The sequence below is a fragment of the Gallinula chloropus genome (assembly GCF_964237585.1).
Source record: "Gallinula chloropus genome assembly, chromosome: 2".
NCBI classification, from domain to species: domain Eukaryota; kingdom Metazoa; phylum Chordata; class Aves; order Gruiformes; family Rallidae; genus Gallinula; species Gallinula chloropus.
The window spans coordinates 39046698-39118786 of NC_140086.1; the positions used below are offsets into that span (position 1 = coordinate 39046698).

At 40.1% G+C, this 72089-nt stretch overlaps 1 protein-coding gene across 1 annotated transcript; it reads right to left on the minus strand.

The window, feature by feature from the left end:
* Window positions 1-21916: 21916 nt before the first annotated feature.
* YTHDF3 (YTH N6-methyladenosine RNA binding protein F3) lies at window positions 21917-44582 on the minus strand (the record flags this gene model as incomplete). Its single annotated transcript, XM_084279718.1, has 5 exons — window positions 21917-22858; window positions 34326-35918; window positions 37276-37355; window positions 42523-42547; window positions 44559-44582. The coding sequence occupies 5 exons, from the start codon at window positions 44580-44582 to the stop codon at window positions 22835-22837; spliced, it is 1746 nt and encodes a 581-aa protein (XP_084135844.1). The 3' UTR covers window positions 21917-22834.
* Window positions 44583-72089: the final 27507 nt, after the last annotated feature.

The window sequence follows — 72089 nt, forward strand, 5'->3', positions numbered from 1 at the left end:
AGGCCTAGAAGAGTTAAATAATAACGTGGCAGCAAATCTAATGCAGAACATGCATCTTATGACATTTCAGCTTCTACTCCATGCATTGGACTACATAAACTGACATCTAATGCAATGCAATTCACTGCAGCTCTTCTACTTTTTAAAAAATAGTTCTACTATTCTAGTAAAAGGTCTTGTATGGAGTATTTTGAAAGTAACTATCCTAACTCGATGTGATTAGTAACCTTTTCCAAGTAATACAATAATTATAGAATCATAGAATGGTTTGGGTTGGAAAGGACCTTAAAGATCATAAAGTTCCAACCCCCACCTTGCCATGGGCAGAGACACCTCTCAGCAGACCACGCTGCTCAAGGCCCCGTCCTAGTCAGCCTTGAACACCTGCAGGGAGGCGCCATCCACCGCCTCCCTGGGCAACCTGTTCCAGTGCCTCACCGCCCCTTGTAGTGAAGAATTTTTTCCTAATATCCAACCTAAATGTACCCTCTTGCAATTAAAAACCATTCCTCCTCATCCGTCCTTCTAAAAAGTCCTTCCACAGCTTTCTTGTAGGCCCTCTTCAGGTACTGGAAGGCTGCTAGAAGATCTCCGCAGAGCCTTCTCTTCTCCAAGATGAACAACCCCAACTCTCTCAGCTTGTCTTCACAGGAGAGGTGCTCCAGGCCTCTAATCATCTTTGTGGCCCTTCTCTGGAATCATTCCAACAGTTCCATGTCCTTCTTATGTTGGAGGACTCCGGAACTGGATGCAGTACTCAAGCTGGGATATCACACAAGAACGGCGTAGAGGGGCAGAATCACTTCCCTTGACCTGCTGACCACACTGTTTTGATGCAGCATAAGATACGGTTGGCTCATGTTGACCTTCTCATCCACCAGCACCCTTAAATCCTTCTCTGCAAGGCTGCTCTCTAGCACATCATCTCCCAGCCTGTATTGATGACAAGGATTGCCTCAACCCACGTGCAGGACCTTGCACTTGTTCTTGTTGAACCTCATGAGGTTCACATGGGTCCACTTCTCCAGCTTATCCGGGTCTCTCTGCATGACATCCCTCCTGTCTTTGCTGTGTGTCAACTGCACCACTCAGCTTGGTGTCATCTGCAAACTTGTTGAGGGTGCATTCAACCTTATCATCAATGTCAGTGCTGAAGATATTAAATAGTACCTGTCCCAGTACGGACCTCTGAGGGACACTACTTGTTACAGATCTCCATCTGGATATCAAGCCATTGACAATTACTCTCTGGATGCAACCATGCAACCAATTCATTACCTGCTGAACAGTCCACTCATCAAATCCTTATCTCTCCAGTTTAGAGAGAAGGATGTTGTGGGGGACTATGTCAAAGGTTTTACAGAAGTCCAGATAGATTACATCCATTGTCTTTCCTGTGTCCCCTGAAAGTAGCAATAAGTAACATCAGATGTGTGATCAGCCGATAGCTGATTCAGAGATATTATTTGTAATCAGAAAGAACACAAATTTTTGAAGGCAAAAGAAGGAAACCAACTTGTGAGGAAATGACCAAAACCCCCATTCCCCCAGTCCCTGCCCTTCCCTGTGCCATAATGGGGGGGGGAGGGGGTTGGAGGGGGTGGGGAGAGAAGGGAATAAAATCAACTGAAGTTAATTCTGCTAAGAAGGGAGGGGTGGGGGGAGGTGCTTTAAGATCTGGTCACACTTCTCATTACCCAATTCTGGTGTCTCTGTGTGTACAGTGCAGTGTAATAAATTAGAGTTTTCTTTCCTTTATTCTGCATTGAGTCTGTTTTGCCCGTGGCGCTAATTGTGGAATGATCTCTCCCTGTCCTTATCTTGAGTCCTAAGCTTCTCAATATATATTTTCTCCACTGTCCATCTGAAAAGGCAGAGTGATAAAGCACCTTTGGTGGGCGTCTGGCCTCCAGCCAGGGCTAAACCACCACACACTGGCACAGGTAAGTTCTCAGCCTTTCTGTAGAGCAACAAAGGTCTCCAGGCATCCAAACAACATTCAATTCCAGACATGAAGATCTGGCTCAAGGAGGTAGCAGCAAACTACAATATTTACAATAGGCGACTAAGGTTTATGGGCCACAGACTACCTGCATGAGGGATGAGACTCCAGAGCAGACTGCCTCTTTCTGTGTGTAACAACAATCAGTATTATTTTGAATACAGCTGCAAGTCAGTTTGTTTAGTTCTTTGTTTGGTTTTGTTTTTCTTTTTAATGCTTTGCTAATAAGCAGCTATGTTGTCAAAGTTTGTAGAGCGACTTCCAACCTGATGATCTCATGAGTGTACATCTGCCCACAGGAATAAAAGTGCCAACAAGATGAGTTGTTTATCTCTAGGCCCCAGTAGCAGCTTACAGCTATGAAGGTCAGACATTACATTTGCAAGAAGTGACAGAGTTTCAGCATCAAGTTCATAATTTTAGCAGCCACAACTGAAAACTATCTAGACATGTGAACGACAATAAGGAAGGACAATTACCTATGGGGAGATGAAGGTCATTGTAGTGTGTAATGCTATGTTGTTATGTATATTACTACATGACAGCTGGAACCTAACAAGGTCAACCTGTCACCAAAAAAAAATTCTTAAGAAAGTAATTATACTGGACAGACATGCCAGAGTGCCCTGGCTTTCATCTGATGCTCTGTCTAGGTATTAAGAATGGCATGATTAGTTTGCAGGAAAAAAAAAAGAATGATATCAACAAAATTAGTGAAGAAAAAAACATTAATTCTACTATTGTATATTGGAAACCTGTGTATTAACCCAAATGTTGATTAAAATAATCATCAAAATTCCTCAACCTTCTTTTCTGCTAATTTATGATTTCTTCAAAGACTTTAACTAATGCGGTTTAAATCAATTGTAAGTTATTAGATTCTTGCATTTTTGACTCAGAAACTGTTTCAAATGAACTGTAAAAACCCATAGACAACAGATGATGGACATAAGTCTTAGAAAAGGAAGATGATAACACAGCCAACCATCCATGAGCAAATGGGTAACTAGAATGAATGAGTGGGAACAAGAGTGAAAACAGACTGTAAAGATGGTATGAATGCTGTGTTAGTTAAAAGTACTCTCTCATATCATAAGCATATATTAAAATAGGAAGATTAAAGAAAAAGAGATCTCTCTCTGCTCTTGCAAACCTCATTTTATGAACACTAGAGAATTTTTAAAATAAAAACATCAAGGAGATTAGGAATATCTGTAACTTGTCTTATAAAAGGTCTTGGGGACCTTCTGGAAAATAAAATATTTTAAATTCAGGCGTTCTACGTTTATCATTTAAGAAGTGTAAGTAAAGCACTGATAATCTCAATTAAAGAATTAGCTGGAATAACAAGATGTAAAATATAATTACTGTACAAAATGTAAATTTTAATTTTTGATTAAGTCTTAAACTGCAGCTAGAAAAATGATTTTTTTTTTAACCTAAAAGCTAATGTCACCAGACCTCTGTGTATCCATTTGAATGAACAGCAACAGAAAATCTGTTAAAGCAGATAAATTGTTGCCATTAGATTTCAGAAAGGACTATCTTTAAAAGGACAGAAGCTTACTGCTCCTTCCTTGCTGTCCAATGCAAAATTCCATCAAGTTACAGCTATTGCAGAGTTACTGAGTTTTTTAAAAAAATAATTAAGAGAACACTCATCCTGCTCAGCTCAATATTTTGATAAGCCTAAATCTCAAGAGTTTAGATGTTAATTCAATCTTTCAGAAAATTCAAAAGCAAGAACAAGTTCATGTTTTGATGCTCCAGTTTCAGGGCAAATATCCAAATCCAGAGAAACATCAGGTTTTGTTTTTATTTTTAACACAGGTGTCCTGGTTTCGGTCAGGATGGAGCAGCGGGTGGAATGCTGTGTTTGAGAGTTAAAATGAAAGCCGTGCTGATAACACCCTGATGTTTTCAGTTGCTGTCAGACAGTCAAGGACTTTCTCAGCTCTTCGTATTTCTCTGTTCATGAGAAAGGAGGGGCGAAGCCAGGACAGGTGACCCAACTGACCAAAGAGAGTATTCCATGCCAATTATGTCCTGCCCAGGATATCGGGGGGCTGACGTGAGGAAGGCCTGGGGCGGCTCCGGGACGCGCGATTCTTGGGGGACGGTCGGGTTCTGGGATGGCTCTGGGTGGCACGGCCTGAGTTGTGGGTTCGGTGAGAAACTGCATTGTGTATCAACAGCTTCATATATTTTTGCTCTAAAGTCCTGTTAGTATTGTTACATTGTATCTTTCTGTTATCTTAGTAAACTATCCTTACCCCAACCCACGGGCCTCTCAGTTTCTTAGTTTTGGGGTTATTTGCCCCTTCCTTTTCCCTTCCCTTGCCTCTCACACCCCACCCCCCCTTCCCTCTTCCCCTGCTCTTCTCCTTTAAAGAGCAGGCAGCTGCGTGGATCTTGGCTCTCAGCCAGGGTAAAACCACAACAACAGGTTACTATAAGTACTTGCACTAAGATTCTATGAATGCTGAGAATCTTGATTTTAATTGCCTGTGTTTTCTTTAGCTCTGCAATGCTGAGATTTCTTCCTGAGAGCCTCATTTTGTTGTTTAAAATGAAGATTGATAGATTCATCAAAACCAGAAGAATTTCTATCATTTCTGTTGCAAGAAAGTGATCTTTGGGGGACAGAAACATTGCAGGATCATACCTCGTAGCACACACGTCAGTTGTATTGGAATCCTCCTGTTGGAAACCACCAATTTCTTCCTTTCCCCAGTGCTGTGTTAACATCGGCATCCAAGTAATGTCCACTTTGGAATCTCTTTATTTAAGAGCTTGTGAAGTTAATTCAGATGCACACAACACAACAAATCCTACAACATGCAAGATCACATTTGGGCTTCACAGTTGAGACATCCTGGGCATTGGCATTGAACCAAGCACCCTGCTACCCCAGTCATGATTTTCTACATGAAGTGATAGGGTCAGCAAATCTGTCCCTCCTTACAATACATTTAACTCTATAGGTGGTATAGAAGCAGAAATACTAGCCTGAAAACAAAATTACTTGCAGAGTACTTTTTAATATTTTACATCCCATATCTAAACTGCCCCTCACCTGTGCCCCACTCATTCCAACACTTGAGGAACTTTGAGAGCTCTTTTTAACACAGATCAAATGGCCGTTTGCAAAGAGTGGGTTTCTCCTCTTTTTCTATTTAGGTGGTAACAAATTTTTTGTCTGTTTCCAGAACATTGAGATGTCTGGCTGCAATTAGGGCTTTTAACATGTCCATGAATCTCACTTCCATCTGGGGGATGACCTGCTGGAAAAGAGCTCTGTGGAGAAGGACCTGGTTGATGACAGGTTGGCCATGAGCCAACAGTGTGCCCTGGTGGCTAAGAGAGCCAATGGGTTCCTGGGGTGCATCAGGAGGAGTCGAAGGAGGTGATCCTCCCCCTCTACTCTGCCCTGGTCAGGCCCCACCTGGAGTATTGGGTCCAGTTCTGGGCTCCCTGGTATTAAAAAGACAGGGATCTGCTGGAGAGAGTCCAGAGAAGGGCTACAAAGATGATCAAGGGCCTGGGGCATCTCCCCTATGAGGAAAGGCTGAGTGAGCTGGGGCTGTTCAGCCTTGAGAAAAGAAGGCTAAGAGGGGACCTTATTAATGTTTATAAATATCTTAAGTATGGGATGCAGGGGGAAATGGCCAGCCCCTTTTCAGTGGTCTGTGGAGACAGGACAAGGGGCAATGGCTGCAAGTTGGAGCACAGGCAGTTCCGCACCAACATGGGGAAGAACTTTTTCACAGTGAGGGTGACAGAGCCCTGGGACAGGCTGCCCAGGGGGGTTGTGGAGTCTCCTTCTCTGGAGATATTCAAGACCTGTCTGGACACCTATCTGTGCAATATGAGCTAGGGAACCTGCTTTGGCAGGGGAGTTGGACCCAATGATCTCTCGAGGTCCCTTCCAACCCCTGTGATTCTATGATATACATTTAAACTCTGGACTCTCATTTTTGTATGCATGTATATGAGCCTAGGCTTTCTACACTCAGAACACAGGTGTTGGTCCCAAGTGTGATTTTATCTTCAGTTAAATCTTTTTCTACTGAGGCCTAACTGACCTTCAGTTCTATATTTTATTTTTAAGGAAGTATTTAATAATTTTCACTGAAGTCTGGATTGGTTTCAAAGATCTGACAGATTTCTGTGCACCAGAAACATGACTATGAACCACCCTTTAAGGGACACTGAAGTTTCCACACTTTGTATCCAAACATCCTCCAGTGCCCTTTGATAACAAGACAGATCTGCCTGCAGCCTGCTCACATAGGCAAATGTTTAAAAAAAAGAAAGAAAGAAAGAAAAGATTTATTGAACTCTGTTCCAACATCCAAGTTTGTCAACAAAGATTCAGTAGCTCTAGAAGGTACAACAAAGCAACTCTGAAACTGGTACGGTTAGAGGAGTAAGCAGTGAAAGTCTACCCTCAAAAAGACACAAGTAGTGTTTAAACATGGAGCCAGCATTGCATCTTAGGTGTTTTCACAGAAAAGTAACCTGTGAATTGATGAAAGCCTGCTTTTTGAGATCTTCGTGCGTTCAGGATGTAACTGAACAGGAATCATCATGAGGAGTATGCATGACACTTATTACTGCTGTTCAAAACCAGACAACAGGCATTGTGTGATAGCAGAGTCCCGGCGCAAACAAAACGCAGTAAGCATGCTAAACGCTGCTTCTAAGGCCAACATTGTCATCAAGCCCGCGTTTACAGGAACTAAGACGCCTGGAGTAAAATCTCAGCTGACATCGATCTGCTCTAGGCAGCTAACTTCATCTTCCCACCTCCGCTTTCTCCTCCCACGCCACAGTTTATGCCGCACTGTTTGATTCAGGGAGCACATGCCTCAATATGTTTGTGGAGACAGCACGTAGCGCTGTGAGCTGGCACTTTGTTGCAGTTTCTAGCAGGTAAGAGGAAGAGTCATTGACAATAAGAATTTAAACGCCTTTTTCTTCCTAGCCATTTGCTGTAGTCTGTCTGTTAATAAGCTTTTTGAAAACATGGAAACACATTTTGCGCACATGCAGCTTGCTTTGGGAAACTTCTGTTAACACTCTCACAAAGCCCACACAGCTCCAGGCACTGTGCAAACATATGGCAATGTATAGACTGAAGTAAACACAAAACTGTAGAAAGAAATATCAGTAGATAAAAAAAAAATTAGGCCAGTAATAGATAGAGGTTAAAAATAACACATATTTATAGCATGGATTTTAATATACAATATTGTACATTCTAGTAGAGATTGTGTGCATGTGACAAGCTAATGTAACTGATTGCCCCCCGAAGCGATGCTCTCAGAATCTTAGAAAGCTGCCCAGAACGCTGATATTATCAAACATCTCGTGCATCTCAACACCACATGTGACACTGGTGTAAGATGTACGTGACTAACACGGATTTAAGTTGCCCCCTGAAATTATCATCTCTCTATTCATTTAAATGTGAAAGGGGAAAAGTGCTCTATGAAAAGTCCACTGGGTTTTTGTTGGATTTGTTGGGGTTTTTTTTCCCTCTCCTTAAAAGACAAGCAAAGGAACCAAATCTCAATGGCTCCCTCTGCTGTCATGTCTTCGAAGCTTCATCACATTTCTAGGTTTTTTCTTTTTTTTTTTCTTTTCCCCTGCCCCAGTCAGTGAATATCTGGTATTTACACACATCATACGGTGTTCCAGCTTTGAAGAGTCAAAGACACCGTTATCCAACGGTTGAGTAGGTTCCTCAAAGTGCAGTTCAATACCTACTTAGCAAGTCTGGATCAGTAGCACCCCTTTGTTTGCACTGCAGCTATGGATAGCATCGAGGAAAAAAAATGTTTATGAATAGCTTATCTTCGTCATCAGCTTGGAGATTGAGACAGATTTAACTGCAGACAGAGATTCTTGTCTCCAACAAAGCCAGATCACTTTGCATGAACCAACTGTATCAAAAGAGAAATAAAAAAATCAAACCTTTTTGGGAACTGTCCTACAGACATCACATGTTTCTCCTAAAACAAAAAATACTCCACAGCCAATTAAATAAGCTGGAGAGCTCTACTGCCTCTGGCAAGCATTTTGCCTCACTCTTTGCCAGCCCCCAGGAGACAGATGATGGAAGCGACTGAAGTTACCTGACACAGGTGAGTAGCAAAGCAGCAATACCAGGCTGTCTCGCCAAACAGGTGGCAAGGACTTGGCGGCCTCTCGGCATCAAGCACTCCACTGGGTACATAAGTCCAAGACACCAAGTCAGCAGGTCCTTTGAAAGCACCAGAACTGGACCTCAAGATCTTCCCTTCGACACTTAAAAGAATGAAGAACACTGGGTGATGTCATTTATTCCCAGGAATGTACAAAAAGGGAGGGTACTGAAAACCAGCAGCCTGCTGCAGCACTCAGTCAAAACACACAAGTTTAGGAGGAAAACAAAACACTTGAGGATTTCATTTTCTGGACAGGTTGTGGAAACCACCTCCCCATGCACGTGACATGGAGGGAGGCAGCCAAGGAGTGATCTGCTTGTCCAGCGCAGCACTTCCCCCTCCACTGGTGCTCCGTCCACTTCGGCCATCCGCTGCCGAGCGAGACATTCTCCTAATGCTTCCCTAAAGTATATTTGGTGCCTGAAGTTAATGGAATGACTGCAGCGAATATTTCCATACTAGTCACAGAAATTGCCCTGATTGCTTCCGCCTTCCTTCCCCTCCAAACCCGATACCTCCCAAACCGGGAGCTATATTTACCCCTTGCACACTGCAATGTTTGATGGCCTCATAGTTCTAAATTAAGCAGTTTCTGTCATGCTCAGGACAGTAACCCTTCCCTGACAGTAATCCACATCAGACTTCTTGGTGCATTTGTGGTGCCCTGCCTAAAGCATAGCTAGATGTGCACACTAAATAGCCAGTGGTCACCTCGCCCATCTGATGGTGAAATTGAGATCACTGCATGTTGCACACTGTGCTTACCCCACTTTTCATTTGGTATGTTATTTAAACTGGTGGAAGACGGTCTGTCATTCTCTCCCCAAACTGCTAAAGGTAGCACTAACAGCTACAGCCTAATTATGCTTTCTTTTTCCTTTTCCTATACATTTTTACCCTTTTGGTAGGCTAATCCACCTACAGGAAGCAATTCTAGTTTACTCTTTGTAAAGCTATACAGTCACCCCTAATTTATTGCTCTTCGTTAAGCTACACTCTAATTTGTTCTTAACTACCTTTTAACATGAAGTGGCTTTGTTCTCTAGTTTCACTAGGCTAGGTTCACACACTAAATTCTACCCACCAAGTGGAGCTAATGCTTCTAACTTCCCAGATTTAGCTTGGGGGTGGACCATCCTGATCCAACCAAAAAATCGGAAAGAGCCTTTGAAATATTTCAAGAGGAAGATGCCCGAATAATGTTAAGATAGCTCCATATTTAAAATCTCCAAAATGCCTTCAGTTACCAATCACAGTTTTCCACTATCAAAGACTATATCCAATGAATTTAAGTTTGGTCTTATTATCCTAGGTTGCAAGTACAAACAATTTCATCAGAGGTATCACAGAATCACAAGGTTGGAAAAGACATTTAAGATCAAGTCCAACTGTTCCCCATCTAAGCTAAACCATATCCCTAAGCACCTAGTCTACCCTTTTTTTAAACACATCCAGGGAAGGTAGTTCAATCCCCTCTGTGGGCAGCCTGTTCCAGCCCCCAACAACTCTTTCAGTGAAAAATGTTTTCCTAACACGTAATCTGACAGCTTTGTGCCATTTCCTCTCCTCCTATCACCTGTCACCTGGCTGAAGAGACCAACTCCCACCTCTCTAAAACCTCCTTTCAGATAATTCTAGGCAGCGATAAGGTTTCCCCTTAGCCTCCTCTTCTCCAGGCTAAACATTCCCAGCTCCCTCAGACACTCTTCATAGGATTTGACCTCCAGCTCCTTCACCAGCCTGGTTGCCCTTCTCTGGATGCACTTGAGGACCTCAATGCCCTTCTTATGCTGAGGAGTCCAGAACTGGACACAGTACTCGAGGTGTGGCCTCACTAATGCTGAGTACAGGGGCACAATCACCTCCCCAGACCTACTGGTCACACTATTTTTGATACAAGCCATTGGCATTCCTGGATACACTGCTGATTCATTTTCAGTCAGGTAGATTTTATATAAAGGCATCAGGGAAAAAAGTAATTTCAATTGTCCAAAATGTTAAAGCTTCCTCATAAAGCACCTGGCAGTACTATCAAAGACGTGACTATAACAGTGGTCTCCACATGTACTTAAGCCCCCAGATAAAATCTTTTGACACGCATGCTTTTAAGAAGTCACATTCTTGTTTCCCCCAGTTCAGTCCAACTGCTGCAGACTTCCTGGTTTGCTGGCATTACTTTTCCTGACTGGCAGGGATGGAAAGGCAATTTTCATTCAAAAATTGCAGATGTCACAAAGCAAAAGAAAAAATTATGGCCCATTTATAGCTGCCCTTTCAACGTATCTGCTGCTGGGAAGCAAGTAGGGTAGAAGAGGAATACAACTAGTTAATACAAGCACACAGCAAGCCCATCCTCAGTGCTTTTTTAGACAGGAGTGAGAACTCAGCCTCCCAGAGCTCCTCTTGCATCTATTCCAAATTCTGCCTACAGAGTTGGAATAATTATCCAAACTTGGGATCAACTGAGTGTCAGAAATTCTGAGACAAAAGAAATTTGTGAAACTTACCTTTACAGGGTGTGCATGCTTAATTGATTTGTTCCCTAATGTCTCCTGGGTCAAGTAGTGCCCACATGACTGACATGAAACCAAGATGTGAAGATTAAGGGGTGTTCGCTGTTCAGCAGAAAGCCTGACGTACCAAAACCAGAAGGGCAACTGGATTCTGGGCTGCATCAAAAGCAGCATGATCAGCGGGTGAAGGGAGACGATACTGCCCCTCTACTCCATTCCTGTGAGACCCCACCTGGAGTACTGTGTCAAGCTGTGGGATCCTCAGTACAAAAAAAGACATTGGAACTGTTGGAGCAAGTCTAGAAAAGGGCCTCAGAGATGATCCAAGGGCTGGAGCACCTCTGCTATGAAGACAGGCTGAGAGTTGGGCTTGTTCAGCCTGCAGAAGAACAGACTCTGAGGAGAACTTCTGGCAGCCTGCCAGTACTTTAAAGTGGGTTTAAAGGAAGGCTGTGGACACATCCTGTTACAACAGGACAAGCGATAATGGTTTTAAACTAAGAGAAGTGCTCAGAGAGGTGGTAGGTGTCCCATCCCTGGGCATTCAAGGTCGGGCTGGCCTGGGCTCTGAGTAACCTGATCTAGTTGAAGATGTCCCTGCTCACTGCAGGAGGGTTGGACGAGATGACCGTTAAAGGTCCCTTTCAACCCAAACCATCCTGTGATTCTATGAAAACAGAAAAAAAAAAAAAAAAAAAAAACCCAACAACCCCAAAAATCCCGAAAAACACAAACCTGTTCGCTTCTCTTTAACGCTGTTGCCAGTGAACTAAGCCAGAAAGCTGTGGATACCAAAGCTTTGGTGTCCACATTTCCATTTCACCACGCTGCAGCCACTCACTCTGTCCCACGCAGGTACGGGCTGAGACAGTCCTTCGTTTCCTCACACGGTGGAGGTAGGCTCTTGCACACTTCAACTGAAGCTGCTCCACACGCCCCAGACATGACCCACCTGTGAATCAGAGGCCTGCAGCTGGCCAGGGATGCTGCTGAGCTGGACAGTCTGGGTGACAGCTATGCCAGCAGTGAATCTCATCGCTCTGGCCCAGAACTGTGTGGATACTGCTCCCTAGGAGAAGCAGGCACACAGGCAGCAGACGAGTAGGATGCGTGCTTGCACAGACAACAGCCTAAGACCACCGTTTCTTTATTTCAGAAAGTACTTCCTCCAGCAATTACACTTCCACCAAAAGTAAAGGATCCAACTTTCACCTGGGAATGCTTTTTCCTCTGCTAATTCCTGCAGGCCCCGACACGAGCATGAGGGAAGAAATCAATAGGAGAAAGGGAACCCGAGCCAGCAGCTAACCCAACGTCAAGCACATTTTGTCTCTGTACAGGGAAAGAAGCACTTGATTCAGTGGGAGTGTAGCACCTGCCCCCATCTAGCTCCTATATTTAGTTCTCCTGTAGGTTGCTTTAGTATGCTTCCTCTGGAATACTGAGCACATTTAAAGATGGAAACTTCAACCAACTTCTCTCCAAAGGTAACTAACTGCTGGAGCTCAGAGGTTATTTTTCCAAGGGGAGAGAAGCACGGAAAGTCTGTGGCCAGTCCTCCTAGACGCACCCAGTAACTGAAACTCAGGAACCGCATTTCTGCCGCGTGTGGCAGATCTCAGTTTGCAAAGTAAATGCCATTTTGCCTGTAGAGTAACATTCCATTTATCAGCCAGGTAATTTTTCATATTTGGTTAAAGGATTTTTTTATAGCAGAGAAAATCCATCCTTAACTTAGTCCTTGTGAAAAAGTTCTCAATGGACTCTTTTGTTCTTGGTTGTCAAATGAGTCATGTTTCTACTTGCAGATATATTAACTTTTTTTTTTTAAAAGTGATGCTTTGCTATAGAATTTTCCTCCTTTTAAAGGTTTTCTGAAACTAATCTACTTGCACTGAGCTATTTATACAGCTCACAAATCATAAAGCAACTGAACTTATTCATTCAAGTAAAAATTCAGAAAGGGTCCTGATTTAGAAAGTGGAGCTATTGGATGTTAGGAGAGCATACTGTAACTGAGGCAGCTGATGTTTTTCTTGCACTTACACGGTTCTGCCAAGTGTTTCACCACTGGTTGTGGTCCAAGGCAAGATACTGGATTAGCCAGATCTTTATCCTGACTGGCATATCCATTCTTATAGGATGCAATTTGTGGGAAGCTTTTGGCTGTAAAATATCTGAAAAAAGGGCTGGGTTGAAATTTCAAAATACGTTTCAAACAATCTAGTTGATCTTGTTAAAACTTCAGACTTTTTTACTTTCTGGATCTTAGTTCAGGAGATAAAATTAAATTGTTTTATTTACGCATTTCATGTATTTATTTTTAGGATCTTTTTTGAGCATGATGTTATGAATAGTAAGGCACATGAAAGTGTTTAAGTACTCTGATTTAGAAAGAATCAGAGAAAAAATTAACTGAGTGCAATTGAATGTCTTTTTTTTTTTTTACATCCCACATTTTTGGTTCATTTCTTCAGTTAGTAGGGTAGAAGACTCCTACACATGTAGGTTTTTTGGGTTTACATTACAGTTGGATTCTAATTTGACTTGCACTGGGTGACATAATTGGACTTCGAGCTAGATTTGTCTGCAAGGCTTTTAATTAAAAGAACATTGTCTCAATATCAGTGTCCTATACATATTGCCGGAACCACAGAAGTGGATCCAAATCAGCCAACAGTGAGACTTTCACTACCAGTGATGCAAACTGGGTGACAGTGGAAGGCAAAAACTGTCTTAGATCTCTCCTGCAAAGTTTCAGACTCCAATGTGTAGCCTCAACAATCAGCAATTCTGTTCTTGTCTTTGAGAAGCTGCAGAGCTCATCCTTCTCTGAGCTTTGCTAGCAGATTAGTGGGTACATTGATTACCAACGTGGACATTTCCCTCTTGACTTCCCTCCTCAGGCAGAAGTGATTCATGGTCCAGTTCTTACCTTTGTGCAAAGCGCTGCACCCACCAGAGAATGCCAGCCACTTGCCCATGCCTTCAACTCTTCCCTTCTACCTGCATGATGAAATACCTATGCTTTGGTTTCCTTCTCCCAGTTCAATCAATATTAAGCCTGAAAAATCATCAGTTACTATTAACAAATTTATTTCAAGGTCTCTCTGCATCCATTTCTACACCCTCTCTTTGGTTCATTCTGCACCTCCCCTACTAAACCTTCCCCAGTCCTTAATACCTCTCTACCCTTAATGCCTTTCCCTAGTTACCACGTATCCCACTGCTACTGATTTCTAGTTAACCCTTTTCCCACTCCACACAAAACTGAAAAGAACCCTGAAAATTAGAGTGACATAATTGCTGCAAGCATGTTCTTCCCTCAATTATCCTAATTTCCTCAGTCATTCTTAATTACAAGCTTTCAAGTCCAGGGACAACCCTTTGTGAAGAGTCCAGTGCAAGGGCCCCTCCCTTTGTGTGTCCTTCAACTGTCCTGTAGAAAATCTGATTTATTACAATAGGATTATTACATTATGAATTAAATATAGATGAGTTGATGCCTGTTGGTGGTTGACTAGGTATAACTGTAAGAATTACTGCATTAGATTTTGCATTGTAGTTGAAGACCCATTTCTCTAAAAACACAAACAGGAGGAATGTGCAGACACTGATGTTTGCAGAGAGGCATTTTAAATACCACATTCAGGATTACCTTTTGACTGCCAAATGAGCTACAACAACTTTCTCCAGCAGTATTTTGATACCAGCATTTAAAAAAAACCCAGGTAGCTTATTTAAATAAATCTTACCACACTGAATGACACAGAAGCACACAGCACAGTGAGTAGCTATTCTGTTCTGTTATGTATTATCCCAGTGCTTCAGTAATTAATTCCCATTCGCCATCCAAAGTATTTCTCTCCCTTGTTTTTACTCTGCAGCAGGGACAGTCTCACTTGGGGTCTCTGTTAAGTCTCTGCCTCACAGGTACCTTAACTTCCAAGAAGCAGAGTTATAAAGAACAGCAGCTCATTCCACCTGAGATCCGGTATGGGTGTCAGCTCTGTTTCAAACCTCTTTCCACACACTCATTTCGAAGCATCAGCTGCATTACTTCCCAGGGGCAGCCAGGTAGCAGCGCCTCAGACTGACACTTCCCTTCGCACATTCCTTCATGGGCTGGTAGGAACAGGCCCAGCCTCTCCATTCCCAATCTTCAACTCATTTGTTCAAATATCTGCATTACACAATTTTTTTGCCTGATCTGCTTCTTTTTTAGTTGGGGGGGGGAGGGGGGATGGTGGGGGGAGGCAGGGGAAGGATGGAGGAGGGAAGGACTGAGAGGTACCTTCCAAACTTAAAACAAAAGATAAAATATTTGAAACTGAATTCCTCCCAACTAAAAAAGTGTTTTTATTCTTTTGTCATCATCAGAGCTAGAAGCTTAGGTTTTAAGATCAGCAGGCTCCTTGAATTATAAAAAAAATAACCCCAAGCAAACCCACAACACAAACATAGCTCCACAGCGAACCGGCATACAAACACACAGTGAAACAAGAGTACATCTGGACAACGTTTCCTCGATTTGCTTTTACCTTTGGCTTTGTTGGTGTGATTGCTCCCTGCAGGTAGAAATATCACACAATTCCATCTGTTTCTCGTTTTCTTGAAAGATTTCCCATCACCCCTCCCACTTGCTCCAACCAAATGAACTAACAGCTCATTGTTCTTCCACATGCCATAGGTATGATTAACTGAATTGCAAGGAATGGGAGGAAAACATCAAAACAAGAAGGTAGAAAGTCAAAGTGTCCTTTCAAGTGAATTTTCTGTTGTAGAGAAAGCAGACAAGCTCACTGAATGAGATTCAAGTTCCTCAATAGTCACAAGCTTAGATCTAAAAGACACTAAATGAGAAACTCCATCATGGTGTAATGCTGCAGAAAAGCTGTGATTAAACACACTTCTTCAGTCTACCTAAAAAGTCCTGAACATTGTTAAGACAGACTTGCCATAGAGAAAGCTAACTAGAATTTGCAAGAGAATTAAGCAGTGTTCAAAAGACAGCTTGTGTGGGAAACCTTTGGTGTTTTTTAAAATCTAATGCAGAACTTAATCGTATTTCATTATCTTGTCATTTTATCAGTATGAAGATAAAAAATGATGCAACTCACCAGTACAGCCTGCTCCAAAGCCTAACAGTCATTCACAGAAATAATTCAGTAACTGAGTAACTTTTTTAGATAAGCAACTTAAAATACGCAAGAATAGAAAAATCACTGACCATGGAATCAGCTGGGGAAGCTTAGAAAATTGCAATGATGACTTGGGGCAGGGCAACGGTGTATGCACTGAATAAAACTAACCTTCAAAGCCTTGGCATCTTAAAAAAAAACAGGAAATAAGGAACCTTATACCCGAGTGCAAACTCTAAGGCTGTAAACTGATATAAAACCAAGAACAAAATCATAATGCTAAGAGGAAAGTGAAACGCAAAAAACACAGGCCAACCAAATTAAGTGTTCAACTGGGCTATATGAACACACTTAATTTTAATTCTTTGCTTAAAAGCTTCTTCCAAAATCTGAAGAGCTTCACTGAAGTGCAAGTGAAGAACCAACCTCACAACATGCTCAGCTGGTTTTTGTCTCGTATGGCTGTTAGTCCTCTTCGGTGTTCCAGCATTTCATACACTTCCCACAGAAGTATTCCTGTCTCCACCTCTGACTTTCAGTTTTCAAAAATAACCCCATCAATACTCACCAGCAACCCAAAGAGCAGATATGATAGTTATTTATTAACATTTAAAATAAGCATAGATTTCAGGAACTAAAAACTTCTCTGAATTGTTCGGATTCTTGAAATTAGTAAAGATCAATACAACTGAAAGACCAAGCATAAAATATGAAGTGGAATGGAATACAGCTCAAGTTAATAGCAATTACGTTACATTAACTTGAAAAAAATTAAACAGTTTTACACATTTTCTGATGAAGCACCACACTCAAAAGACCAAGTGAAGCATCTCATGAGATCTAAGCTGCAAACCAGCTAAGCAGTTGAAAATAAACTGGCAGCCAATTTAAGTAAAAAAATCAAACCCAAAAAAGTTACGGTAAGAATTTAGTAGCAATATTTTCCAGAGAAATAGCAGAAGAGTTATAGGCTTAACATCCAACATATTCCAGTCACACAGCACAAACATCTGAATTTTTAACCCATTTAACAGTTCTGCATTCCTGGAAAAAGAGATGAGAGTCCTTTCATCCTCTATTTTACATAGCTGCTTATCTGAACTGATGCAAATACTTGTAAGATGCTTGGATAACACTGAACAGCAGCTGCATATATTAATACTTGCAAAAGAAAATTTTGGCTTTTTTTTTTCCTCCTCTAAACAGTAGATATACAATTACAGTAGATAATGAAAGATCCACAACCTTTTATCTTACCCTTCTACTGAAATGTAATAGCTCAGCTCAAACTAAAGCTAAACTTTCATTTAGCTTTCTCAAATGCTTAGTTTGGACATTTTTATTCCTGGACTAAGCATAAAGCAAGGATTTATTTTTTTTAACATCTAAGGGTCTTTCAGATGTTTGTGGAACAGGAAAGAAAGGATGTGTAAATTCAGAGTTCAAGAGTAAAGTGCAATGCTTCACGTATGAGGGCACAAATCAAGATGGTTTGTTCATCTGAAAACCCATAAGCCCAACTTAAAATACAGTCATCAGTCTAGAATATCTTGTTTTGTTTTACATGACCATCCACTTCATTCTCAAAATGCACGCAGACTTGTGCAGGCAGATGAAATGTAATAGTATCTCTGAGCAGGTGAAATTCAAAACAACAAAAAAAAGAGTAAACTTTCTCAAGTATTACAAATTAACTTTACAGGCAAAGGACATTAACTCAGTAATAAGTTGACAAGTGCAACTGCACACAGGATATGCAAACAGCTTATAAACTCTCACTGTTAACATCACTAAAATCCAGAAGAACACTTAAGAGTGGACCTTTGTATTTAAATAACTGTATGCCCTTTACAATTCCAATGACATCATGTCCCTTTGCACCTTCTGAACAAAAACACTGCAGAGTTAACTTAAAAAAAGTACATCCCATGGGAGACTGAGTTCATCCAGTTATTAAGCAGCGTTTATCTGCTTACATTGTGGCAAACAGGCTGAACTTAGCCAGATTTCCTCTGTCCAGAGAAGGAAATAAGTGAAGTTGGAACATTTATTTTAGATTGTGAAAAGAGCATCCTATGCCAGGCTTTACTCACAAACATCCAAAGGAAACAGAAGACAAAAAGGCATGATAGCGGAGTCTTCCCAGAAAGCACAGGGAAATGGGAAGGAATGCTTGCCTAGATGGCAACAAGAAATTCACTGCCTCCTGGATGCCTAATAACAGATTTCTGGAGGAAGATACTGAAAGACCTACCCATTTGCATTCTGCTTGCAGTGTGGCAAAACAGTTTCTTGTGAAATAACATAGGGAAAGTGATTGGAGGAGACATCCAACTGGTGTTTGACTGCTCTTTGTTCTATCTCTGCTTGTGAGGAAGGACAAGGTCAGAAAAGAACAGGTCACAGAAACATTACACATCCCCTTACATTAATAAACAGCAAGCTTTACTGTCAATACTTGGCTTAGAAATCACTGGAAGTATCATTAGTAAGAATGCTTCAGGATTATTACGTGAAGAGAAAAAACATCAAAAGTCTAGACTGGATAGCAATTTAACTTTGTGAACTGAAAGGTCCATATCCATCATATTAAAATGCACTTTATTAAAATATATAAAGTAGAATAGACAGTATAGAACAGTTGTTTTGAGGAAAACGTCACCTGTACACTAACGTAATTTTATGAGGCCAAACTCATCTGCTTAAAATTCCTTAATCCAGAGGGAAATTCTTTCCTCTGCCATGCTAAACTCTGGTGGACACATCAGGCTGAAAACAGAATAAACAGGGACCTGAACAGGTTACTTTTGGTCAAAGTTCCAAATAGATTGAATAAGATCAAACGGTCGATTCCCATACCAAAGAATTCTCATCTAAGTTACCAGACTTTAACGCACACAAACCCAAAAATCGGGTTTTGCTGCAACCAAATGGGAAAGAACTGTCGGCAAAAGGATAAACAAGACATTGATAATCTGGTATGTCTTTAACAAAGTGGTTGGAAAACATTGTTCAAACTGCTTTGAAAATAGCATTTATAAAGGATGATTTGTATTTGAATGTTGTGATTATTCACTTAATCAGTGCTGCAGAAGACTGTCCACACAAGATTTTCACTGTGCTAGAATCAGCCGAAGTGAAAAAGCCACCAATAATTTTGGACAATGTAGGTAACTAACTGCTACGTACAGAATTGAAACCACAATTGGTTCAACTCAGTTTCACCTAGGAAAGAAGCGCTGGTACCTGTACATCAGAATAGTTTAAAACTTCAAGGAATGTATTTCAAGTGTGTATTTCTGTTCTATAATACACAAAGTGCTTAAAAATGTAAGTTTGACTAAACAGTGACAGATATTTAAGATGCCTCCTCCTCAATATTAAAGTATTTGCACTTGATCAAGAGCTCAACATTATCTTTTGTTTGGTGCCACAATTTTGTCTGGGATGAGAATAGTTTTGGCAATGGGCTTTTGTATCTAAATTTTGCGGACAGTGCACTATAAAACTGCCAGCATATCCAGAAAGAAGAAAACAGAGGAAGAGAATGTATAGAAGGAAGTTTTTGATAAATTAAGCCTAGAATAGCAGAAGACAAAGCAGTGAAAATTGTCTAGCTGTAGATATTAAGATCCCCCCCCACACACCCCTCAGTTTATCAAAATAAAGTAGTGCCCCTGTTTTCCTTCAGCCAGCAGCTGATGGGAATTACATCTTGTCAAATACCATAACCCCTGTGTTAAAGATGCTGATGTTACAAAGTCAAGGGATACTCAGTGGTTTGCAAAGCTCATACAACTTTAATTTGTTCCACTTGGGTTGGGAGAAGTCTTTCAGCAATAACTTTTCTATATGAATTCTTGTAATCACAATGGAAAACACTCTGAGTTTCTTTGCTCCTCCTGGTATCACTAAATGTGTCTGATAACACTGTATCTCACTGCACACTACCCAGATCTTACGGGGAACACAGAATTGATTTTTTTTCTTTTCCTTGGGAATCCTTTCCCGTATTTTAAACACTCTACTGCATCTCTGCTTCACCAACCCATATGTGTGTGGTTATACTCGCTCTAGGTCTATTCAATAGTGCATACCCACTTCTGAAAGGACAGATCTTCCTTCCCCACCCACCATCCCCCTTCTAAACACCTCACCGCTCAGAGAACTGCTCGGACTGTTAAACCAGCAGAAAATGTCTTCAACTGGCTCAGTATGGATCACAGGAGAACTAATGCTGACACAACGGAGGAAGCATCAGGAACAGAAAAGGGGTTCCACAACAACTTCACTGCATTGAAAAATCAGACAAAAAAAATGTATTTCTACATTTATTTGAGATATTAAGCACCATTCCTTTTCTTTCTGGAGGAAAAGAACTCGTGCATAAGGAAGCTGAAGGCTAGAAGTTTCACATGTCCATTAACTAGTACAGCACTCCATAGCTGATTTTACAATGTTATATACTATTTTTACACTACTTTATATGCACATAAAATTCCTTTTAATTTCAGCTGCACACACTAAGCTCTCAGCAGTCAGCAAATCGGTCGCAACATGACTAACACCATCAGCAATGAAACTCTTCTATTTGTAGATTTGCTAACAATCCTGGAACAGTATAAGATCTGTCACAGCTCTCTAAATGCGATCACCTCCTTCCCTCACAATCCTGTCTCATTTTCTAGGCTTTCGAAGTCTGCAACTGAGTGATGAACCCATTTTATACTAAACCTGATTCAATCCAAGAGCAATGCTCATGCTATTAGAATGAAAGAGGCAAGGGGTATAGCAGGAAATACTAAAAAAGCCTGCAAAAAATATGAATACTGCAGTGGAAGCAAACAAAGGTTGCACATGCAATCAATTCTTGAATGCCTGACTCTAAACAGTAGCTTTCTTTTAACTGGAAACTTCTGTGCGTTTTCGTAAGATTTTATTTTTTTTTTTTGTAACAAAGAAGCAGAAACATGCTGACCCCTTGGAAGGATCATCAGAAGGACTACATTCTTCAGACACAACACCAACCTTTGCCACTTCAACTGATCAATGACAGCTGGAATAATAGGCAGTAATCCATAAATCAGCCAACAGAGGGGAACAGTTATAAAACCTGTTAGCAAGAAACAGAAATGCATAGAAGCAGCAATTCTGAGGCCCAAGCCAAATTTCATAGGATTTGAGCTTGAAACCTCGATCTCCTAGTCTCCTCTTACAATATGCACTTTGCTTATCCCTCCCTTACCCCACTCTGCACTTAAGTGAGATTGCTTCTTTTTCTCAAAATAGGGGACTGGTTTCCCTTTTGAGCTTTGAGAGAACTGGCAGTAAAAAATAAGATTCATTGTCTGCTACTCTGCAGTCTCAGACAGTATCTTAAATAATTAGCAAGAAATAAGTGTACTGAACTTTCTGCGTTTGCAAGGTTAGAAATGTGCAAGGGGCTTCAGAAGAGAGAAAATAATATAGCAAAAAAGCAGGTATTCAAAACAAACCTCTGCCACTTAAGCTCCGGAACACTGATTGCCAGAATCTGTAAATGTAGGACTCAAAACACAATCTAAACATCTGTGTTGGACAGTAAGACATGAAACATGTTCAAATAATATGTGGTATTGCTATTTTAAGCTATAACATATCTGACTTCTACATTGCCGTTCTAAAAAGAGAAAGCTATCCCTGGAGTTTGGTACAGGCTGTTCAGTATTTTGTACAGTCAATACACCCGCTTAACATTTTTTTAGTATTCTCTTCCAGCAGATAGAATGTGTTGCTATATAAACTGAAACAAAAGATAGAACTTTTAGAAGTTAAAAACTAGTCTAGAATAACCCAGTTTAATATGTATTCCAAAATTCTTGTTGCATGGTTCTAACAAAGATCATCTTAGCATGACTATTAATATGTCAACTCCATAGATCAAAGTATTTTTCTCAAATTATTTTCAAATGGGGGGAAAAAACACCTGGATGTTGGGACAATGAAACAAAAAAAAAAATTTGAGAAACAGAGTATATGCTTGCTAAACAAGAATTATGTTTATTTAGCTAGTGAATCACCTAGAGGAGTAAATTTTCACTTTCATGATAGCAATCTGTCAGGCTTGCAAACACCCAGAAATAGGAATTAAAGATTATTTTAAATGTAGTTATAAAGGTCATAAAAAGTCTGATTTAGACTGAGGTACATTTACTCAAAACTGAGATTCATTGAGTGGTAGCAAACAAACAGTTCCTCAGACAAATGCACTTTTTTCAGTATACATGTTACAGAAAAAAAAAATAAAGAAATGTGCATTAACTGGTGGTGTCCACCAAGCTGCATATTAATATTCTCTTACACCAAACAGTTTGAAACAAGGGAAATGTCATTCTAATATAATTTTATGTTACGTTTCATTTGGCTAAACTGCAGCTTAAAGTTGCTTTGCCATATTAAAAGATTACTACAATAATTTTCACATGAACATTTAGACTTGAGTTTTACTCCAGGACTAAATATGGCATGATTTGCTTTTAATCTGTTGAATAGCTAGAAACTGACAATTAAAAAAACTACAACAAAGAAAAAATTAAGTTGAAGCAATGTGAATCTCACATCATTGAACCACTTCTAATGGTTAAATGTTAGTATTTAACAAATTCAAAGAGTTAATGAATCCTTGCATTCGTTCGGTCTCCTGTGCCTTAGCTAGGATGCATAAATACAAAAGACAGCAGATACTGGTAAAAGCTTCAGGACAGAAAGTGCTTGACGAAGGTACAGTTCTCAAGTGTGTTTGGTGAGAGAGTATAAGGGCAGATGCACTGATGAGAACCATTACAAGAAGAGTCAATTTTGTGTTAAAGTGTTCAAAGATGTCACCTTAAGCAGAAAAAAGCTTTAATAACGTCTTCTTAGACATATTAGGCATTTCCAGAGTCTACATCATTAGTGTTGTAATTCTAGCAGGACATCTCCATATAGTTATTGTTTGTTTCTATTTCTCTCCTGAAAGAAACAAAACAAAACAGAAAGAAAAATCAGGTTAATACATACAAGTTCAACATTATCTGCTTTCCTCTCATCAGAGCAGTTGCACTGCTGGCAATTTCTCTAAATGAGGCAACAAGCTTTCAAGGAAAAAGCGTCACATTTTTCTCCAGGAACATGAACTATCTAGTTCAAGCCAACTTCTTTAGAAGAAACACAGAAGTATACATCAAACTATCTGGCAAATATGTTCCAAAAAACAGCTAATCAAAAAGAAAATATTTTACACTGTTACTTTTAAGTCACTTGCATTAAAATATATTGCTCAAAGTGAACTCAGTAAGGAGACCAAGGGACTTACAAACAAGGCAAGAAAGAGGTACCCTAAATCTTCTGTTTAACTTGTCAACAAATACTCTGCATGCGTATTTAAATATTCTACTCTCTATCCATTAATATGCCTGGAAGAGAGACAGTCATATTCCCAGGTATCTCATTCAAAGCCCACTACAGTAGTGTTTCAGTGCACTTCAGGTCAAAATGTGAAGGAGCAAGTTGGTACAGTTTCTCCCTCTGCACAAACACACTGCTCTAATGGGGAGAAAGAGAACTAAAGACATCCATATTTTTTTTAGAAATTAGATTTAACAGCAAAATGAAAAACCAGGGAGGCAGGAATGGCTGGAAAATGGAACACAAACACTTGAATGCAAGTTGCAGTCACGACCATATTCAGTACAAAGCCCTCCCAGCACTGTCAGATGTTGCATTTGGTATGAAGGAACAAAGTGTGTAACGACACCTGTGTAACAGAGTCATAAACATTTTTGTATGGTTAAGGGCTGAAATACTAATCGCACTGTAACTCCATCAGGGACTAACAAATTCTTCCTCTGTATTACAGATCTAACAGCAACATTTGCAGTGCTTTATCGTCATCCTCCATTTTCCCTACTTTGGTTTAAGATAAGCATACACTTAGGCTTTATGACTACCTGGAGTAAAAAAATAAAACCAGATCAATAAACTGTATCTCATTGCTTTCATTACATATCTTCTACACTGTAAAGTCAAACTACAGTGCATTTTAAGAAACTAAAGAGTTTCTGTCAATAGTATTTCCTTTCTTAATATGTACAACTGAGTAGAGTTGATAAATGTTTTAAAATTTCATCAGGGAAGAGAGGCAGGTTCCCTCCCCCTTTTAGAAGTGAATATAAACCACCTCATTTCCAGTATTTTTATTATTTATTGCATTACACAGCATGATATAAATGGAACACAAGCATAGCAGGGAAAGCCAAAATAAACCAGGAGGCATTTGAACAATTATTTAAAAAATCACGCTATCTGATACCATGCTGAAGCTTTATTATAACAGAAACTATTGGGAAAAATGTTTATTATTAACACATACACCCAAACAAATTCTGTCAAAAAATACCTCTGTAGTGAAAGAAACTGTAATGAAACTGTACATTCCCTAGGGCAGAACTTCAGCATATTTAAAGAGAGAGCACTACTTGCACTATTCTGCTAGCAATAATTTATTCCTAATTCAAAGAGAGGTAACTAGCATGTGCATAGTAAAACACTGTTTTTAAAATGCAGGATTGATAGTATCAGTCATGAACAAAACCCAGTATGTTTACAGTGCATGTCTAGGCTGAGAACAGATGATCAGGGACCTCATGCCTCACAATGCATGTAAGGCCTTCAAAAATAGCCCGCTCATGCACATCTCAGATTATTCCTTTACTATTAGTGGACTTCAACTGAAATTCAGAACTGCACAAAGTGCTGAAAAAAACCCACTGCTGCAGTATTAAGTAGTACTCTATGAAACTGCAATGTTAAATAATGAAATATCAGCACTGTACCAATTTTACATACTGCATACATACACATCATCAGTTCCCACCCATTAGCAAGTATTACATATGTAACCACTGAGTCGATCTGCCTGGAAAGCTGCTCTCTGCTCTGCAAACTGCTGCAGTGAGCAGACTGACCTTGTGCTTTACATAGCCCCTGAACTCAAAATGCATTTAAGTTTATAAAAATTCAAAGTATAAAGGGAAAGACATCCTGAATCCCTGCTTCCAGTGGATGAAATAAAGGAGGTGTTAGAAGTTTCAAGTCCATTTTAAATTCTACAGTAGAAAAGGGCTTCAGAACACCAGTGCACCTTTCCTGTAGTCTGCAAGTTACATGTTACTATACTTGTATTTAAATACTGAAAGCAGACATGCAAACACTTGAAATTTTTCAATGCAATCATTCTTCAGATACTGGTATCAGTGACACCTGGCACTCTGTACAGCAAAACAGAGAGAAAACCTAATTTATTCAAAACACAGGTAGCGTTACTACACTCAAAAGCAAACTAAGCCCCCTCCCAACTCTAAATCAAATCCACTCTTCTACTGCCTCTTCCCATCTCAAAACATCCTCCTCCTCTAGTTTTCTGAGTAGCTTTTGTTTGAATGCTTGTTTTATGTCTAAACAGTGATTACAGACAAACTAGTGGAAGACACTATCCCCAGCAGGTTTCGAGCATTGGAGCAGAGGAAGTTTCCAGCATAACGACTGGATTCAACATCTCCTTTTCACACAACATCTCTTATTTCCTACACTGAGACGAGCAAAACCTTTGCCACATCTCTTGGAAGGCTCTTGAATAAAAAAGTTCTCCAGCCAATTTACATTGCCTGCTAAGGTGAGGTTACCAGGCTTTAGAGGGATTTTAGGAGCAGAAGTGGAAATTAAGCACAACTGCCATTAGAACAATGTGGGAATACAGCAGCTGGTTAAAGGTACCTGCCAGCTGCAGGTATGCAAACAACCTTCTACCCATACTGACAAAACCAAGTGAAGGTGAGTCAACTAAAATAAATGCTGGGGCCTCAGAAACACTGACCTGCATTGATTTAGTGCAAACAAAAATACGGAATGAACACAGTCTGTCTGAACTGCAAGGCTGACTTACTTCCAAATTTCAGTTCTCTGAATCTGGGGCCTCCAATGATCCTGTGTTGAAAGGCAGTTGCAATTTAATTCATCCCCAGATTTAACAAAATCTTTATGCTATGAAAATTTCAAAATTCAAAGCAACAGAAGTGTTTTCCTGATCCGATTTGTAAGAAACTACTGAGATGCACGCAACACTGACTTATAGAATTTTTTTGTCAAAAAGAAGGGAAATGAAAAAGCCTCATTTTTATTAGCAAAAATGTAAATGGTAGCCTCTAACAAGCTACTGAAGTCCTCAGCTGTATTTTTTTTTTGGTCCACAAACCCACAAACTGAAGCCCAAGGTGAGGGAAGGCAGATCTTAAAGAAGGACTTTTGCTTTTTTTATAGCTAGTGCAAGCATTCCAAGGTGGCCATTCTGAAAGCTATCCAGGACTGCAAACTTGCAAAGCAAAATGCAGACAGTTCCCACACACAGTCACCTCCAGCAGAATCAGCGATATCTGGGGAAAAACCAACCAACACCACCTGCAACCAAACGAAAAAAAAAAAAAAAACCCTAACAAAAAACCCAAACAAAAAACCCCCACAAAACCCCCTAAAAGCACTGGTAAACTTTCACATCTTACTGCACTGTTTAAAACGTTCATGCCTGAAGCTGCCCGCTCTGCCCCTCTCCCAGGAGGCAGCGTTCTCACAGCAGCTTCAGAAAGAAACACGTAGTGCATCTTCGCTGCTTCCCTGCAAGCTGCGATTTAATCTTCAGCTTAAAAGCCCTGCTCATCTGCAATGTAAGCTAACATGTCAGACTGCATTCTGCAAAGCCAGGCACAGGCACATCTCTCCTCTGCCAACTCTGCTGCGTGGGCAGAAACACCTGGCAGAGGCAGAACAGACAGCTGTAGAGGTGGTGAGAAGCAGCCACAGCAAAGTTCATGAAATCTCAATTTACTAATGGCATCAGCCGTAATTTGCAGTTTATTGCACCCCAGTGTACCATTAGAGCTATGACAGCATAAACATTGACCTCAGTCCTTGAGAACCACAATGAAACACAGAGTGCTTAGAAAACTCAAAAAGGCTAGAAATAGTTTCCTGCATTTATGACAAGGATCTCATTGGCTGTTAACAAACATTACCGAAACTTTAAATTGTGCAGAGTAAAGGTCCTTTTAACTTCTCACTCCTGAATTTCAAACTAGGATGGTAAATCTCCTGAAGACAGAAATTACCTCAAAAACAGATAAAATATTTAAAAGCATTTTTCTGAGAAGCACTTCTGGGAATTCTGGGGAGATGGGAGGGAAGAATCAGATGGAAAGGATCTCTGGAAGCCTTACACAGACCTAGGAATTTGTCCTGTGCAGATGCCATCCCCTCCCTAAACACTCATTTTCTCCCATTCTGTATCCCAACATGAAAAACTACAAGGCACAGATTAAAAAAATCAAAGTCAACACAGGAAGTCAAATGAGGTTTTCTAACTCCTTCTCTCAATAAGCCTTATGAATACTCATCTGAGATCCTAGTGCTTCACATCATTTGAACTCCAGACAGTAAATAAGGCTTCTAAACATATAAATATTAAGAAAGTCTGAAAAGCTACAAGACCTAGACTTCTAATTTATTTATTGTTCCTATTACTTTTGATGGTATCTTACTTAATTCAATCTCCTTTACTTAGCAACAGTAAAAGCATGAAGAAGTTACAGTTAAAAAGTAAACAAATTTAAATTTGAGCACATGCATCATTAGTGGAGCATGGACAGACAATGTTATTTTATTATGGTAATGATAAATGCAGTAAGATCTTAATCCACATCTGAAACACCACAGCACATTAAACAACAGGGTACAAACATTCAGAACGCAGAGGTAGGAAAGAAACTTAAACTATGTTAAAGATACCATATGGTAACACACAACAAGGAAAGGCTCTGCAGAAACCAAGCTTGAACTCCATGAGCCAAAAAAGCCCTTCCAGTCTTGCTTTCCCAGGTGTATATTTTCACTGACAGATTGGCCAATTCTAGCTACAAGTAGCAAGTGCTTCCTTTCAATGCTGTACATCCTTACACATCAGAATATTACATTTTAATTAGCTACAAGACAGCCATTCCAGCAAGTTCATTAAAAAGTAAAACAAAAAAACAATCAAGCTTCTAGATCCTTATTATTGTTTGTTAACAATGCTCACAGTGTAACATCAGCTTTTGAAGACTGACAACAGATCGCTTCTAACTACATCTATGGAAATTGCATTCAGTGATGATCACTGTCTCAGCAAAAGGAGCAGAAAGATGACTGACACCTTTGTTAATTTTTCTCAGATGCCTACGGGCAACAACAAGATCACCCTATTTAACTGCTCCGTTAAAGTAGCTATAGTAGCCTTGGAAGGGAAATGACATCCTGCACAGGGCCTACAAAATACAGTGCAGAAGAATTTCTCAGACAATTATTCTTTAAGCCTCACCACTCATGCTCTTCACATGCGTGTAACTCCAATATCCATCTGCCATGAGAAAACACAAGCTTATTTTATCTTTGTTTCTCATTATACCCCATATGAAAATGAAGATGCAAGTTTGTGTTTATCTTTTCACAACTGACTAATCCCTAGGGACAAAAGCAAAACTATAGTCAGAATTACCTGTCAATATCAAGTACACTACTAACCTCTGAAAAGGTGCTCACAAAGAACTGGGCTCAAAGAAGCTCATTACCTGATACAAATTCTTCCAATGCATCATTTCAACTAGATGGATCTGAAGTTTAAAGCAAGTCAAAACTGACACAAAATGTAGACAATCCTAGCTCAACAGAATCTGCGGGAACAGCTTTACTAGATAGGCAAGATCTGCATGATTTAAAAGTGCCATTTTTTTCCTAGCAAAGCACCACAGGCAGCTGCCTTCACTCATGTTTCTGCTAACTAGCCCATCTGCGGCATGAATCAAGGCTGAAGTATCGCACAGAGTCACACAGGTTGCGACTTCCTTGCAGCAGGCAGGCATATTTCATTCTTGCAAACTGCAGGAAAAGCACCAGTGTTCTAATCAATTTGTTCTTAATAGAGCAGTGCAAGATGAGGAGACGTAGCAGGAAGCAGAAGGCTGCTGTATGAATTTTAATAGCTATTCATGTGTACTCAGGGTTCTGCTTTTGCTCTGAAGGAAGAGATTCAGAACTACCCCTTTGCATTAAAACCTCACGATTTAAATACACAGCACTTAAAAAAGGTGGAACTTTCACAGATCCAGCTCAAGTCTGAAGTGTTGTCTTAGGCAACTACCTTCATATTTAAGGTCACTTAAAATGACCAGTCTCCTAATTATTAAAGTAACCCATTTGGTTGACATGCCTACCTTTCCCAATAGGGGTCCCTATTTTACAGGAGAAATTGGTCTTTCAAGTCCCAGAGTGAGAGGATTTAAATCCACTCTATAAAAAGGACTCCAAACCAAAAAGAAAAATACACCACAAGTGTTAACATAAACTATAAATTCCTGTGAGTTTAATTACATCCCATGTCTTTCATTCAGCAGTTCAGTATCACACTTTCCATGTTGTAGCATCTTGTTCCTTACTGGAGAAAGTCAGGCCACACCAGTACTCAAACTCTTACACAGCTGCACTATACAATATCTTATGTTAACACTATCCCCTTACTATACTGTAAGACATTCTAAACACTACCTCTGAACAGAAACAATTCATTCTGGCAAGCACACAGAGAATAGGCACATGTGAATCCACATGCAATAAACAAAAGAACTTGCAGGTCATTTTTAAGCATCTCCAATAGAGTAGATGCAAAAGTAAATAAAGACCTGGTAAATAAGCACACCTTCACAGGATGAAAATTCTGGATCAGTACATCTAAAATAATTCTAACTCCAAACTCTTCTAATCTCACAATCCACAGAGCAAAAATATGCCTCATGTGTCTACTTTCTGACCGTATTGTTTGTTCTTGAAACAGACACAAGATCTGCAGCACCATTTTAATTTATAAAGATGAAACTGTAGATAAACATCAAATTCAATGAAGTTGCACAATACTGGCCATTACCATTTAAGAGCATGTAATTACATTAGGAAAATAAAAGGTATTGAAAAAGTATATATTGTATTAGTAGTTATGGGCCAGAATGCTTGGAAGTTATGTGACAAAAGCATACAGGAGACGCACAAGTTTCTCCCAAGATATTATATGGCATATTTTATTTACTTCTTTGAACCTCTTTGACATATAAACACACAAACTTTTTAAAGTTGTCTGGTACAACTAGCACGTAACTACATTAGAAAAGTTTGTTAACTACCTGTTTTCCTTGACTTGTGCAAGGACTGCAGATGTATCTGTATCTCACTTTGACTGCGTAACCTGGCAACTAATGGTGAAGGTGAGAAGGGTGTGCGTGTGTGCTTGTGTGTTTAGAGGGAGTTTCTACAGTTCACTCTTAATGGACTTCCTCTAAGAAGGAAGAAATACCAAGTCAGGTGTAAAGTTAGCCATGTCCTGGAGTGGAAAGGATGCTGCTTCACACTGCAGCCTGACTATGACGCATTTATCAAAGAAACAGAAGTTACAGCACTATCAGAACAAGGAAGGGAAAAAATTAAATTATTTGTTTTGAGAGTAGAAAGTTGTAGCTCTACCAGCATTCCTATTACAATATATAGAGTACAACAGGTGAAAGCTAACATTTAAAATGCTTAAAATTTAACTGCCATTTAAAGGTTTCCTGAAAAGTAACTCCGAATGCAAATCATATGCACCAAAACATAGTGAATTCCTCTATGTTCTCCCATGGCTAAAAATTAATTATTTTTCTGAACTATCTCACTAGGGAAAACATCTAAAGCATTCTAGAGTTAAGTGGAACCACAATCTTCTTTTCCATTATATGCCACAAAAGTAGAATTTTGCACTAAAAAGCACCAAAAGTCGTCAGAGGACAAGTGATTGCAGGTCAACACCATCTGAAGGTGAAGAAGCTGTAAATCTTCCAAGAACTGTGTTTTTCATCAGAGCCACATTGTATTTTGATCCATACATTTACTGAAGATCTGGCACATAACTACTAATACAATATACATTTTTTTCAATACCTTTCATTTTCCTAATGTAATTATATGCTCCTAAATTATATATTTAAGACTTCAATTTATTTTTTTTTGAGATCTTATTGCTGCTGCTTTCTGTTGAAAGACAAATTAAACACATTTTTCAAATAATCCACACACAAATACATCTACACCACAAAACAGCAGTTCACACTAAGGACTAATGGAATTTTGGATTATTTCAATGTGCTACTGCCGGAAGTCATGAAACACATTATTGGTATCCTTGCTCCTTTGGTGAAAGATCATAGCACTTGTACGTTCAAATGAGGAACTGGGCAAGAGAAGCGTGAGTGATTACTGAACAGATTTGTTTCCAACCTCACTGTAGACACCTTACCCACACCAGGGACACATTGAACAGTGGTAGCCACTAGAAATCTAGTATTTATGCTTGAAGAGACTATTCGTAGTCATTTGGAAGCAACCTTTATTAAATGGCAAGCTTACTGAAGTTTCACGTTAATCACAGACTATTCACTGCACTTTGAGAAGTATACTGCCATATCTTAATAAAACATACTGCTAGGTAATATTGGAAATTAATTATTGATTCCCCTGAGTTGTTAAGATTAAACTTTTACAACCAATTATTTTAAAATAAGTTAGCTGGAATGATGAACAGTTATAAAGTAAATTAAATCCATATATCATATGCTGTTTACTATGTTTAAATCGCTGGCTGTATGAAAAGTTTGTTACCACCTATGCAACAACAAAACATTAACTGAGCTTTAAGGAACACGTAAATGATTACTGCTGCTCGATGCATTTAATATTTTATTAACAGCAATAAGCACATTTTTCATGACAGAAACACTGGAAAAACTGATTGCCACAGCTGCCACAGAAAATGGGTATGAACTTAATTTACACAGTTCTCCTGGCAGTAGAAAGTGTACTAATTTAAATACAGCTCTATAAAAGCCTAGCTGGTACTGGGCAATAAATGATTACTCAATTAACCGTAAACAAGGGCTTACAGTACTAACTGTTGCATTTCCAAACTATTCTTGAATCATAAGAAGAGTTAAATTGTACATGTACAATTATTAAAGACAGGGGTTTTGTACACTGTGTGATAAAAGAAACCTAGGGGTTTAAAATTAACAGTCAAGCATGAAAGATGATAAAGACGAACTCTTCAGCAGCTATCATTGATTTGGACTTCCTATATTCTAAATACATATTCATATGTTTAAGGAGTATCTGAAAACCACCTACAAAGAGAAAACCTCACAACTGTATATGCAGCTCAAGAGTAATGTTTTATAATTTCACAGAGCCATAGAATGTTTTAGGTTGGAAGAGACCTTTAGAGGTCATCTAGTCCAACACCCCTGCAGTAAGGGGACATCTTCACTACATCAGGTTGCTCAGAGCCCCGTCAAGCCTGACCTTCTGTATCGCCAGGGACGGGGCCTCCACCACCTCTCTGAGCAACCTGTTCCAGTGATCTACCAAAATTTTTTTGTAACAAAGCCAATTTGTACAATGGTATAGAAGAATCAATGCCTACTACGCAAGTATTTTGACAAGTATGTTTTCTCCCAACAGCACTTGGAAAGGTAACTGTTAACAGAGAAATGCAGGAGTTCAACACTTGAGTCATTCAGATATTGTATATGAAGATATTAAAGGAAACAGTAATGTTACTTTATTACACAAACATGCATAATCACAGTCATCTATTTGGAGACCTACTAAATGCAGAATTTACTACTTTGAATTTTAATTTTAGCATACATAGAAGCACTACCGATAATCTATGCTCCCTCTCTCCATTATATTCATGGTTTTTCAAGGGGAAAAAAGCCACAAATAAAACATTACCTTACGGAGTTGCTAGGGCATGTCTAAATTATGGCTCCTGCAGCAAGTTTTTGAAAAAAGTACTTTTGAAGCAAACCAGTTATTTGTGAAGTGTCTTAAGACATCAAAAATTAAGAAGATGCTAAAACACGAAGGCTACATAGAAACACAACCTTACTCCTGAAAGAGTCAAAGTGTTCCCCTTACACTGAATATTAGTTAAAAATGCTGCCCATTCTCCCATCATCAAGATGGCATGGAAGTAACAATACTGATTTTGGGCACATTCAGTTTTCTTTCTAAAAATAAATAAGCATTCAAAAGGTTTTATGTGACCAACTGGGATGTTCATCTTTCCTCCGAACAATAAAAAACTCCAATGTGACAATTTATTGCAGAGCTGTGCAATGAAGCTACAGAATTGGTTTGGGGTACACATGGCACTGGTCTATAGGAGATGCACTGTGTGTTGAAGCATTGGGAACTTACAAGAGGGGAGGAAACACCTCAGTACTAGAAAGCTAAGTGACATAAGGAGGCTGCGAAGCCAGTGAGATTCTTACACAGCCAGAATCGTGGCAGCTTCAAGAAGTGAACAAAATCAGGACCTGATATCCCACAAGGCCACTAATTAGCATAAAGCCTAGACTTGTGGGGTTTTTTTATTCAGTAGGCAGTGTGACAGGGTGATGGAGAGCATGGCCAGCAAACTGTGCAGATGCAGACTCCCATTTCCACATACTTGCATGTCATCTAACTGGTACAATAGCTCCTGAAACGCTTTTTACCATGAGACAAATCACATATGTACAGTTACTAGCAAGCCTGGAAAGAAAATAAATATAGCAAAGTAAATACTGAGGCCACTAGTAAACACAAGTAGTATTAGTAAGGAGAGTACATACAAGACAAAGTAGAAAAGGACTGTGAAACAGCTTAGTGTTAAAGGCCTTTTACTTTCATCTGGCTTTCTCAAATACCTCCAAAACTTCAGATTTATAGTAGGTATACTTTTCTCCACAGAGAGGAACTACACATTACCTTTTTAGGAAATGCACTATCAGAAATGTCAAAAAAAATTTATTCTGACACTGTATAAGTCATCACTGAATCACTGCCGTGTTTCACAATTGTACAAAAGACAAATTGAACCAAGGGGAAAACCAGCTTTTCACAGTAATCATGCCGTTAACGTTTCATTAAAGCACAATCTGAATTTAAACTTTATCTTCAGGTCCTTTTTTGCGACATCGAGATACTGTAAAAATCTAAGCTAGAAGACTTCAGTTACAGCTAACACACTAAATTTGGTTTTTGTTGACTTTGAAAAGTGAAACACATCAGAAGTCCGCTCACACAGGCCTGCGTTAGTATTGTGGTTAAACACATAACCAGTTACAAGAACTTAAAATCTTTTAATTATGAGCCCGTTGTATCAAGACACCCTGGGTAAAAAGCACCACTTTCCAATTCACCACTCGCACAAAGAAATTCCAGTTGTATGAAAAACAAGGTTTCCAGTACCAGAAAAAACAGGAGAGCTACTATAATTACATTGATTTCTTACCCTACGCATGGCTTCCTCCTCCTCTTGACGCTTCTCATAATGTGCAAAGTCATCAAAGATTGAGGTGGTATGCTTGAAAGTTGCAATTATTTTAAGCACTTGCTTGGCTTTTTCTAGGGGTACCTCTTGAGTGTCCCTCGAATTGGTAACCGGTTTGTTGTCATTGTTTTCCAAACGAATATGCCGCAGTTGGTTATTGGGAACGTCTTTGACAAAGATCCATTTGACATCAAACTTCCCCTTCCACTTATCCTGAGACCAGACACCAGCATACGCATTGTAGTCCACAACAGACTTCATCTCAGCCACTCCACAAAAGTGTCCACTGCCATTCACACTGAAGAGTAAATAGAGTGGGCCTTTTCCATTCAGGGAACGGTAAGCAGCATCCAAGCGCTTATTACCATGCTCAGTACTACACCAGATAGAGTACTTAATGGAGCGATGAATATCGTCCTCTGAATAACTTTTGATTATAAACACACGTCCATTCTTCAGATTCCAATCGAAGTCTTTGGGATTGTAGTTGTTTATGGCCTTTAGTTTCTCCAGCACTGGGTGCACTTCCACACCAGAAGGTGAGGAGCTGACAGATACAACACCTAAACCAAAGTTCTCACTACCAGCTCCGTTGTTTTGGCTGAAGCCCACACCCCTGTTACGTGGAGCTACCCAGCGGTTTTGCAGCTGTTGCTGCTGCAACTGGTGAGGCTGGGCCTGCTGCTGAGGTCCTTGTTGCTGTTGTGGTTGCTGTGGCTGAGGCTGCTGTTGAGGCAGTTGGCTTTGCACCAGTGGCGGTGGTTGAATTAATGGCTGAGGCTGCTGGATTATAGTCTGAGGAGGCAGTACTGGTTGGGCAGGGGGTGCTTTTACCACTGACCCTTTGTCATCCCAAGTTCCAATATTCATGTTGTGTTTTATAGGTGGTGGCGGTACAGCAGGGCCCCCTATGCCCACATTACCTTTAGGCTTCAGTTTCGGCTGAGGTTTAGCAGGCTTCCTTGCAATGGCAGCCCATGAGGTTGGTTTAGGTGCTGAACTGCTAACTGGGGGCACGCTGTTTGCTGCAATGCTTGTCATACCTGCACTGCTCAGAGCTGAACCTACGGTTTTTGTTACAGCAGCCGTCATATCTCCACCAATTTTCAGTCCGGTCATGCCTTGCTCAATGCTGCTAATTCCAGGCACCTTGCTCAGAGTATCACTGCCAAATCCAGCCTGTCCATCTGCTATGGCTCTCCCAAGAGAACTAGGTGGATAGCCATAGCTGCTGCTGTAAGCAGAGCTTTGCGTTGATTGTCCCTGAGATCCACTTGTCCCCCATGTAGAGAAGTCTGCATTCCCAGGAAAAAAATTAAATCCATGCTGCCCAAGAAATGGAGGGGTATTTCCTAATGCCCCAGGTTGACTAAAGACACCATCAGGTATGTAATGGTGTTCACCGTTACTCATCTGTCCATAAGTTGTTAAGTATGGCATTGGAGGGTCACCTGCAGTTGACCATGCTGCTTCGCCTAAAGAGTATGGAAATCCAATGGATGGAGCATAATAACTAGGCATATATGGGTCTGACATTGGTGGATAGCTGTTACTCTGCAAGAAAAGAAAACAAAAAGTCAACAACACAATTATGCACAGGGCAAAAACCCCTGTAACACAACCCAGAACATTCTGAAGGATTATATAAATATTTTTTAATATATATATTTTTTAATATATATGCAAAAAACTTTCCTAAAACTTCCACTATACCTCTCAACGTAAAAGATGGAACAAGGTATCTGTTAGGTGTGGCCACTCTTTCCTCAAGAGATCATTTCAAAGCACTGAAGAGCCCCATTTTTGTAATATATTTATTTCTAGTTACTGTGCTAGGCTTAAAATGCCTCCATGTGAACAGCATCAAGAAAATAACAAGCTACTTTAAAAAGTCAGAAGAGCTGTAGTTTCATAAATACAGAAAAATAGCTGCATCTGTGATTTAAAGTTCGGGTATTCTGAGTTTCTGTCAAATATCTCACTTCTAATTGGAGACACCTGCCAGAACATTATAGTGAAAATGATACCTGTTTGTTTCAGGAACAACAATCAAACTGTAACATTTCCACATGATTGAGAATGGACATTAAGTACAATCTGTGGTCTAGTAGAACAAAGTTTACTAGCTAAACCCAAATCCCACTCCCAAGACTCGTGGGAAATCACAGCATTTACTTCTTGAGAAGATAAAGCTCCAATACACTTGAAGGACTTCTGATGTTATTTTGGGGGGTAAAATTGCACAATTATCACCCTCTACCTGAGGCCTCCTTAATGTTTCATTATTTGAAAAATAAAAAACAAAACAACAAAACCAAAACAACAAGCAAGCAGAATTCTTAAAGCCTTTTAGTAATTTGCACGTTCTCCCTCTCTCAAGACCGCGGCAACTTATAAACTTGACATAATGAATATTACCTTTTGACTACAGCTCAGATTAAGTCATTAACTTCCTGGCAGAAGAGTTATACCAAGCTGTAGTAATATTAAGTAATATCAATCTATTAATCCATCAACTGTGAGCTACTTCCACCAACTGGAATGAAATGCCCAAGCAGTTAATATTTTTTTCTCAGAGCCAACAAAACTCTTGTCTTGAACTGCCTCCAATATATGAATATTTCATTGTAAATTTAAGGTGTGGAGGTTTGTTTTTCTCCTCAAGCTTCTTGCGACTGCATCTCTTTCTTAAGTCAGAGCACAACAGCAAGAGACATCAGAGCATGCTTTTTAATGGAATCTTTTTGAGAATTATGAAGACTACCCAAGACATAATATAAGATTAGATTATATTTCATTGGGTATTCAGGCAACTAAGCAATGCTAAGAAATATTATCCAAAATTAATTAAGTCTGGGAGTTAGTTGAACTCTAAAATTAACTTCAAGGTATTAAAACAATGTTAACTTACCTGATTTGTCTGACTACTTAGATATGGCTCAAAATCATCATCATTTACTGCATCCTTTTGATGAATCGAACCGTTTTGTACTGAAACTAAAAAGTAAATCTGTATTAGGCACACACTCTGGAAGATTTATGAGGCACTTTTAACCTAGATAACACTTATTCACTGAAATACTTGTGCTTTTTTTAGACTGAACGTATTTTTTTTAAGAACAACTTTAAAATTACAGAAAATCACTTGTTGTATCAGTGATCCTGATCAGATCTCAGGAGGGGTCTGGAAAGACAGCAACCAGAGAGGACTGTTCTTTCCTAAGCTCCACAGACAGACGAAAAACCTATAGGCACAACTTATTTGCACAGGCAGTAAATCCAGAGTTACCAGAAGTACCAGACCAAGTGCAAGAGCGCAGACCAACCAGATCAGACATATTGAATAGGTTCAGAGAAGCTTGCAACATACAACTTTGTTCTGCCAACGGGAAAGGCAGTTATCCAACAAGAAAACCATGGAGGGCATCACTATTCAGCTATTTAATTCTCTATTTCCTACACAACTGTTGCACTTTACTGCATTAGTGGCACCTCCAAAGCTCTGAAGGGACAAAGCCAGACTGAAACAAGAGCTCAAGTCCCTGAGGATGATTACAATCCTTTCCCAAAATATCTGCCACTATATGCTGGAATCTCTTCCTACCTGCTCTTCTTGACCTCCTTCACTTTTAATTTCATCTAAGGCATTACACCTACCTGAGGTTTTCCAGCTGCCCAAATTACCTGAGGTGTCTCTCTACCCTCCCCCAGGCAACTATTCAAGCAAATTCAAATTGCAGAAATTTCTACTAAGGTTCACTGTTTCCCATGGTGCAAAGCAGAACAGGGACATGTATCTGCAATTTGCATTTGTACAGCTTGAAGACGAAGACCTCTTCTCAAAAATAACATTTCCCCAAATGCAGTATTTTTGTCATTTATGAAATAGGTTCAGTGAAGAAAACAAAAAAAGTAAGTTTCAGAGTGATCAGTAAGGTGCACTGAGAAACCATGACAGCAGAGGTTAGAACAAAACAGCTGGGACACCAAGCTAGGAGCTGACTCCATGGTTTCCCTTTTTGAGCAAAAGTTTCTGAAAAGCATATATAACTGTGTAACTAACCCTTCAACTCTGTTTGGGTTAGTGTTTAAGAGCTTTTAGTTTCATTGGGGTTTTTTTGACACCCAAAGTTCACATTGCAAACCAAGTGGTGCGTGGACCAAGTCACTTCAAAAATTTTTTTTCCACGTTTGACTTGAACAACATTAAAACAAACTGTCTTCAGGAAATAATACTAGCTTGGAAAAAATGACAAAGGAATAATCACAAGGAATAACTAAAATTCTGGAAAAATCTATTAACTTCAGTAAAAAGAGCTAAAAATTAATAATTTAACATAGAACAACAAAAGCTTTTTTCAAAGTAAGTATCTGGGAAGGAAGAAAACAACTCATGTTTGGAATATCTTCCCAAAGTTTCAAAAGTCAGAACACTTGACACTTCAGTTATTATTACAATCTGGCATGGTGCACTTGTATACTAGCTACAGCCAAACATGACCGGCACTAGTGAGCACAACAATGGGTTTTAAAACTTGTTAGAACAATATTCCTAATTAAATACCAAATTTAAATTAATAGTAGGTGTTGAGAGTTTCAGTTGAGGTCATTAATCATCCTGAATTTACGCACAATGGTAACATGTGAATAAGCTGGAACACTATATTCCTTTGTATTTGGCCTGGTCACACGGTGGAATGAGCCTCAAAATCTTTTGCCTGTGCCATGTCCATTGCTTAGACTCAGCAAATGGTATGGAGAGCATAATACTCAAATACAATTTTGTTATAATGACAATCATAGACTGCAGCATGCAAGTTTCCAAAAGCCTACAACCACAAATAAAGCAATAAACAGCTGCATGTCAGGACGAGAATCCTATCAAAATTAATCTCCTCATACTGACAGCTAATCTTCATAAAATGTGCATCTGCTGTGTTTATTGTTTCAGAGGTATCGAAAGGTCACTTAAGACAGAATTATTTTTGGTCTCCCATTACAGTTACTCCTATAAATGTATTTTCTTTCTTATTCGTTCTGTATAGAGGTCTTAAGTCAGTGACAAGAGTAGTTCTCCACTGCTATCTTTCCTAGTAAATACATACATTTTCAAGTGACAAAAAGCTTCACTAGAATTGTGTTTATTTGGCTTTTCATTCTAACTTTATATAATACGTTAATAATGAAGAATGTAGCCCACACACACATTTAACAAGAGCAAACAGATTAAGATGCATGCCTCATTCCCAAAATCTCACATTAAGTGTTCCAACTAAACAGGGCAGTGATGAAGAATACTAATTGAAACTAATCTATAGTTACTAAAAATATCTGTATCAATCCAACACTGAAAATACCGTATTACTTCCGCAAACACTGAAAACATACAATGCAATTAGACATTTGGAAGAAACAACTCGTCAAGTAAAAGAACTTAAAGCTTATATTCTTTTAACTGCTAATATATTTTGAGTAACCACTTGCAAAATGCACAACTGATGGCCAAAGGTGGAAGAGTAAGATTTTCATTAGAAGAACCTGTTACACTTTGATTAGTGTGGAGAGTAAATACTAGAAGAAACACATAGCATTTCATTATTGTTCTAAACCTAATGCTTACACATAAACCTTCTACAAAACCAAAACTTAAATACATATATATATATATATATGTAAGCACAAATCAGAACCTTTCCATCACAGGTGCGATACCCTAGTACAAGAAACAAAAGGGGGGAAAAAGTAGTTTCAGCAATGGAGTTTCTCCTACATGCACCTCCCTGCAACACATCATTTTACCAATGCCAGTTCTGATGTTTCATGTCAACTGTACAGTAGTTGACAACTAGAATAAAAAAACCTGATAATTCACTCATTCAAGTGTCTGACACACCAACATTTTTATCTGACACAACAGATAGGTAGTACTGGTTTACACACTAGAACTTCAACTGTGGTCAAGGGAAAGAACACAATACACGAATTTATTATCAACTAGAATAAAGCATACACAATATTTTACTAGACAATCAGCTACCTCCCAATATGATTTGCAGGTCTATTTTTTTTTGTTTGTTTCAAGATGAAAAATACTCTATTTCCAAGCAAACACCCCTTATACAGCTTGCTCGCATTCTTTCATACAGTCCACCACACACGTGGAGAGTAACCTTTGTACCATCCTCTTTAATGTTATTACTCTTATGCACAGAACCACCTCCAGATTAGACACATCTTCCTTCGAAGCTCCTTTAAACTGGGACCTATCACAACACCTGAAAGAGATTACTGCCTGCTGAAGTGTGGTCAGTAAAGATTGCTGATACTGACTTAATTTATCCTCTTGATAAAGCCTCTAACTCCAAGTCAACTACTTGTGCTACCATCTTTAATCTCCCAGCCATTTAATCTAATGGTAAATCCTAATTTAGATTCGCTAATAGACATTATACCAAAGAGTTTAACAGAACGGAGAATACTGGTTTCTTTCGCTATAGTTTTCATTTAGGTCATAGTCTCACCAAGAGCATAGGCAAGAAGTGTCCATTATTTAAAAGGATGCACTCCATAAGAGCCCAAGTGCAGAAATGCAAAAATCTCTTCCTTACTAAGCAAACTAAGAGATATCTTTTGATTCAAACATTCTGCACCATTTTCAGATTATAGCACACAAAAATAAGCTAACATAAATACATTAAAGCCTCGTGCATTTTCACTATTCAGCAAGCTGGAACGTAACTCCCAGTCAGAAACGCTTAACACTTCCACTCCGATTCATATATATGGCGTGCGGTTCAAAAGTCACTTGTATGATTCTCTCACAGATGCATCTCAACAACCTCACTAAAACTGAGGTATGGTAATTCAAAGAGCATGAAGCCACAAATACTCACTAAATATCAATTTTAAGGGCAACATGGAACGTAGAAACAACTATTTCAAAGACAGAAAGAAATAGTTAAAAGCTCCAGTTGGACAGGGGAGTAGAAGCATTAGAAAACAAGAAAAAAAGTATTCCAGAATGACCAAACTGAGAAGGTCCAAGGAGGCAAACACAAGTTCATTTTTCCCCAATGTAAAAGAAACAGGCCGAATCCAGCAAGATTCAGGAATGATGTGACATCTGGTAAGTGATGTATGTAGTAAGAAGCAGATAAACTGCACATAGACAGAGTAATAGAATAAGTATGCTGTGGGTAACATTAAATGACATTTCACAGGGAACAATTAGATTAGTTCAGATCATGAACAGCAGGGGGCAAAGAGTACATGAGCTCAAAAAAAATAAGTTTCTTATGCGCATGAAGAAATAATAAGCATATTGCTACATGAAGGTAGCTGTGCATGCTATTCTGTAGCTCAGCTTGCTGAGCATTTAAGAATTAAATGGGCACAAGTGTACTGATTAGGCAAAAAGAAATCTCAGAGTATTAGTCTTTACATCAAAGATAACAAATTCCAGACCAGAAATAAATTGCAAGATATAATCTGAGATGTTGTTTACGACAGACTTGCCAAGAATTTTAGAGAGCAGACTATTAAGTAGTTAGTTCCTTGTTTCTGTGGGAGAGAAGAAACCCCATTGAGTATGGTATTTAAAAATTGAGATGTTGACAGAAACACGAAAAAGTAGAAAAGCAGCCGGCCTACAAATGCTGAGAGAATATTTATACTGACACTAAAATGAAGAGAAAAGCCCACAAATTTTCTGAGAAAAAGGAAGGTGATGTGATCTGCTCACATATATGAGTAACTAAACAGTCACATGGCTGCTGTCTCACAAGCTAAGGAAACTATTCAAAAGATTCTTCCTGATGGTTCTAGTACCCTGATTCTATTCATTGCACACAAGGGCGCAAGGTGTACTGTTAAAGAGATTACACCAGCATATCACAAAGTCAGCTAAAAAGAAATAGCTATGTTAGCATCCAACATCTAACATTAATCTTAATTTGCAAAATAAAACACTTTAAATTGATGTACCGCTGTGCCACAGTAAAAAAGCTGGGAAATAACATTTGGGCACACAATTTCCTGTCATCTTACTCTAAAGACATCCTATAGCTATATTCTCTTCCCACGACTGCCTGATGACACATTAACCTCTGTAAACAGCAATATTAAGAGATTTATACAGAAGTACAGGGAATCAACTTACCTTTATTTCCCTGTCCTTTAGGTCTCTGTATACAGGAAAGTGGGAAAAAAAGACAAGTTCAGTTAGAAACCTGTAATGTTTACTTCCGTTTATTTGCAAATTCTGCTTCTTCAACTTAAGTATTATTACACTGAACATGCTATTATAAAAAATTATGTAAAGTATCATGTACTATAAAAATGTCAACCAAATAATTTAAAATTGAAATAGTATCACCAAAAAAGCCCACTGAAATAATCTAGTCTTTTACAGCATGTGAAGATTAAATGGCTTTGAATTCTGACTCTGTGTGTCTCCCAGAAACGTAAGCAGAAAACACAGCATTGAGTAAAAGAACAAAGGAAGTTAGTATCTTAAGATTACTGCCAGTACTAGAATTTCATTATCATACGTCATCTTTTAACTTGACTGATGGGTATGTATCAGAAAATAACCTACGAAGCCTTCCCTTTTAGATATACAGTGATACTGTAAGCTGAACTACGAGTTGTGCATTCCTCATCTAGGCAATTATATTGAGAAACCCATACAGGCTGTATGGAGCTGTCACACAATGACAAAATACCTTAAGGAGGGTTTGGGGTTTTTTTTAATATATTTTAATTTTTTTTTAGGATTAGTCATTACAAAACACTGTTAAGTGGTCATGCACTAAGAATCACTGTAACAGTACAAGTATCCTTAATTCCTCTATAACAAAGTAAAACAGCTTAAAAAAACAAATGCTAGCCCATGAAAATTTAATTTGTCTTCTCACATACGTACAATGAAACGTGAGCGAGGCTCCAGGCCCCATCATTTTCTAACACTTTTTAATCCTGAAAAACTCAGTATCCAGAGGTTTAAAAGTTTAGGGGGCAGCCACCTCCATCTTGCTTTTATGTGCATCTGTCTCCGAGTTATCATAAGCCTGTTTAACACTGCTCCATCTACAGCTGCACTAGTTAGTCATCTCCCTCTCCCAAAACCAGAGAAAAAAAATAATCTCTGCAACCTTAATGCCCCCAACTCATCTTTTGTGATGAATCTAATCCAGACACAAAGGCATGCAGAGAGCAACAAGAGACACTGAACTAAAAAAGTTGGGAAGGGGAAGCCGTCGTAAAAGACAGAGCAATGAAATGCTAAGAGATCACCGGGCTGGAAATTAGTGCATAAAAGGAAACTAGAGAGCATGCACTGAGACAAAAGAAACAAAACATTGAAGGCACAGAGATAAAATAAAAGGGGGCAGGAGACTGCAGGGCCAAAAGTTTTCGGGTGTGGCAGAGACCCACGAAGCAAACAGAGCAAGACAGAATAGCTTCCAACCAGAAGAGAAGACCAGCAGAGGCCTAGCAAAAAAAACCTGACAAACTCAAAGTTCCGAGAAGAACCATCCTAAAAAAGTGCAGCACTGAGCACGGCGAGAAGCAGGGGAGCACAGCTGGCAGATGCGGAGGCGGAGAAGCAGCCCGAAGGGAGGAGAGGTGGGTGAGGAGAAAGGCACGAGTACAAAGTATGCGGTAATAAGGAGGCAGAGAGAATTAGGGGTGCGCAGGGGAGAAGAAACGGAGCCGGGCGCCGCGGGGGTCCGGCACCCGTGCGCTCACGGCGCAGAGGAAGGAAACCGGAGCCCGGAGGGGCTTGGCCGGGAAGGGCTCGCTTGAGGGACGAGAATACACAAAGGGGGACGGGGGGCCGAGCCCGCAGGGCGGCCGGCTGGGAGGCGCGGGGCTGTGAGGCGGCGGGCCCTGCGGGCGGGGAGGCGGAGCGGCTCTGGCGCGGATCAGCGGTTATAAATAGGGGCTGCCAGGCTAGGAAAGGGGCCCGCCATCCCGGGCGCCGCCGGCTCCGATTGATCGCCGCTCCCCATGGCGGCGGGAAAGCAGGAGGGAGGGAGAAGGCCGCGAACCGCGCCGCCCCGGCGGCGAGGGAAGGTGCAGGTGGCCGCTCGGTCGCCGCGCCCCCCCCTCGGGGCTAACGAAGGGCCAGAGAAGAGGAAAGGGCACGGAGCGGGCGGGCGGGCGGGCGAACCCCAGCCCCACGCCCGGTACCTGGTCGACGCTGGTGGCTGACATTCTTCACGGGGAGCCGCGATCCCCTCGCTTCGCTCCGCCTGGGCCTCGAGTGATTCCGCACGCCGGGGCCGCTCGCCCGCCCGCCCGCCGCGCCGCTCGCCTCCGCCGCCTCCTCCCTGCCGCCGCCTGATTGTCGCCGCCGCCTGGGCTCGTCGCCGCCGCCGATCGGGTTCCCGCTGGAAGGAGCCGGCCGGCCGGACGCAACGCCGTTTCCCCCCCCTGCACTGGGCTCCGCTTCCCCACAATGGCGGACGGGCTCCGGCTCCCACTTCCGCTCCGCGGCGCCCTGACCTTCCGCTCCCCCTCCGCCGGCGTCGCCACTGACCTTTCCCTTCCCGTCCCCGCCTCCATGTCACGTGGGGAGGGAAACAGCCTCGCGCGCTCCCGCCACCAGCGGCTCCAATGGCGCGGGGGCGGGGCTTGCAGCGCACAGCGGGAACTGAGCATGCGTGCGGGGGACGCAGGCGGAAGGAGTCGGTGTAGCTGCTGATCCCTCTCGCCCCCTCTCTCTCCTCCCGCCAGCGACTGCGCATGCTCTTGGGGGGGCCACTGAGGAATGCTCGGGGGAGGGTGATAAGCAACGCTGGGTGCTCTTCTGCGCTCCGCCGTGCCGGGAGTAGCGGGGAAGCGGGGTATAGAGAGCAGCTGAGGGTGGTCTGTGCTGGGGCCGGCCGTGTTTTGCGGACTGATAGCCCGGCTGCTGCTTGTGGTGGGTGCGGACCCGGCCCGGCCGGTCTTCCCGCCCTCTCCTCCGTGGGCCCTGCCGCGGGTGGACGTGGCCGTGCTGCCTCCTCCTCCGCGGCGCCTCCGGTCGGAGCTGTGGCCGTTGCCGTACGGCGGTGCGGGGCTGGAGCCGGAGCCCGGGCTGCGCACCGCCTCCAGCCGGGTGAGCTCCCGGGTGGCGGCGTTACCTGCCTATAACGCTTCCCGTGCAGCCTTCGTCCGTTGTGCTCTGTGGCTGGGCTGCATTTGGAAGTCTTTGCTGTGGTGCAGCGTTGGTGGGAGAGCAAGCAGCGGCTCGTTAGATGCAGTCTTACTTTCACCTCTTCCTGTGCCAGTGCCCGCAGGCCTTGTTCAGTGTAAGCACAACAACTGCGTAGGGGGTTCCCATAGCATGCACCCATGGATAAAAGCCAAGGCCGGTCCAGAAGTCCCAGGGAAGAATTAAACATTTATAAAATCGAATCTGAGAAGTCAGCGTGGTGGTTACACTGCGCAGAGGTTTGAAGAGAGAGGGCCTCAACAGCTAATGCCACCTGTGGTGTAAACATAGCTGGTGGGGCAATGGGGAGGTACATCACAAGATCACAAAAATCACAGGGTTGGAAGAGACCTTTGAAGATCATCGAGTCCAACCATTCCCATCCTATGCTAAACCATATCCCTAAGTACCTCACCTACCCTTTTTTTTACCACATCCAGGGATGGTGACTCAACCCCCTCCCTGGGCAGCCTGTTCCAGGCCCTGACAACTCCTTCAGTAAAAACTTTTTTTCTACTGTCCAATCTAAACCTGCCCTGGCACAGCTTCATGCCATTTCCCCTTGTCCTATCTCCTGTCACCTGGCTGAAGAGACCATCACCCACGTCCTTCAAGGGTTGCGGTCCAAGTTCCTTTTGAAACTCGGTGTACCTGTTCTTTTCTTTACAGAGTAAAGCAATTGTGTGAAGCAATCCCAAGAAAGAACGCGGTGGCAGTTATGGATGAAGGAATCAGGTTGTAGTGCATGGTAATTTGTAAAAAAGTGAACTTTACACTGGAAGTTACCCAAAATTGGTGTAGGTAAGACTCGCAGAATGCTCGTTTACTCTGTTGTACTGCAGTCTGTAATTTTGATCAGCCATCAAGAAACACAAGGTAGGGAAGCAACAAGGATGATGAAAGTTCTGGAAAATGGGTTCTTAAAGCAAAGATTGAAAGAAATGGTCTTCATTGTACTAGAAGGAGAAAAGTGAGGGTGGATATGAAGAAAGTCACTGAATATTTTTATGCGTAAAAGAAAGTGATAATTTCTCTATATATTCTTTCAAACAGGACAAAAAAAACATGGATTTAAACTGCAGCTGGCCAGGTTAAAGTCGGTCCTCTCTTATGAAACCTCGATAAAACTTCAGTAGATCTGCAAACTTTAAAGAGGGCTACTGTAAAACACTACCAAAGCAAGTAAGACTGCACCCTACCTCTGTAGCACCACAGTTACAAAGCATGTGGGACCCTTAGGTTCACTCTTTCAAATCACACTTACTTCCTTTTCTTTCAGTTTTCCTGTTTTTCCATAGGCAGCTGTGGCACTAGGGGATTCTCACTTCTTGGTGAAACAGTTCTCATTTACATACCAAAAAAAAAAATAAAGATTGAGAAGGCGGAAGAAAAGTAAAAGTCAAACAAAAGACAGACACTTAGGTGGGAAGAGTGCCCTGCTGTACTGAAGACTATATGGTATAGTCAGACATTCAGTTCTAGCTTTGGTTTATTAGAGGTTTTGTTTGTTTGTTTTCCTGGCATCTTCTATCTTATTTCATTTAACCACAGTGAAATAGCTTCAACCCCAGGATACTTTCTGGTGTGGTGATAAGAATTCTGCCGTGAGAAATAGGGGTTCTGATCTCTACTCACTGAGGAGAGAATTCAGATCTCAGCATTTCTTAGGTTACGGGGACTACTGGCCATGGGCATGTCCCACATGGTTAGATGTTAATATGGCATTGACAATTACAGTTTTGATCTTGGAGACCTAAATTTGAAATCGGGAACACTTGATAAGAATCTGCTACATAAAAGTGCGTTAGGAAATCTTGGCCAATGAAAAATGAGCTTTAAACCATCTGATTTTATCCTGAAACTTTGGGACTGTGTTTTTTTTTGACCTCCTTTCTGTGGAATCATAACGTTATGTGAAAGTTCCAGGTTTTGAAATTGTTTTAGCCCTCCTGATTATACAAAGAAGTCTTTATAGCAGCCAAGAACTTTGAAAATGGGCATCACGAAAGGAGAACTCAAATTCATTATTTGTTTAAGATCTCATTGGTTTTGACCCAATGCCATTAATTTTGTGAGGTTCATAGTTGGTTTTGAATGTCCAGTGTTTTAAACATAGCTCGTTTTGCAGAAGTACAGTATTGCCTTTTATAAAGTGCTGGCCCCCAGTGACTCAGTAGCATCTGGTTGAATATGCAATGTGATAGTGGAATAAAAAGCTGTAGGATTTTTAATTCCATTTGTAATGGTTGCTGTGATTTGTGTGACAAAAATCCAATGTGCTGAAGATATTTCCAGTTTTTGACAACACTGTCGTCTGTGCTGAGAAGTGATTCTCCAAGTTCTTCCTTACACAATTAGGAATGTGGTAGAGTGAAAATTATCCTTAAAGAGAGTGCAAGTTCAGCAGGATTCCAGTCTGTATTGCAAGCTTTACAAAGTCTTAGGCTCAAATGAACCTTTTTGATGGGGAATAACGCAAGCCTCTGAGGACTTGCTGGAATGCTCTGTGGCAATTAGTTCTGTAATATTATAGTTCAATTTCCGGCCTTATGTGGCTCTAGAGACTTTGGAAATATATGCAGTTTGTTTTTCAAAATGCTTTTAGGCCTCTTCCTCACCCCCCCTGAATCTTCCATCATCTAATGGTCAATGCTCAGGAATATAATTCGTGATCTGAGCTATGATAGTTTGTTTCCACCACCCTTTGCCATCAGATTACCACATTGAAGATGGGCAACATCCACATGCATGATTTGCAGAGTTGGTGCAGATGGAGCTTTGTCTGAGCCACTATGCTGGCAGTTCTCCGGCTGGACTGAATTGGGCATGGAGTGCCAACCAGCAGCAGCATTCTCTTCAGGACTCCAATCCCTCATGGTTGTTTGAAACCCATAAGGAACAGATGTGTGCTTATGACCCTGTCAAAGTCTTGGGGCCTTTCTAGAAATATTGCTCTAGACTACAACAGAGATCAGGAGGAGGACACTTTCCTTTGATAAGGACCTACTGATTTCTTCCCTGTTATATTCAGCAAAACTTTTTGGATTTTCCCATTACTGCTTTCAGAGTAGTGATTGTGCCAACTTAATGGCAAACTTAAAGGCCAAAAGGATGACTGTTTACCCTTTTGAGACATATTTTTCCCTTCAGCTCTACTGGATAAACCCATAAGAATATATGTATTTTAACAATTAGGAAAATTTTATGGTAGTAACTTCTCTGAACATTATTGAGATTTGAGACACAAGTTCTTAAGCACTCAGAAAATGGAGCAAGGATTCTTTTTCTTAGTGAAGTGTAAAAAAGACCCAAGCCCAGATAACCATTGTTTTCTCATACATCTCAGAGGTTGTCACTGGACTGTAAACCAGGTGTTTTGTCAGATCTTGGCTAGAGACAGCAAGCGGCCTCAAGACTCTTACAAACTGATGCCAGACAACAGAAAAACTTTAATTATCCTGGTGCCCATGTTTCTCAGCATAGCCTAACAGCTCAAAAACATTATAATAGTTGTTAAATAATATGTAGATATATGGTGTATATGGTGCTAGTGTTCCTCTGTGTCTGTTGCCTCAAAAATATCTAAAAAAATCACAGTGGATTATGATCAAGTGTTGTGAAAGACCTTCTCCAAGCAGAAGCTGGACTAGGTGGCCTTCAGGTATCCCCACCAACCAACATTTTTATGATTTTCTGGGATTGAGAGAGTTTGTGGATGGTTCATGAGACAAAGTCAAAGCTCAGGTGTAGGTCACTGCTGAGGAACCTGTCTTCTGCAGCTTCCCAGTTATTAGCACACCTGCAGCTGCACCACGTTGTCACTGCATCTCTGTTCCCTGGCTCTGGGGTCAAGAAACTGGGTTGCCAAACTTCATCTGACATGAAAGATCACTGCCTGAGCAAAAGTTGCCATTATATGACTACAAATGAGTGGGAAAAAAAATCGCAGTGCAGATAAACTATTTCCCCTCTGTGTGCAACAGAGATTTACTAGTTCTGGGCTATAAAAAAAGAGATGTATATAAAGACTTTATCACATATCATTTAGGCAGTAATTAAACAACTACATGTTCTGAACCCTGTGTGAAATCCTTTCCTGAAGGCGAGGGCAGGTCCCAGATTCCAGCAAGCATTCTTTTCCGAGGTGTGGATAGTTTTGAAGAATACAATAGCATCTATAGAACCGGGAATTTCAAAATATGCAACGGACATTCTGGAAAATACACTGACCATAAAGAGTGATAAAGTTATGTAGTATGTTGTTGATACACTTCTTGGGAATGTGCACTTATGAAAGAGTTTGGAAGAAAACATTGTATGAAAGAACTGCAGAATTGTAGGAAAGAATGTAAGTAATCATAGAACAAAATTATAATTGATGGACAATTGGAGTATAATAGCTCATAGCAAACACTATGGCCGAGTCAAGCAGCAAAGTTAGTGTATGCAGTCTTTTAAAAAAAGATTTTTGTGTTGTTTAAACAAGGATTATTTCACCTTCTAGGTACTTTATTTGATTTCCTTTGTTTTCCAGTGTGTTATTTTTGGTGGTCTCCATTGTCTTGGGAGCATGACTTAAGATGAGAGCTGTCCATGCTGGCAAGCTTTTCCAGATCCATACTAATGTAAAGTATTAGTACGCTTGATAACAGTGTGTGCTAACTGTTTGGCTTAAAGGGAGCATGTAGTCACATACCACAGTAGGCTGGGTCCACACCAATTACTTGCTGACTGATTATCTATCATTAGTTCTTATGAAAGACAGTCTTAAAAATATATATCCCCTTTATTTCTTAGGTTCTGTCCCTGAAAGCTTCTCTGTCCATCAGTCTGGTTATTGTATCTAAATCTTGTTCCTATTTTGTGTAAAATGAATGATGCCTTTTCCTGCTTTGGCTCCTAATCACACAGAGCAATCTCCCTTGTGGTGTGCAATATTACTCATCATAACTGCATGTTTGAAACCCAGCTATGCCATGATTTTGACCAAAACCCAGGGGAGTAGGGTAACAACCAAGCAATCTGCTAGAGAATACTGCCAGTTGCCATAGTTTATATAGCCGGGGTACTTCTCGCACACATCACGGTACTTTTAAGACAGTACTTTTACCATTTCATTAGCAAACTACAGGAAAAGCATCAATTTTCCAATAAAAAAGAGCAGAAATTCTTGCAAGTAACAACCCTCTTTCCTTGAAGTGCTCTGTAGACAGCAGCCCATGGCCCGTTCCCACCCTGTTTCAAGTTATTTCATATCCCAGAAGAGGAAAAGCATGGAACGATCGTACAGACAGCACTCAGATACCGTACTGTTTGTCCAAATATTTTTAGGTGACCTGTAGTAAGAAAAGCTTCTCTAGTTCCATTTAACCTTTGTACTCCAGCAAAGCTGCTTACCTGTTTCATTCCTGTTTCAAGATTTGTCTTTGACGAGCTGTAGGTAAATATACATAGAGCTAGCATTTTGCCTCACACAGTAACCTGCTTGCCTGACAGGATGCACTGAATGATGTTCTTTATAATACTTTTCCTGATGTTTAAGAAAAACTCTGATGAACTGGTTTCCATAATTGTTTCAGAGACAAACTATGTGATTCCTACCTCTGACATAAGATTCAAGAATACCTTTGTAGTTATAGTTGACTACATCAAAGCGGCCTGAAGTGCATTTGATGAGACAGTCACCCGTTCCATAAATTTACTTTGTCACTTCTTTGGGAAAAATTATCACAGAAAGGATACATGAATCACAAAAAGGATACATGATTCTACCACCTTATTAGTATTTTTCTGTTCAGACTATTGGAAAATACCTGTAAACCTTTCTGAAGTCATGTTTCGCATGTAACAGCAGCATTTTGCCTTCTGTATTCTTGGACTCTTTCACTAGATAAATGATATATTTTTACTGCCTGACTCTTGCCATGTCAAAGAAGTGTCTTATCTTTCTCCCCACCACCCTCCCCAAACTTTTACTGACTATTTTAAGAAACAGGAGAAGCTCATGTCTTTTTTACAGGATTCTGTTTTCTGTTCTTGCTGAAGGAGTCCTGCAAGTTTGCTCTTTGGTAGAATGAGTGGTTTGGCTCTGCTCCCAGCATCCATTCCACATCCCATTCCATTAATGTGATTTCTAAACTTGGAAATTTTGTATCAGTTTTATAACCTTAAAAAACTTCATGAAATCCTACTGTCAGTGCTGGTTCCATTTTTTTTCCTAGATAGTTTTTGCTATGCAGTTTGTCAGTAATTAGATTCAAAAGTCACATTGCATAATGTTGCAGGTGATTTTAGCTGTCTAAGCAGGGTAAGAGGAACTGGAGAGACATCTCCAGTGCTAGCTGTATGCTAGCTTGCTCTGACAGATCCTGAGATAGTTAAGTCAATCCCTGTATCACATACCTCTGTTATCTAAGATATGTGCTGATTTTGCCTATATCGCTTTGTCATCACACTGTAGAAGAAGAATGGTTTGGGTTGGAAGGGACCTCAAAGATCATCTAGTTCCAACCCCTCTGCTATGGGCAGGGACACCCCCCACTAGACGAGATTGCCCAAAGCCTCATCCAACCTGGCCTTAAACACTTCCACAACCTCTCTGGGCAGCCTCTGCCAGGGCCTCACCACCCTCAGAGTAAAGAATTTATTCCTAATATCTAATCTAAATCTACCCTCTTTCAGCTTGAATTCATTACCCCTTGTCCTATCACTGCATTCCGTGGTGAACAGTCCTTCTCCCACTTTCCTGTAGGATCACTTTAAGTATTGGTAGGCCATACTTGGGTCACCCCGGAGCCTTCTCTTCTCCAAGCTCAACAAGCCCAACTCGCACAGCCTGTCTTAATAGGAGAGGTGGTGCAGCCATCGGATCATCTTCACGGCCTTCCTCTGGACTCGCTCCAACAGCTCCATGTCTTTCCAGTACTGAGGACTCCAGAGCTGGATGCAGTACTCCAGGTAAGGAGTGATTATGCATAGTGATATATATTACATTATCGTTATTTATTTAAGAAATGTTTTCATTTTCAAATCACCTTTTTAGCACCGAACTTTTTTACAATCAACTATAGTAACTATCTTTTGTTCGTTGATGACATACAGCACATATCTCCTTAGAATCATCTACCTTGTGGGATGCTGAAGCCTTCTTAATAAATCCTGATCTGGATACAAGCCAGAGTTTCTGAGTTCTTGGAAGTCTGGTTCTGACTGTCCAAAAAGGCTGTCATTGTTCTCTGTGTACTTTGAGTGCCATGGTCTCTCACTGAACAAGAAATCAGGAAATAGATGTGCGTCCATTCTCCCTAAGCAATGCAATGCAATTAAATTCAACCCTTGCCTTGGTGTGGAGTGTCAGTGGAACTGTGCCCATTGTCACCAGGTTGGGTTTTTCCCTCAAAAATACAGGAGCTGCAGAAGGCAGCTTTATGATTTATATTATGTGATAGGTCTGCATTGCTAACCCATCACTACAATTTACCTTTGCAGACACAAAATCCAGCCACCCACCCTTTTATCAGTATGATAATGAAAAGAATTAATCACCAGAGGCTGATAGAACTTAGTTAATTTCTCTGTTTGACTATTTCCTTGACCGCAATATGTGGGAGAAAGAGACCTATGAATCAGAACATTTGATATTTTGTATTTGCGTCACGTTAAAATATTTAATACAGATCTGGAGAAGGAGGAAGTTTCGTTTTCTTTGAAACACTTAAGCCATACACCTACTTTGTCACCACAGGCACTCAGCATCCCCAGTATAAAGCATTTGTATAATTAGGCACAAAATAAATAGATGTTATATACATTGTTTTAAGTATCCAAATATTTCAAAAGAATACCATGAACAAATAGGCACCAAAGTATGATTCCCCCGTTGTTATTTGTAGGAAGTGTGCAACTGAAATTCTGTTTTTAAGCAGAGATATCTTGTACCACATAAAGGCCAAAATAACTTGGATAATTTCAAAGTAAAGATAAAATTGTGATAGTTGATAGATAGTACTTTGGTCATTTTCGTTCAGCCATTTAAAGGAAACTAAGTTACTTCATTAATGACAAACATCTGTTATTTATCATCACTACTTGGAGGTCTGTATTCCTTCCTTATCAGAACTGATCTATTTCAGCCATTCCATAGTGTAAAATAGCAAGTTAAATCTAGACGATGGGTTTAGTGTAAAATGGGTGAAAAGTACTTTCAATATGCAATTGTTGTGGTTTAACTATTCCAGGAGCTAAAACAACCACATAACTGTTTGCTCACGCACCCCCTGCCCTCAGTTGGATGGGGGAGAGAATTCAGAAGAATATAAAACTCCAGGGTAGAGATAGACAGTTTAATATGATAGAAAAGGAATAATAATAATAATGAGAATGATAGAAAATATTAAACAAGTGATGCACAACACAATTTCTCACCACCCAAAGCCAGTGCTCAGGAAGCTTCCAAGCTGCCCTGCCTCCCACCTAACCCCTCCCCATGCCCAGTTAGACACTGAGTATAACACCATATGGTGTGGAATATTCCTTTGGCCAGTTTGGGTCAGCTGTCCTTGCAGTGTCCCCTCCCAGCTTCTTGGGGGCTGTACCTTCTCATTAGCGGGGCAGTGTGAGAAGCTGAAAAGTCCCTGACTGCTTGGCAACAACTGAAAACATCAGTGTGTTTTCTACATGATTCTCATCCTAACTCCCAAATACAGCACTACACCAGCAGCTACAAAGAAAATTAACTCTATCACTGCCAAAACCATGACAACAATATACAAAAGTTAGAACTAAGCTTTTTTTTTCTAAATATATATTAATTGAATAAATAAATATTAAATACAGGTGACAGAACTAATTACGTGATGGAACCGCTAACCCGCTGGCTATTGTGAATCTGGTTTTATTTTAATAGCTTAGTCAAAAGGAGATACAAAATCCTTTCTGCATCCTTATGTTTCATTTCAGAAACTCAATTTTTTAAACAATTTTCATTAGTTTACATAGTCAAGTGTCCGATCAGCTGCTGGATCAACATCATAAATTCTATTCCCATCAAAAGTGTCTCCAAGGCAGAGAGCTCGGGACTATTTTTTCTGAGTGTTGGTTTCTGCTTTCAGTTCTTTCACTAATTTCTGTTTGCCACGTTTTTGAACTTTCAGCCATCACTAACTTTATCTCATAAATAGTTATGCTGATTCTGGCATAACAGACTTTCTCTTATTGTTGGCACTTTGCAGTATTCTTTCTGATTTACATTTTAATTGCCTGTTTATGGCCATCTCCATTCCCTAATCTTAACTGCAAAGTCTCCACTGCCTGGGCCCCTAATTAGACAAGGCACAAATACTCAGGTATTCGAGGTGTGGTGCCAGTCCTAAGTCAAGGCAAGCTCAGGTTACTTCAAGCCGACAAACCAACACTTTAAAGTTCTCAGTAGTTTAGCATTTTCTAACAAATCTCAGTTTCTTGTGACAATAAGTCTGAAGACTTGTTGAAAAATACTCTTCATAGGTAATAGTTAGTCCCAGAATCCCAGAATAATTTAGGTTGGAAAAGACCTTTAAGATCAGCAAGTCCAACCATTAACCTAGCACTGCCAAGTCCACCACTAAACCATGTCCTTAAGCACAACATCTACACGTCTTTTCAATGCCTCCAGGGATGTTGACTCAACCACTTTGTTATGATGAAATGCTCAGATCAAACAGAGAATTTAAAATACATAACCATCCCTCCATATGTAAATTAAATTAACAAAAACAATAACAGTATTAATAAACTTCTTGTATCGATTCATGCTATATTGTTTTTATTTTTAGGAGATTGCTCAGATAGTAGGGTTAGCAAGTGTCTCTAAGCATAATACACTACATTTTAAAAATTATATGCTTACATAATTATATAGCTGTGGTTTACTGACCAGTGAAAAAGGTAAGGAGTATCTTGTTTCTTTGGTCAGTTATTTTCCAAAATCATGATATCTCAGTCTTTCTCACTTGTTTTCATTTAAAAGCAGGGATTTATTTTTCTTTTACTCTGGTAATTCTGATCATTGAAAGATTTACTTCTCTTAATATTTTGAGCCCAATGAGTTGGGAAAAGAATGCCCTGTGCTGAGGCTTAGTAAGGGCCAAACTTTGTACATGGAACAGCTCAACCGACTAGTACGTTTGCACCTTTATTAATTTAGCCTTTTTCAGGGCTGTTGTGACTTGCTGTTAATAAGCAATCAAATAGCGACAATTAAAGAGGGGAGGCTTATAGCTGCCATTCCTGCCTTCAAAAGCTACAATATTTTGCTAATTGCCTTTTGATTTTTTTCTTTCTCTTTTAAACAGCTCCACTAGGTGGTGCTTGAAATAAGCTCATCTCAGAGATTCAGGGCAACTAGAAATTATTGTGGCTGTGAAATATTAAACTACACTTTATTAGTCAAAATTCCAACAGGAATATTCTTGGCAACAGGAATAAGATTTCTATCCAAGTTCTTTGGCGTCTCCTTTTCCAAAATAAAGTTTTCTGTTTCAGAAGTAAAACGAGGTGTTAATTATGGAGATGTCCAGCTCTTCATTATAAATTTCTGTGTTTCTTCACCTCTGGTACTCTGAAAATAGATCTTTTTTTCCTTTAATATTTTTGACATATGAAGAAGCTTATGTACAGACTCAGAATGTTTTGGATAAGTAGATCTTTAATGATACTAATGAAAGATGTAGCTTGGCATTACCCAAGTGCTTTATCAATCCTGAAAGATTAACTTCCAAGAGGGCAGCAAGGGACATATGGCCAGTTTTGCAGGCATGAATTACGGACACTGTGCCAAATTCCTTGTGGAGACCAAGGCTTGCTTTCTCAGGTTATTCTTTAGCTGTTTGCTGTGCAATTACTCTTACTAATGTAAATCATCTTCTTCAGAGCTTTAAGAAAGCAGAGCTGCTACAGACTTCTCGGTCAGCTATGCACCAGTCAGTTGCCTGATAATTCCCCTGCCTTTCAATCTGTCAGTGCAAGCTTCTAGTGTAATTGTTCCTGACATTGCTTCTCTATCAAAGAGAGTGTTATTGCTGTCAAACACCTGCCCAGCATGCCAGTGGGAGCTCCGGAGACCCTCCAGCTGCCAGGAGAAGCTGTCGACACCTTTAGCTCTCAAGCCACTCCACTTTCCTCTCCCTCTGCCTTGAAGGTGAAATTCTGGCAATGCAGGCCTCACTCAGCATGTGGTTTTGAGGGAAGTGCCCCTCAAAAGGTATTTCTTAGTTCTTTCCATACCCCAGGAGAACAAACTCTAACCCCTATGGTGAGCAGGGAATAGATGGAGAAGAGAGACAAAACACAATGAACTTGTTCCTACCCTTTTTTCTTGCCTGTGGTGGTGGCCAGGTGGCTGAGGGCAGGTGCCCAGACCATACCAGTGCAGTGCTGACACTTTCAGAGTCCATGCAAGTCTTGCCCAAAAAGTAGGCCATCGATTGTGAGACCCATGAGAGGGCTCCAATTGCCAGGGCAGGTTTTGGAGGGCTTCAATTTTTGGGTGAGTGGAGAAGGGGAGTTTGGTGGGAGAGTGAAGGTAATACTGAGGACTGGAGAGGAATTGGAGCTGCTACATTAGTGACTATCAAGGGTTGGCATGAAGGAAATGAGAAGTAGTGCATAGAAAAAATGTTTAAAATTACTGTTGACCAGGTTATGAAGGAAAAGCATGTGTGTTGCCAGTGAAAGAGCCTCTAGATAGTCTGTTATAAAAGTCTCTAAAGGGTACACATGTGAACCCAGAGAATTCAGACCTAGTGACTGATAAATGCGCTGCAGTCAAATTTGTTGTTTAGGTGCAACAAGAAGCCTGGTTTGCTCATGGCCAAAACGTAAAGGCTCTTTTCACCACGAGAATGGGAAGCAGGGTAACATACTAGGGTATAAACATAAACTAGGGTGATGTAGCAAATCTTTCACCTATAGCTTGCCTACATCATGTTTAAAACATAATCTATGAAGAATCATCCCGAAGATATTGATCTCACAGGGAAAAAGAAGGATTTGGGTTACTGGAAAGATAAAGAGAAGAAATTAATCATAAACTCAGCAGTTTGTGCAAGGATGATTTATAGGACATGAAAAAATAGGCTTCGTTATCTGCAATACATCTTGGAGTAATGCTGATATCAGTAACAGGAAATATGCAGATTAGGAAATGTTAGTGCAACCCTTGCTTAATAGGAAGTTAAAACTTCAAAGGCTTCTTCCTCTTTTGTTGATGTATTTCTAAAATGTATGTGCAAGTTTTACCTATATACTAATTTCTTTCCTCAGTTTGTTGTTGCTGCAAAAGTTTAACAATAATTTTAGTTTTGTATCTGAGTATCTTAGTTTTTCAATATGTGTACCTCCAAAAATTAAAATATTTTCTTTAAACCAGAAGTCACATTTTGGTCTATTGAGTTCGTTGCTTTTATTGTTTAATTTGCATATGTATTTATTAAATTTGGAGGAGGAGTTAATTCTTATTTTATTAATTCTGTCTGTTTCATTTTCATGGCTAAAGAGGACACTGATAAAATGCTTGCTTAGATAATGTCAGTGGCAGTATTACCAGATCCACCAACTGGCGACTCAAGCCTGCTGCAAAGGCTGGGCCAGAACTGTAGGCGGTCATCTCAGCAGACGGCCAAAAAAGAAGCTACTCCCTATGCCAGGCTCAGGATAGAGTGTCTCCAAACCCAGATGCAGAAGGAACATGCTCTGATCTCTGTACTTTAACATCACAGTTACTGTTATCAGCTAGAATATGATTTGAAGGAGGACAATTCAGGTTCAAGAGCTGAAAAAGCACTGAACAGATCTTACTCACTTTGGTAGGACCTTCAGCTAGGAACAGCAAAGAATTAATTCCTATTTCACTGGCACAAGGTTATATAATTTTTCATTTGTTTGCTCAAGTGGTTTAATTAGTTCATCATAATTTCTTGTGAAAAGAACAAAACCCAATAACTAAAGTTCAGGACCAAAAGAAGAAAGTATGGCTTTTTTGGTATTTAATGATAAGGTAAGACAAATGATGTTTTCTTCAGTAGGTCTGTAGATTTTCCAATGCAAGCTAACTAGAAAAAGGTTTATGTTAAGTAAGGATTGTCTTTTTTTTCCCCTGCTATATTATAAAATGGATATTAAATGAGGCCAAATTAATTCTAGGTGTAACTTCACATAACTAAGCAATGTCAGTGTTTCAGGAACATTTTCTGGGATGATCTGTAAGACAGAAAATGGGAAGTTTAGACAGAAGTCAGTCTGAGGGCAGAACTGCAGATGACTAACTTGCTTGAAAGCCAGACTAACACAGCCTTTCAAAGGGGAAGAGAAATGCTTTTCTTTACAGGCTTTTTAAAGTGAAATAGCAGGTAAAGATAGCTGTCCCAAAAACCTAATTGCTGTAGTTTTTCAACAGGCTTTCTCACAGAATAAAGATGATTAAAAAGGATGAATAATCCGGGGGTTTGCTATGAGTTAACATTGAATATGTAAGGCAAAACAAACAAACAAGCGAAAAAATGCTGGAGTGAATCCCTTTTTCTCCAAACAGAAGGAGGTTAGTAACAGGCCACCCCAGGCATCTGTATTGAAACCATATTATTTTTGTTTGGAAGCAAAACCTCTTACACACTTAGTTTGAAAATAGGCTAATATGAGATGGAAATAACTCTCTTAGAAATCAAAGTTGAGATACCCCTTCACAACAAAAGACAGTTGACTAGTAACTATTCTGAGATAAAGTACAGCGTGTGCTCTGTTCTGTGGTTATAGAATCAGAATGGGCCAGGTTGGAGGGACCTTTAAAGGTCTCTGTCACTCCATCATAAAAGGCCACCAGATTTGTCAGGTATGATTTGCTCTTAGTGAAGCCGTGTTGGCTGTCATCAATCACCTCCTTATTCTCCATGTGCCTGAACATAGCCTACAGGAGCATCTGCTCCATTATTTTACCAAGCACAGAGGTGAGACTGACCACTCTGTAGTTCCCCAGGTTTTCCTTTTTCCCCCTTTTAAAGACCTGTCCAGGTCCTGCTGGATGGTATCCCATCCCTCTGGCATGTTAACCTTACCACCCAACTTGGTGTGATCAGCAAACTTGCTGAGGGTGCACTCAGTCCCACTGTTAATATCATTAATAAAGATATGAAATAGCACTGGTCTCAGTACAAACCCTAGAGGAACCCCGCTTGTCACCATCTTTCATCCGGACATCAAGCCATTGACCACCACCCTCTAGATGAGACCATCCAGCCAAATTCTTATCCACTGAACAGTCCACCCATCAAATCTGTCTCCCCAGCTTAGAGAGAAGGATGCTGTGGGGGACCGTGTCAAAGGCCTTGCAGAAATTCAGATAGATGACATCCGTAGCTGTTCCTTTGTCTGATGCAGTTACTCCACTGTAGAAAGCCACCATGTTGGTCAGGCAGGACTTGCCCCTAGAAAAGCCATGCTGGATGCCTCAAATCCTCTCTCTGTCCTCTGTGTGCCTCTGCATAGCTTCTAGGAGGATCTGGCTTATACTGGCTTCTCAGGTACATATCAAATACCATTTATTTCTGTGCAATCAGTCATACTCTTCTATGATCATCACATCCACTTCTCACCTCCAAAACATTTATAAATGGCAACTAAGATAGTTGTATGTCTTCCTGGCTTCCTCTCCCAGAAGACTAGTCAGCAGTTTTCCCCTCGCAGCCCAACTCATCTCTGCCTCCTCTTTAATGCCATGACAGATGTCATCCCTCTGCCTGTCATTTTGTCTACACCTGAACATCTGTCAGGATCCACTATATCTTCATCCCTAGTTCATACCTCTTTTTTAATTAATTCCCTCAGTATAACATGTCCAGGATAAATTTCTCTTTGTCTACTCAGTAACCCGAAGTTCTCATTCATGCTGCTGTTGTCTCGTTTCCTGAGACCCTTTTCTGGTCTTGTCAAGATCAGTCTTGCCCTGTTTACACCTACCCATGAGGCTGCTATAAAGATTGATTTCTGTGCACATGTGAAAGTGTTATCTCATTCTGTGCATCCTTATGCTCCCATTTCTCTTTCACATCAAACCTAAGATGCTTATCCTCAAATAAAAGCACTTTTTACTGTTGCCATCTCACCTATGGCATCAGCATTTCCTTACCAGTTAGAATTAAGCTCAAACACCTTTTGCCCTCACTGTTGGGAAAGAATAGCCACTTAAGGAGATTTCTTCCTTCAGTCCCTCCTCAGAGCTCATCTGGGACATTTCTGGTATTTCCAGGGTTCTCAGGAGCTATGTTACAGACATACAGTAATTTATGCTTCTTGTTTGGTTTCACTGCTTTCTTATCCTACTTCTAACTTTGTCTTTTTGTGCCTTTTTTATGTGTAAATACTGGCTGCCTGAGGCCAGGGACCAACTTGTTCTGTGTCTGCACAGAACTCTAGAGCATAGGGTAATGCAGTAGCATCGATCACAGTCATAATACCTACAAGGCCTACATAATATTATTCATCTTACATGTTTGTGAGGAATCTCAGACACCTTTGTGGTTTAGCCTCCTCATGAAGTTACTTTTCTTCTATGCTCATGCCTTTCATTTAATTTCACTGATACGGTACAAGTTCCTCTGCCTGGACAGCTGCAAGGACATCCCAGAGAAGGACTGTTTCAGTGTCTAAGGATACCTGTGTCCTCTGGCTACCTTCATGCACTAAAAGAAAGGAAAACTGACAGAAAAGAGAAATGGTTGTAGTATGTTTCCTGTAATGGTGCCACTATAGGGACTCTGATTAGTTTTGGCAATACAGACAGCAACATCATTCTTTTTCAGTTGAATTCACCTAAGAAACAGTAAAATAAATCAAGAATAAAAATGCCTAATTCATTTATTAACTCAGCTGAGTCAGTGAATACCCAGTGATTGCCAACCTGGATTAAAGTTTATATGTCATCATAAACTCAAATATTGTTTCACTTGGCAGGCAAGGGTCTAAGTAAACAGGATTTCCCTGAACGTAGCAAGGAAAGATGATGCAATGTGGTTATTTATTAGCTTTGGTTTTACTGTTGGGGAGATGGGCAAATAATGCCCTAATGCTTAGAATTTAAATGGGTCAAACTATTTGCATTGCTTAGTCTCTGCCCAACTTCTTTGTAAGTTCCTAGAGATAAGCTTCTCAATAAACATAATTTTCAGAAATACCTTTATTCTCTTTTGGTACTTTGTGCCCATTTAAGCACTTTGGAAAATCAAGCCATTCATTTAGGTTTTGCAGTAAAACCACTCAGAGTCATTTCTTTGCAGAAGGTATTCCTCATTTAACTCAAAGCTTTCACAGAGATCTACTGATTTGGATTTAATTTTTTCCTGAAATGTCCCATGTTGACATTCTAGTCACTGTAAGTGCAATATCTAAATATACATCTGACATTTTAAATCCAAAGCCAAACATGCTTTCATAGGTTTTGGTTTTTACAATATAAAATGAAAACAAATTTTGTAATCTTGGAATGCAGTAAATGGTCGGTTGTCCTCTGGATTTATTTACATCCCAAGCTTAAATCGGTTATTTGAAAAATATATAAAAAAGACTTTGTTCTCAGTTTAAAAAAATAAAAATTTAAAACTCCTTCTTCTTCTTACAAAGAAACTTTACTGGGAAAAAATAAGTACAAGGGTAGGATGGACCCACTAATGGAATTAGTGGGATAAACCCACTGCTTTCCATCTGAATAGGGGAAATTAATTTTGGTAGTGATGCATATCAGTCTTACTTTCACAATGCCCAGCAGACATGGGTATCATATCTATAGTTGTAGTCACTCTGCCCATTTTCCTCTGCAAAATAATAGAGTTATCAATTAAAATTTGTGCACGGGTCTCGACAGCGTCAGTACACCTTGTCTACCATGTCATACGGCTCCCAGCTACACACCAAATGAAGACTTGCCTTGACTGTGCCTTTGCAACATTTCACTGGTCATCTTCTCCAACATACAACATGCTTTAATACAATATGTTTTAATACAATATTTTTTAACTGGGCATAGAAAATGGAAGATCTCTTATCCAAAACATTTTTTTATTTGCCTGCATCAATGTAAAAACTTGTAGGGACATGGCTTCGCTGTTGAATGCTTGGCAGCAATCTAAGGCTTTGTCAGATTTTACCATTAAGACAATGCATGTCAATTAAGGCATCTGATGTTGTGACATTACATTTTTCAAGGTTTTCAGGCATTATCATTGCTTTTATGTAAGCTTTATAAAGTGGTAGACTTTCAAATTAGTGCCCAAACTCCTATTGTCTACCATTTTAAATACAGCAAGAGGGATTAAGGCTACTCAAGTGATACAGCAAATCCTATTAAAGTCATTTAGGTTAGACTTTTAATGTTACTTGAGTATCTAATTCTCCTTTTATCCGAGTTAAGATGAGGTGCATAAATAAATTTGTTTCTCTGGGTCTTAGGAGCTTTTGAAAATCCCACGCACTAACATATGATCCACATTTTCCCATCTGATTTACAGATCTGATATCTTAAGGAAATAAATATGATCACATTGCCCATCTGTCTGTCCATCAGTCAGTATCTGACCTGTCTCTCCTCCCTCATAACTTCTGAACCTGAGAGCTCATGTTGACTACATTTGGCAGAAAGACATTAAGTCTTTTAAACGTAAAAGGATTGGAGATAGAGCAGAGGCGACCTCCTCTGTCCCTTCAAAAGCCACAGCACGAGTTCATCTGTCCTCATTTCTCTCCTGTCTGCTCAGGTTCACCGGCCAGCACGTGTGTCAGTCACAACCAGCACAGCACCATCGTCTCTGCCTGGCAAGGGTTTGACCTTGGCTCCAGGGGCACACAGGACAGAGAATGCAGCAGGCCTTCTAGTACTCTGCTGAGGATGATGGAGGAACTTGAAATACAGATCCACTGGAAAACAGGCCTCATTAGATTAATTGTCTGAAAACAGTCACTTGCTAATCTCCAATAGCCAACAGTGAACAGTAGCTTCTCAACATAGCTTCTGGAAAAGTGCCCTTGAAAACCACTGAAATGGAATCAACAGAATTTATTTAAAACTAGTTGTTCTCAAGACCTCCCCAATTTTGCTATCTTCCAAAGAGAAAAAAAAAGATTTGACTTCTCCCAGTGGCAGCAGCTGTAATGAAGAGCTGACTTCAGTGCCTACGCTGTAGGTGTTCTCCAACCTGGACTGGCATATCCCTAAGCCAGTGTAGGAGGTGCACTGTCATCCAGTCTTGATTCACACTGGATATTTTTTCTCATCCCCCAGGTTTACCTCACCTTGATCCCAGGTAACCAGCAAGCAGGACAGATACAGTGTTAGAGGGAAGGAATGGAAATCTATCTACAAGCTGTGGCTCCAACTTGACGTCTTATGCTTGGGCTCTTTTGTAAATAAAGTATTAATGCCCAGGCCCAAGACCCTTTATATCATCAAGGCAGTGGGCAATGCTGTTACATGCTCACTAAAAGTACTTTGTGAAAGTCACTGGGGACAACTCACCTTCACCTGGAAAAGGAGAAGGTGGTATTAAATGAAATGAGGTTGTCAACGGCTCGTTTTAAAGATTTCTTTATGCTGAGACAATACCCATTAGAGGCAGCATAGACCAGTTTATAATCCAGTATGTGGAAGAGAAATTAGGGTAATTAGCTATTTTCCTCATCTACTCAGGCAGCATAGACCAGTTTATAATCCAGTATGTGGAAGAGAAATTAGGGTAATTAGCTATTTTCCTCATCTACTCAAAAGAATATTTGTAAGGCATATTTATAGAGAGTTGAAGCCAGTGTTCTTACCTGGGATCAACCAGTTTCTTTTCCAGTAAAACACAGCATTTATTGGTGCCTGATTTTTATTTAAGTATCTGAATCATGGCAAGGTTTGTTTGGGGTTTTTTTTCCACTTGTAGTAAAAGGCAATAAAGCAATATATTCCTCTCCACCTCACAAACCTGTCTAGCAGTAGGAACAAGGCCTGGGAAATACCTGCTGCATTGACACTTAGTACATAAAGAGATAGGAGGGCTTGAGTTACTGGTTTAGTCCAGGCATGATGTAAACAAAGCATAGATTCTACATAGCAGTTATAGTTATAGTGGCCTGATTCTGGTCATAGCACTTGCTTTGCCAGTCCAAATCTTGTCTAGGTAAGAATAGGCCCATTGTTTCAAACAGGATGGTGATTTGGTCACGTGTAATTGGCTTGGTGCAACCTAAAACTGCTTGTTAAAATATCTACTAACAGAATCGATTAACAGTAGAGTTAAAAAAGAGTTAAAAAAGAAAAGGGGGGGCTTTACAAGAGAAAATACTTAGATTTTTCAAAGAGGGGAAAAAATTGCAATATTACATTTTCTGCATTGTAAAAGGAGTAGTTGTAAATTTAGATAGGAGATAATATCTGTTTATTGTAATTATTTATCTCTACAATCTTGTACGTCTTGTGAACTTTTATAAACAATGTCAGCAGTAGCAGACCACAGCTTGACACATATCTCAGTGTTTTCCAGAAATAAAAATCTGCCCCTTCCATATAACAGGAAAAAGGACTGTGTTGTGTCTCCCTTACTCTATTGCAATATAATATACTGGATTACTTCCTATTGAGAATCAGAATGAGAGCTGCATAAATTCATCAGGAAAGATGATTTATTTAAAGTATAGACCAAATGAAAACCTAAACCTTAATAAAATACAAGACCCAAGGAAAAGTCTGTATTTAGCTTGCCAAGGTAGATAGTATTAAAATAGCCACAAAACTAGACAGTAAACCACATCAGATTGTCTGGTATGAAAGTGAAAGGCAATAATGCATGTTTACCGTTTATATTTCTGTATGCACAAATGTGTTCACAGTGCAATCTGATAATTTGTTTTTCAATATTAAGTTTTTATTTACAGGCTTCATCTTGCAAATGCTTTTACCTGTGTCTTGGAGAATCATAGAATCATAGAATCACAGAATCATAGAATGGTCTGGGTTGGAAGGGACCTCAAGGATCATAGAGCTCCAACTGCCTGTGTCAGGGACACCAACCTCCAGGCCTGGATCTACACAAGGCTGCCCAGGGCCCCATCCAACCTGGCCTTGAACACCTCCAGGGACGGGGAATCCACTACCTCTCTGGGCAGCCTGTTCCAGCACCTCACCACTCTTTCTGTAAAAAACTTCCCCCTAATATCTAATCTAAACCTTCCCTCCTTTAGCTTTAGTCCATTCCCCCTTGTCCTGCCATTATCTGCTCTTTTAAAAAGTTGATTCCCCTCCTGCCTATAAGCTCCCTTCAGGTACTGGAAGGCTGCAATGAGGTGCCCCCGCAGCCTTGTCTTCTCCAGGCTGAACAAGCCCAGTTCCCTCAGCCTCTCTTTGTAGGGCAGGTGCTCCAGCCCTCTAATCATCCTTGTGGCACTCCTCTGAACCCTCTCCAACAGTTCCACATCCTTCTTGTATTGGGGGCCCCAGATCTGGACACAGTACTCCAAGAACCAATGCTCTACGTTCTCATGTGAAAAGCATGCATAGTCCTGACTCTGCTTTACTTGGAATCTTTAATCTTCATAAATTTCTGAGAGGTGAATGTCTTCAAAGCTTCACAGCCTCCATTAAACAAAGTTTACCACGTACTAATTAATTCTCTGGAAATTGGTTTTCACAGTCTTTGCAGTGCCATGTGAGTTGCCAAAAATGTTATTTATTTTTTCTGTGACTATGTATCAATGAAAATCACATCAATGAAAATCTCATCAATGACATCCTTATCTCCACCATGTTGGTAATCAACTGCATTCATTGATCACCAGAGAAAATGCAGGCATGTTGAGAATATAAAATTAACCATTAATTTTGCTGGGGTCATTTAGCCTAACACAGCACCATGGTAGATTAATTACTAATGTTTAAATCTCCACAGCAGTGCTTCTCAAGCTTTTCCATTCCTGCAGCACCTCACTCTTTGTCTTCCACTTCCCTTCTCATTTGCCTGGAATCTACCTTGGACCCTTACCCCATTTAGCAATGTGCCTCATACACAGTAGGTTTGGGTGGACAAGCTGATGGTAATAAAAGTCTAATTAAAAATTTCTAATAAAAAAATCCTATTAAAAAAATTCTAATAAAAAATTCTGATTGGACTCGATGATCTTAAAGGTCTTTTCCAACCTAGTCATTCTGTGATTCTGTGATTCTGAACATTTCAAAGCTGTTGAACAGTACAGAAGTATCATATATCTAACAGCTGCTTTGTTCCCTGTTCCATTTTATTAGTCTGAGCAGAACTGAATCCTCGTTTGAGAATTACAAAGCACAATATTTCATGACCAAATCAGTGAAGGATATCAAGTGCCTTAGATAAGAATTAGGTACCTATTAGGCATTTAAATCCCAGTGTCTTGTAGCTATTTGTGTAAGCTGCCTAACCCAACTTCAGGGGCTGCATTTAATGGTTATGCAGGATTTTTCAGCCCTACCAATGCTAAATAAATCAGTACACACCTCAAGTATGAACCTCAGTCCACAAGTGACCTGAAAAATAGGCTTTTTTATCAGGAGGATGATCTGGGACAGAACAGGCAGAAAAAAGCACACACACACACACAGACAAAATAAAGACCCACAGAAAAACAAAACCAAAAAGAAAACCCACCAGAAAAAAAAGGAAACTCTGGAAACTTGTGAGGAAACCTTTTGTATCGTTTTGTCCTTCTTTGTAAGGTCACGTTTAGAAGCAGCAAAAAAAAAATCAAATGCTTCTATATGAAATATTTTCATTCACAGGAAAAAAAAGAACAGTAACTTTAAAATCATGATTTGACTTTGAATTTCAATTTTAAAGAGCTTTCTACCTTTACTTACAATATTTAAAATCTTGTGGGTTTAGACTATTCAAATTCTTGTGTATTATAAGCTTATACAGTATCAATGTAACTTCTTGAGGCTGCTTCTAATATGTAGAGATCATGCTCATTTTTCAAGCTTTTCCTCTGGAAGTAACTTAATTGGAAGTAGGTAACTAAGTTTCTTCAGAATCTGTATCATAACATTGGATCAGTAATGACAGATCACTGCTGAGGTTCATTGGTTGTAACCTCTGTTTTCACTGGCAACAGTATTGATGTTCTCATATTCTTCCTGTTTGTTCAGAGACAGAAACCTTTGTGAGAGTTTCACTTCTGTCTTTAGATACAATACAGTAGTTTAATTCAGAAGTAAACATTTAGTACAGTAGTGTGTATGTACTAAATTATACTTAGCACACTTATTTCTAAAGTAATATTTTACCAACAATTGCCGTAAATAACTAGTGCATGTTTTATTTTTCAAAAAAATAAAAAAAAACCCAATATTTTTCTGTGCCTGTGAGATTTCCATGCCTCACACAGGCTTCCAATGCAACAACAATTCAATGACAGCAGAATTGTTTGTCAGTTCCTTGTTCTGGATGTCTTTGTGAGTATTACTAGTAAAATATATAAACATTTTTTGGAGCAGGATCCCAAACAGAAGTTTCTACTTCTAAATGCTATTTAGTACTCTGCCTTATTTGGTTTATCTTATTATGGCCTAAAACCCAAATAATCCTAAAGAATTATGTGAATTATAGCTAAAGGACGGAGTGTTCTCACAGTATTCCTTTACAACGTTTAAGGCTTGCTTTTTGGACACAAGGATTTAGAGGCAGAGGGAAGAATCAAACCTGCAACTCTTACAGTATTTGCAAATGTTCTAAGCATCAAGGTGGCATTAATATGAAACAACCCATCCCCTTCTCCTCCAGTGACTATGTTTTAATGACATAAATTTGTTTCCTTGTTGGTTTTGTTTGTTTTTTCTTTTCTCTTTCTGACATATTTCAGTGCAGGATTCCTGGGCAAGACTCCAAGATGGGCACATCTTGAGAGCACAGTCACCACCTAATTCTATGGCTAGTAAAACTCCATTTAGATCATCTTCCCAGGCAAAAATTACTTAAGTCAGGGCTCTGGGTACTGATTCTATGCCAGGGCTTCTATTTATTACCCTGTGTATGCTACTGCGTACTGTAAACAGGACAAAAAAGTTGACAGGACAAAGAAGTTGCTGAGTGCAATCAAGTACAGTACAGGGCAGTGAAGAGCCACACCTTGAAACAACATGCTTTTTGATTGAGTACTTGGCATTGAAAGTGAAGGAAATGAAAACTTGCAACAGCAAACAGTAACTCACAGACTGCTGCTGCAGCAGCTGGGCTGCAGGCTGTAACCCTGTGCTGCAAAGACAAGGCATGTCAATGCACAAGCATTCACCTGATCGATTATGCTCTTTCTCACAGCTGTTCAGTGGCTGTCAGCCCCAGCAACCTGAGCTAGCTAGCATCTTTTATCACTTGCATGCTGATACACTGGAAAAGTTGACCATCTGCAAAAGCAGCAAAAAATTGTGAGCAGAAGTCCCAGGGAGGGACACTACAGTCAGCCAGACCTAAGGCATGGTCAGGCAGAAGTTGTGAAACACTTCAAGTATTTAATTACATATCCAGCCAATGGGTGAACCTTTCCCTGTATGCACAGGCACAGATTTATTGTAAAGGAGGAAGAACTGATGGTTAAGGAACCTATGCAAGGCTTTCCCCTCTTTAAACACCTAGAGCGTGATGTGTATTCTCCCCAGGGCTGGGTCTAGCTAGCCCTTATAGTTTCCATAACATGCTCAGACTTTGAAGGGATGCCTGTAAATCTGACAGTAAATAAACCATCACTTCTGCGAATCGTTTGGTGCAGATGATTCATACTCTTGCTACAGCAAGACAGCAGGATCAAAGTCTTTCCCCTTCATCAGTCACTCAGTCCTTGAGTTACCCTGCCAGTTCCTGGTCACAAATGTTTTTTATCATCTCTTCCCACACTAAGATTGCAGTGTCTTATAGAGCAGAATAAACTAGATATATTTAAACTAGAAGCTTGGGCTGTGCTTATGCTACACTTTCTGCACCCCCCCCCCTATTTTTACACCAAGATGGTTTTGCAAATAATCTCTTGTGCTGTAAAAGCAAAGACGAGTGTACCTACCATCAACTGTCAGCTGAAATTGCCAAATTTTATTATATTATAGAGCAAGACTTTTAATGGCTATTGCTAAGTTGCTGAGTCACCAACCACCCCTACTACACAATATATCATAAACTTTAAGGTCTAGCACAATATGAAGAGGTTTGCCAAAGTTTTGAGCAATGCTACCAGCACCAGTGAGCAGACACGCAAGAAGGAGGATGGATCATGGAGAAATTCAGGCAAAAATCAGAAAGCATTTATTGCAACGACCGGACCTCTTACACCTTGGTGTTTCAGTTTCATTGAAAGACTTTGCCCCTTGCTGAGGGATTCCTACACTATTGATTCAGAGAAGGATGAAAAACATTATATACTTTTTTTCCCCCTCTACAAACCGGTCAATCTTCAGATGCAATACTGTTCTCTCAATTCAAATCTCTCAATTTCAAATTCTCAATTTGCTTAACTTCGCTTAATGATTTATTTCTCCCACAGTAATATTACAAAGTACTTTATGGGACCAGAGTCTCATGATAAACTGGTGGTCCCACTGATTCAGCTGTCTGCTCTGGCTTTCACTGGAACCTTGCATTTGTATAGGAGTGTGCTTGTACAGGAGCAGGGGATTTTTACCTGTACATAATAAACACCAGAGTGATAAATACTTTTTTTTCCCATGTGACAGGCAATTTCATGTCTCTCTAGTTAACAAATAATAATGTAATTCTTCCCAAATGCATATCCACCCTGGAATATGTGATAAGATCAAAGAATAAATACTTCAACCTTTTTTTTTTCAGAGTAGGGTTATTTTGTTCTAGCTTGTATGCGCTTCCTTGAGGAGAAAGGCAAGTGGAAAGAGCAAGCCATCAGGCACCCTGTAAAACAATTCTCCCAATTACTGTCTTGATTTCTTGACTCACAACTCTGTATTTGCACTTTTGAAACATGTGAATTCTTTGTAAAAAAATTGAAGACCTGAAAACTAAATATTCCATTTGCACGCTAATGCTGGCTTAAATGTGTGTACATGAAAGAGAAGGTCCTGCTATTTATCTGTATCACTCACAGAAAGAACATACAACTACTATTGTAGGGTTGAAACTCAACAACCTTTTATGATTTTTATAGTGTGCTGTAAAAGAAAGGAGCTCAAATACACATATATTGTACAATCAATCTAGGATAGTTGCCTACATAACTCTTGAATGCTTGCCACAGAAGACCTGTTAAAAGTATGGTGTGGGTTATACATGGACGTAAAGCTTCTGCTGGTGGGAGTGCACATTCCAGCTATCTGGGAAAAGTCTGTTTGTCACAAGAATACACCAAAGGGAACATCCAAGAGATACTGCCACAATTTTAAGTCTTTGTTCTAGCAGTAATCATCATGGTCCAAGGACACAAACAAGGCAAAGTTTACAAACAGGCATATTTTATTTAGACAGAGCTTTCAGGTTCTTGAGCTCCATCCCAGATGTAATTAAACAAACCAAAAACTTTACCTACAAGCCTCATCTTGCAACAGGTCATAATTGCTCTGGTGAAGGGTCAGGTATTTGACATGTTGGCTCCTTTGTGTGAAACCTTGATGATATCACATCTTCATTGTCAGAGAGAGGAGCTCTCATTAGTGTTACAAACCTAGTCTCACAGACTTAATACAAACTTCAAATTTACAGATGTTTTTGTAACTGAATTTTATGGGAAATTACTGAAACCACTACTAAACCTAACTTGGGTCAAATATGCAGCCAAAATCACAATCTGAATTTTGTAGAAGAGCTAGTTAAGGGCTATAAGTGCACAGCTGAAGGGTATAATAGAAAGTATCTCTTTTTTCTCACCCTTTTTGTTTTTACACCAAAGTCCTACATTGTAAGAATAATGAGATGGAAACTTAGTGCTAAAAAATTAGGAATTGGTGTTTAAAAGCATTGTATGGCCTTGCTGTGATAGCCCTTTTTTTGTCCTGCCACTTGTGGTTGGGTTCCATGTTTGCATGCCATTTTTCCTATGGATGATCTGTCCAGCTAAACAAAGCGTTTAGTACAAACTGCTGTGGCTTCCCTCTCCACGTTGAGTTCTCTTTGTTCCTCTAGTATTTACAGGTTGCTCTTCTTGATTTGGGCAGGTCCATGCTCCCTCACACCTTCCTCCCCCCTGCCATTCACACGTCCTCTAAACCGCTACACAGGTTTCCCAGTTTTAATCCTTTGCTGCAACACTTTTCTCTTGCAAGCTTATCTTTCCTGTTCAGTCCCGCGAGTTCCTGCTTTAATCTCCATTTTTTTTTTGGTAAAATTATTCACACTCATTCTTTCTCTATCGGTATTTAGTTAGGCAGACTTGATTTAGATTCATAAAACTGAGGGGGTTACCTGTAGTCATTTCAGCACTATGTAACAGTCTGAGACAAGACTAAGTACGTCCAAAATGACGATCAAAGAGTAAGGAAGTATTAA